A 71,576-nucleotide genomic window follows, 5' to 3' on the forward strand; every position below is an offset into this window, starting at 1 on the left:
ATTTTTTCTAGTTTGTGTATTTAGAAAAGAAAGGGAAAAAAGACAAGAGAACTTACTCGCAATTAGCAAGTGTGGACAAGGATGCATCCATCTTCTCTATAGGGGGAATCTGAGCATAAAGCTTTATCTCTTTGGCTTCGGATGGCTTTTGACTGGTTTTCTCTTCCTATGATAAAAATTAGTTTGGAAGAAAGTGAACCCAGATTATAATACAGAACTAAAAAAGTCCAGAATATCCTAAGGCTTTTAATGTTTATTTCAAAACAATTATTAGAATTTCATAACTCTGTGCATGCTTTACAATTCACTTGCTGACATTTACTAACTGACCCTGATAACCAGGCTTCTACATGGTTGGTTCAGATAATTTATTGTTAGGTCCCAACCAAATGGAAAGGAGGAGGAAAGAAAATAACTTCCATTTCTGTAATATTTAAAATCCTTGGGACACCAGGGTGGTGCAGTCAGTTAAGCATCCACCTCTGGCTCAGGTCAGGATCCCAGGGTGCTGGGATCAAGCCCCACATCAGGTTCCTTGTTCAGCAGGGAGCCTGCTTCTCCCTCTGCCTGCCATTCCCCCTGTGTGTACTCTCTCTCTCTCTGACAAATAAATAAATAAATAAATAAATGAATAAATAAAATCTTAAAAAAAATAAAATCCTTTAAGAGTCTATCAATAAACAAAAAAATACAACAACAATAATAACATTTTCTTGGGAAGAATTCTTTTTCTTTTTTTTTTTTTAAGATTTTATTTGACACAGAGAGAGAGAGAGCACAAGCAGGGGGAGCGGCAGGCAGAGGGAGAGGGAGAGGCAGGCTCCCCGCCGGGCAGGGAGCCCGATACAGGGCTCGATCCCAGGATCCTGGGATCACAACCAAGCCGAAGGCAGTTGCCCAACAGACTGAGCCACCCAGGCACCCCATCTTGGGAAGAATTCTTTGTCCCTAAGAACCTTTTTCTTAAATATCAGATTTAGATCTATAAGATCAACTATTTTGTCATCTCGTCTTGCTTTTTCTTTTTTTTTTTCAATTTTATTTATTCATTTGCCAGAGAGAGTACAAGCAGGGGGAACGGCAGGCAGAGGGAGAAGCAGGGTCCCCGCTGAGCAATGAGCCCCATGCGGGACTCAATCCCAGGACACTAGGATAATGACCTAAGCCAAAGGCAGATGCTTAACCGACTGAGCCACCCAGGCGTCCCTCTTCTTGCTTTTTCTATACACAGTTCAGTCTGAGATAGAACCCCAAAATGCCAAGAATTCTGGAACATAACATCCTTACAACACAGCTGAGGTCAAAGCTATTTGCTCTACTATTACTTAAACTCTATCTCAGATTTTCAGTATTATGTACACAATTTAAAATTTAATTACCAATATATGCTGCCTAATAATATTTTTGAAGTACCTCAATACTTAAAGTTAGTTCTCTCTCTCCAACAAAACAGGAAGCTCCTAAAGTGAAGGGCCCATTTCCTTTGCTTTCCTGTATTTTCTATAACATAGTGCACTATAAGACACACAGAGGCTTGTTTTTAAAAATCAAATCATAACATGTCAATACTAGAAAATACATAATTAAAAAAACAGAAAAAGAAAATACACAATAAGTTGAAAGGAAAATATCTAATACACATCCACTCAGTACTTATTTTTGTGTCATACATTTGTAGGTTATAAGAGGGGAACGGATACATAGTAGATCCTCAATAAATGTTAGCTTAATCAGTGAAAGAGTGAGCTTAATGTCTTCAAATAATCTTAAAGTCAATGATTTATAGCCACAATATAATCTAGAAATAGAACCTACAATGCAAAACAAAAAAGCAACCACTTATTATTGTCAGTAAATAAAGACCTAAAATCTGATTGAAAGAAAATCTAATACTAAATTTATTCCATATTTACTTTTCTTCTTTGACAAAACAGATTTTTCATTAACCAAACAGAAATAGATTTTTTAAATGCAAAGTACAAAGAAGTTTATAAGCACTAAAACAAGAATTCAAATATTTCATTATCCTATCCACCCTATTTTCCCTAGACACCAAGCCTCCTGAAAGACTTTTGATTCAAAGCTCAGCTTCAAAAGCAAAAGATACATTATTATACAAAAAACTATTGATAATATCCACAAAAAAGTTATCACTTGGCATAGAAATTGAGGCACTATCTCTATACTCTATGGAAATTCTATTTATGATGCTGAATTACAACTATTCAAACTTTATAGAATGTTTTATTCAAAATATTTATAGTTTATATTCAATTCATGTTTTTTATAATGCAGTTTCCTTTCTTATGTTAGTATATGCTGTAGGATTTTCTTCCAGCTTTACTGACATGTAACATTATATAAGTTTAAGGTGATGATTTTATACATGTATATATTATAAAATGATTAACACAATAAGGTTAGCTAACACATCCATCACCTAATTTTTATTTGTTTTTGGTGCTAAGAACTTTTAAGATCCACTCTCTTAGCAGCTTTCAAGTATATAATGCAATATTATTAACTATAGTCACCATGCTGTATATTAGATCCCCAGGACTTGGCTTATAACTGGATGTTTGTACCCTTTGACCAAAATCTCCCCATTTCCCCCACACCCCAGTCCCTGGCAATCACCATTCTACTCTTTGTTTCTGAGTTCAGCTTTTTTAGATTTTACATATGTGTGAGATCATAGAGTATGTGTCTTTCTCTGTCTGATTTCATTTAGCATAATGCACTCAAAGTCCATCCATGTTGTCGTAAATGGAAGGATTTCCTTCCTTTTTTGTGGCTGAATAATATTCCACTCTCTATATATAAAATTTTTTTATCCATTTACACACTAATGGACATGTAGGATATTCATATTGATGTAATCCACTGATTTTAATCAGACTTTCCCAGTTTTACTAGTACTCATTTATACACGAGTATGAATGTGTTTCTATGTGTGTATTAAGTGTATACAATTTTATCACCTATATAGGTTCACGTACCCAACACCACAGTCAAGACAGCTAAATAGTTCCAGTACCCCAAAGATTCCTTGTACTGAATGGTCAGATTTAAATAACTATCCAATAATTCTCCTTGTATGGTTTCTAAAAGAGGTAAAAATTCATATACTCACCCATCTGGCTAGAGCTTCTTTGATTGTTGTTGCTTTTGCCTTAAAAAGAGAAGAAACAAGAGTGTCTTTATTGGTATGATTTGTTGATTCAGTTTTCATGCCATGATTATTAGCCTCGGCATCTACCATTGAAAAGATTAACTTTTTTCTTTGAGACTTTATATGCAAACTGAGTGTTTTAATTTCCTGAAATCAGGATGATTTATTTAAATGCCTCTCAGAGAAATTAAGGAAATCATGATGTAATGCCTATATACTTCACTCCCACTTGGTTTACAAAAAAAATATAGCTTTCAACATTTGATATTAAAATAGGTCTCATTTCATTGATTCTAAGATCTACATCTTTTACATTTTAACATCTTTGAAATTTGGATGCATTTTAAAACCAGGAACAATTTACAATTCCTGTGGCCAGGTGGCAGTGGTGATGACCTAGAAAAATATTAACCATTTTATTTCATATACATATATTCCTTTGCAAAGAATGACATATGATAAAAATCTACATGCCTAAATACATTTAAAAGAACTCTGTCGTATATATATACCACATTTTCTTTATCCATTCATATGACCTCACTGATACGAGGAATTCTTAATCTCAGGAAACAAACTGAGGGTTGCTGGAGTGGTGGGGGGCGGGAGGGATGGGGTGGTTTGATGATAGACATTGGGGAGGGTGTGTGCTATGGTGAGCGCTGTGAATTGTGCAAGACTGTTGAATCACAGATCTGTACCTCTGAAACAAATAATACAATATATGTTAAAAAAAAAAAAGAAGAAGAATATAACAGGAGGGGAAGAATGAAGGGGGGGATATCGGAGGGGGAGATGAACCATGGGAGACCACGGACTCTGAAAAGCAAACTGAGGGTTCTGGGGGGGCGGTGGGAGTATGGGTTAGCCTGGTGATGGGTACTGAGGAGGGCGCGTTCTGCATGGAGCACTGGGTGTTATACACAAACAATGAATCATGGAACACTACATCAAAAACTAATGATGTAATGTACGGTGATTAACATAACAATAAAAAATTTTAAAAATTAAAAATAAAATTAACTTATGATCCAGTAAAAAAAAAAAAAACCTCTGTCAATAGGTACAAAACAAAAATTCTAAGTGATAAGAAATTACTTGTTATGGTTTAATTCCAACTTCTTATTTTTCTTTCTTAGAACATAAAATAATGTTGCACCTTATAATCAATAGTATCTTAGATTCAATTTAATATGACACTTAAAACGTTAAATGTGAGAAAAGGAAGACATCCTTTGAATTACGCTAGAGTTCATTTAAAAAAAAAAAACCTAAACAATACCAAAAGGAAAAGTTTAAAAATACAGTTGAGCCTCCAACAAGACAGGCATGAGGGACACCAACCTCCCCACCCCCACCCCCTGCAACACAGTCAAAAATCTGAGTATAACTTCTGACTCGCCAAAAACTTTACTAATAGCCTACTATTGACCTGAAGCCTTACCAATAACATAAACATTTGATTAATACATATTTTGCATGTTATATGCATTATATACTATATTCTTACAATAAAGTAAACTAGAGAAAAGAAAATATTATTAAGAAAATCCGTAAGAGGGGTGCCTCGGTGGTTCAATAGGTTAAGTGTCCAACTCTTAGTTTTGGCTCAGGTTATGATCTCAGGGTTGTGAGATGGAGCCCCATATTAGGCTCAGTGTAGAGTCTGCTCAAGATTCTCCCTCCCTCTCAGCCCCTCCTCTGGCTCACAGGCTCTCTCTCTCTCCAAAATAAATTTTTAAAAAAAGAAAAAAAATCATAAGAGAAAATACATTTACAGTATCGCAGTGTATTTTTTTTTTTTAAGATTTTATTTATTTATGGGGCACCTGGGTGGCTCAGTCGTTAAGTGTCTGCCTTCGGCTCAGGTCATGATCCCAGGGTCCTGGGATCAAGCCCTGCATCGGGCTCTCTGCTCAGCGGGGAGCCTGCTTCTCCCTCTCCCACTTCCCCTGCTTGTGTTCCCTCTCTCGCTAGGTCTCCCTCTGTCAAATAAATAAATAAAATCTTAAAAAAAAAAAGATTTTATTTATTTGAGAGAGAAAGAGAGAGCACAGGCAGGGGGAGCAACAGAGGGAGAGGGAGAAGCAGGCTCTCCGCTGAGCAGGGAGCACAATGTGGGGCTCGATCCCAGGACCCTGGGATCATGACCTTAGCCAAAGGCAGCCGCTTAACCGACTGAGCCACCCAGGCACCCCTGCAGTGTATTTATTGAAAAAAATCTGCATGTAAGTGGATCAGTGCAGTTCAAACCTATGTTGCTCAACTGTATATGTCATTATGTCTAGAAAGCAAAGACACAGTGATAAATAATCCTTGGGTTAAAAAGTAAACTATAGGGCACCTGGGTGGCTCAGTCAGTTAAGCGTCTGCCTTCAGCTCAGGTCATGATCCCAGAGTCCTGGGATCGAGTCCCACATCAGGCTCCCTGCTTGGCGAGGAGTCTGCTTCTCCCTCTACCCCTCCCCCTGCTTGTGTGCTTGCGCTCTCTCTCTCAAATAAATAAATAAAATCTTTAATAAAAAAAAATAAACTATAAACTATAGTAAAACAATAAAAGAAAAAATATCAAAATTTGAGGAATATAACATTTAAAAGGAAAGTTATAGTTTCAAATATATTTATTTATTCAAAAATAAGAGACAGAAAACAAATAAGCTAAGCATTTGAGATATTTGAAAAAGCATGTCATTGCTAACACAAAGAAGGCTAAAAAAAATACAAAGGAATAAGTCAATGAAAAACAGACCTGAAGAAAAAAAAGATTAACAAAACTAAAAGTTGGTTCCTAAGTCTCTAGCAAGCCTGACTGAGAGAAAAGAGAGCTAGCTGTACGACAAAAACATAGAATCAGAGGAAATAACAGATACCACAAGGACTTAAAAATAAAATATTATAAGCAAATATATGGTAGTAAGTTTGAAAACCTAGACAAAGAATGCATTTCTAGAAAATAAAACACAAAAGTGCCAAACTGTCACAGGAAGAATCAGAAAATATGAATAGACCAATAACTATTTTAAATGTTAAAAAGATAATTAGAGATTTACTCTTACTCTCTTCTCCTACATCTCTAAGCCTAGATAATTTTACAAGTAAATTCTGCCAAGTTTTCAAGGAACAGATATTCCCTGTTAGACAAGTTATTTCAGAAACCAGGAAAGGAGGGAAAGCTGCCAGTTTATTTTATGAGGCTAGAATAACCTTGATGTCATAAAGAGATAAGAGGCCCTCTTTACTTCTCAACACAGATTTGAAAATCCTAGATACAACATTAGATCTCCAAAGCCAATGGTTAATAATAATCGTGATCGAGAATGGCTGATCCCAGGAGCATAAGGATTGTTTAACAAAAAAAACCTTTAACTGTAAATCATCTATTAATGGATTAAAGAGGAGGAAATCACATTTATTTCAGTAAAGTGAAGAAAAAGTACTTTATAAAATAGTTCTACATCTGGGGTGCCTGGATGGCTCTGTCAGCTAAGCGTCTGCCTTCAGCTCAGGTCATGATCCTGGAACCCTGGGATCAAGCCCTCCCTCTCCCACAGCCTGCTTCTCCCTCTCCCTCTGTCTGCCGCTCCCCCTACTTGTGCACTCTCTCTCACTCTGTCAAATAAATAAATAAAATGTTAAAAAATATATATATAAAGTTCTACATCTAATATTAAAAGCTCTCAACTAAGAGTTACAAGGAAATTCCCTACTTGATAAAAGCTACATACCAAAAAGCTATAGCAAACATCATACTTAATGAAGAAATTCATTCATTTCAGCAAATATTCATTAAGTGTCTACTACGTACCAAACATACTTTTACATGCTTGGGATATATCAATGAACAAAACAAAGATCCCTGCCTTCGTGTAACTTACATCTACTGGCGGGAGACAGATGGTAAATAATATATTTAATGAATAAATAAATTATATAGTATATTAGAAGGTGACAATTACTAAGGAAGAAGAAAATACAAAACAAAAACAAAAATGTTGAATTTGGTAAGAGGTATCAGGATGTGTGTTTATGTGTGTAGAGCATGTTTATTTTAAATAAGGTGGTCAAGAAGAGCCAAATTGGGAAGATAACACTAGAAGTATTCTCTTTAAGATCCCAAATATATCAAAGATCCTTACTATCATTGCTACTGTTTAACATGGTAGAAGAGATCTTTATCAATGTTATAATAAAAGAAAATACAAATTGGAATAATTAAAAGGAAGAAATAAAACTCACTATGCTCACATGATCATCTACATAGAAAACACAATAGAATAAACTGACAAATAGAATTCAGCAAGTGAAGAACACTGTTGAGAGAGTTAACAAAAAAGTTGGGAGAAGATATTTTCAACATAAAACCAACAAAAGACTGATAGAGAATATAGAAGGGACTCCTAAAATTCAAAAAACAAAAACATCGAAAAAATTAACAAAAAATATAAACAGAATTCATAGAAACTGAAATCCAAATGACTAACAATATCATGAGGTACTGGAACTCACTGAAAATCAGAGAAATGAAGAGTAAAACAATGGAATACTAAAATACATCCTCAGATTGGCAAAAGTTACAAATTTGGTGAGAATGTAGAACTCTCATGCATTACTGAACGAAGTAAAAACTAGCAGAGCCAGGGGTGCCTGGCTGGCTCAGTCAGCAGAGCATACAACTCTTGATCTCAGGGTGGTGAGTTCAAGACCCATGTTGGGGGTAAAGCTTACTTAAAATCAAAACAAAACAAACTAGCAGAGCCATTCTGGAAAGCAGTCTGAGAGTGCCTAAGGAAATTAAGTATGCATAGGCCCTACGACTCTGAAATCCCACCTATGCGTAGATTTCCCAGAAAAATCCCTGTATGGGTCCATGAAGAGATACATATAAGAATACTTTCAAATTGGAAGCAATCTAGCTGTCTACAAGTTGGTTTATGAGGTTTCTAGTTCCCCTAGAGATAGCAGGAGTCAAAAACTGAAATGCCTTGGGGCATCTGGGTGGCTCAGTCATTAAGCTCTGCCTTTGGCTCAGGTCATGATCCCAGGGTCCTGGGATGAGCCCCGCATCGGGCTCCCTGCTCCGCCGGAAGCCTGCTTCTCCCTCTCTCACTCCCCCTGCTTGTGTTCCCTCTCTCGCTGTGCTCTGTCAAAGAAATAAATAAAATCTTTAAAAAAAAAAAAAAAACTGAAATGCCTAGGGAACCAATGGACATCTTTAATGGGTAAAGCTGGCCGTATAAAGAGGATAACCTCTACTCTGGCATTAGAAAACAGCAGGCAGGTGGGACTTGGGACAAGATTTCTTCAAATATTAAAATTCCATTACTGAAAATAACACCCTTATTTTATGTACCATTAAGAATGAAAAGATGCGGGCGCCTGGGTGGCTCAGTTGGTTAAGCGACTGCCTTCGGCTCAGGTCATGATCCTGGAATCCCTGGATCGAGTCCCGCGTCGGGCTCCCTGCTCGGCGGGGAGCCTGCTTCTCCCTCTGACCCTCCCCCCGTCTCATGTGCTCTCTCTCTCTCTCTCAAATAAATAAATAAAATCTTTAAAAAAAAAAAAAAAAAGAATGAAAAGATGCTGCCAATTATATGACACCACCATATTTTAATAATACAAAAATGGGGCAAAAATGTGTACAGTGGTGAAATATGGTATTTCTCATTTTTTCAGAGAGGCCATAAATCTGGGTTTTGATGTGAAATACAAAATACAATCATTTAAAGACAATGAAAGCTAAGGGTTTTGTTTTTTTTTTTAATAAAGATTTTATTTATTTATTTATTTATTTGAGAGGGAGAGAGAGCAAGAGCACAAGAGCAGGGGGAGGGAGAAGCAGACTCCCTGCTGAGCAGGGAGTCCGACACTGGGCTTGATCCCAGGATGCTGGGATCAAGACCTGAGCTGAAGGCAGACGCTTAACTGACCCACCCAGGCGCCCCAGAGGCTAATGTTTTGTTAATTAAAAAACTATGTTGGCCTGATTTCTCGAGGGCTCTGGAACTACCAGTTTCCAGACTTAGCTAGCTTCATCTAATTACTGGTTCTGATTCTCTATTTGAAGATTTTCAGTAATTCTCCTGGATCATGCTTTCAGAATCATTTAGGGCTGATTATTTCTTCACCTGAATATAAACCTAGGTTCCAGAACTTTTTATTTTCTTTGGCAGTGGTTTTCAGATAAATGCCTGTGGAATAAAGTAAGGAAAGTGTGGGGGGAAACTTTTAAAAGAGTGGTATTTATGGGGTGCCTGGATGGCTCAGTTGGTTAAGCGACTGCCTTCGGCTCGGGTCATCCTGGAGTCCCGGGATCGAGTCCTGCATCAGGCTCCCTGCTCAGCAGGGAGTCTGCTTCTCCCTCTGACCCTCCCCCCCCATGCTCTCTCTCTCTCTCTCTCTCTCTCTATATCTCATTCTCTCTCTCAAATAAATAAATGAAATCTTTTTAAAAATCTATATATATCTCGTTCTCTCTCTCAAATAAATAAATGAAATCTTTTTAAAAAAATAAAAGAGTGGTATTTAATCTTGTGGTTGAGGGCAGGCACAGACTTCGTCATCATTTCAGTTTCCTGGGCTCAATTTCTGCCCAATTAAGCACTGGAATCACAAAAAGACAACTAATTATACTTATTCTTCATAAACATCCCCATCAGGCAGGACAATCACATACATCGCTAAAACAACTTTGACTGGGTCTGTAATCAACCAACAACATCCCTTTCAAACTACTAGGTGGAACTACCAAATCTGTAAGCAAAACTGCACATTTTAAGTAGGAGTTGAGGAGCATCAGTAGGTAAAAATCACTACTTCATAAAAGGCCTTGATTGGATAGATCACTGATAGATTTCAAATCCAAGGTAGCAGTATTTCTCAAAGTGTGGTGGGACGCCCTCCAATTTTTGAATCACTTGAGGTGCACTGTCGAAATGCACGTTCACGAATCCCATTATATTAAAATTTCATAATCTGCATTCCAGCAAGCTCAATCTTCAGCCGACTATATTTATCCATAAAATCTGAGAACCGCTATCCTAATATATTCTATCCGAGTGGGCTTTGCAATGCTACCTAATAACTGCACTTACAGTCATTCAGAGGACAACTTGGGCACCTCACAGGTTAGGAATACAGCTGCACTCGGTGTTACACACACTCCCCGCGCCCCGTCTCACCAGGAGCAAAATTATTTCCATGTCCAGAAATACCCTTATTCACACTCTGCCTTCCAACACCTTTCCCACTCTAATCCGCTCTTTTTGGAGAAATTTCTGCTCTTTGCGCCCCCTTTCTCTGTCAGAGTCCCTCCACATGAACCAACCCCCATTCCGCCCCAGGCCGCCCTCACCCCAGACCACCCGGTGCCAGGGCTTCTCTTTCGCCTCAGGCCTCTGACTGCAGAGCTAGCGTCCGTTACCGGCTTCCTTCCGCTAATCGAGAACCCCCCCAACCCTCAACACGCCACAGTCACCCTTTTCCATCTCCAATCTCCTCTCCTCTTTGACTATGAGGCCTAGAAGGTACTCACCATTCCGGCCGTTGCTACTGTCACTGCTCTGGTTGCTAGGGCCCGCCGAGGTCAGTGCGCGTGCGCACTTCTCGGAGCCCTCCGCGGATCCCACCCCCGACAGCGGTCCTTTCTCTCCGCCCTCAGGGTGGTGCGTGCGGGGCATTGTGGGACCGCGCGGCGGCCGCCTCGGTCCTCCGGCCGATCGGCCGCTCGCGTCCCAGTAGCTGCGGTTCGCCAGGATGCGAGAGCTTAACCGCGCAGAGTGGTCAGGGGATGCTTTCTACCGAAAGCAATTTCAGCGATCTGCAGTGAGGTATCTGCCTAAAGTTTAAAACTTTAAAACCTCGCTATAAAAATTGTCTTTCCCATAAAATAACTTTAAAAATTCCCTTCTCCTGCAGATTGCCCCTCCGCATCCCCTCCACCTACTGTGATTCACCTGTAGCCTGACTGAAACTAAATTCAGCTGAATTTCCTTGGTTGCCTTCCCCCAACCCCTCAAGGGAGCCAGAGGCGAATTAAAACATAAAATGCTGGTTTTATATAACCGAGATGTCTCCCTCTTCCCCTTCTATTAAATTAGACAAAAATATTGAGTTGCTAGAGGTATGGATAAATGCGGATGCGTATATACACTGCTGTTTATAATTGACAGCCTTTCTGGAGAGCTGTTGGCAATAGTATTAAAAGCTTTAAAAACGTGTGCACCTCTGTGACCCAGCAGTTCCACTTCCAGGACTTCATCCTGAAGAAATAATCAGACAAGTGCACAGAGATTTATGTTCAAAGTTTTAATAGCAAAAAGAAAACCCAAATGTCAAGGAAAAAAAGAATTGGTATTATCAAACACCCAAACGATGAAATAATATACTTCCATTAAAAATGTTGCTGAAATGCATCTATTCACATGCAGTCATGATGTACTAATTTAAAATGCAAGTTACCAAACAAAATAGTTGGTATAATCTTCTTGAAAATGATATACTGCAGGGGTGCCTGGGTGGCTCAGTCCGTTAAGCCTCTTACTCTTGATTTTGGCTCAAGTCATGATCTGGGGTGGTGGAGCTCATCCTGGGCATGGAGCCTGCTTGGGATTCTCTCCCTCTCCCTCTCTCTCCCACTGCCCCTCCTCCCACTTGTGCACGAACTCTCTCTCTCTCTCAAATAAATAAATCTAAAAAATATATATACTGTACACACATTTATACATAACATATATCTAAAAGAATATTATGAGGGTCTAATGTTTGCTGCAGATTGAATTGTATCCCCCCCCATTCAAATTCATATGTTGAAGCTCTAACTCTAATGTGACTGTATTTGGAAAAAGGGCTGTTAAGGAGGTAATTTCAGTTAAATGAGGCCATAAGAGTGGGGCCCTAATCCAATATAACCGATGTCCTTATAAGAGGAATAGATATACTAGGAGTGGTGGTCACAGAGGAAAGGCCATCCAAGGACACAGTAAGAAGATGGTCATCTTCGGGCGCCTGGGTGGCTCAGTTGGTTAGGCAACTGCCTTCGGCTCAGGTCATGATCCTGGAGTCCCAGGATCGAGTCCTGCATCAGGCTCCCTGCTCGGCAGGGAGTCTGCTTCTCCCTCTGACCCTCCCCCCTCTCGTGCTCTCTCTCCCATTCTCTCTCTCAAATAAATAAATAAAATCTTTAAAAAAAAAAAAAAGAAGAAGATGGTCATCTGCAAATCAACAAGAGAAGCCTCACCCAAAACTAACACTCAGCATCTTGATTTTGGAATTCCAGCCTCCAGTACTGTGAGGAAATAAATTTCTGTTGTTTAAGCCACCCAGTCTGTGGTATTCTGTTATGGCAGCCTGAGCAGACTAATACAGTGTTCATTTTGCTTCTCTATTTTCTGATTATTCTATTCTGCAATGTGGAAAAAAAATATGTATATAAATATAAATATAAACTAAATATAAATATAAATATATATATATATATTTTTTTTTAGATAGGCTCCACACCAGGCATGGAGGCCAACATGGGGCTTGAACTCACGACCCTGAGATCAAGACCTGAGCTGAGACCAAGAGTTTGACCCTTAGCCAACTAAGCTACCCAGGAGCCCCTGCAATGTGGATATTTTAAATATTGAAATAACAAATTCCATTTTGAAAAAGGTAATTTTATCATATTTATTAAAAAACAGGAAAAACTAAATTGTTTATTAAAGAAAATTAAAATGGGTATTCATAGGGGTGCCTGGGTGGCTCAGTCAGTTAAGCATCTGCCTTCAACTCATGTCATGATCCCAGGGTCTTGGGATCAAGTCCCTCTTTAGGGCTCCTTGCTCAGTGGGGAGCCTGCTTCTCCCTCTGCCTGCCACTCCCCTTGCTTGTGCTCTCTCTGACAAATAAATAAATAAATAAAATCTTTAAAAAAAATAAAAATTAAAAAAATAAAATGGGTATTCATAATATATCCAGCCTTTTTTCTTGTAGTGTTTTGTTTTGTTTCAGATCTCCACACCTCCACACCTCTCCAAACTAGAATTTATCCTGGCTGCCAAAATCTCCACCAGTTTTGTTGATGTGGCTGAAATGGGAATTTAATCCTTGAACATATCTTATAACCTAACAGAGTATGCCTTTTACTCAAAACTGTGGATTATGGGCACCTGGGTGGCTCAGTTGGTTAAGCAACTGCCTTCGGCTCAGGTCATGATCCCGGAGTCCTGGGATCGAGTCCCACACTGGGCTCCCAGCTCAGCAGGGAGCCTGCTTCTCCCTCTGACCCTCTCCCCTCTCATGCTGTTTCTCTCTCTCTCTCTCAAATAAATAAAATCTTTAAAAAACAAAACAAAACAAAACTGTGGATTATATCATAAGGCATTGGCATTAAAGGTGAAATATCATTAGTAAATCAATTTTACCTTCATGCTTGCTCAGAATGTTACTTTTACTTCCTCCTCATCATTGGAGGAGTAAATGACTATGAATGTCTTATTTATCTCAAAATAAACTATTTACCACTATATAAGCAGATATTTGCTGAGTTTCAAATTCTCAAAGGTTAAAAACATTCACACAGGAAAAGGAAGAATTATATAACATGGATCCTTTGTTCTTTTAAGTCCTGCAAAATGGCAAAATAGATTCGAAAAGCTGTTCACCAGAGACTATGGCTTTGGATCTACTTGCTCTTGCTGCAGGCCTAGAAGAAAGTTGAGAGAAAGATTAAAAAGATTATTGAAACAGTTTCCCCAAATACAGAAAATCTGGCAGACCCGTTGAAAAGTAAAAGTAAAATAGTGTGAAACGATAGCAACCAAATATGTTAAGGAATCTTTAATTTTCTAAACAAGAATGTGGGTTGAATAAAAGAAAAAAAATGTCACATTTAACAGATGATTAGAGATTGAGCAAAATAGCTAAAAGTTACATACCCTAAAATTTAAAAAAAATGTAATAACTTAAAGCCTAAGAGAGTCATTAATTCTTAAGGTTATTTATACAGTCAAAAGGTTTATCAGTTCAAATTAGAATGAGCATTGTAACAAATTTCAATAGTCAATTTCCCAGATTATTATTCTCATTATAGTTATTTGATAAAAAGCCAGTTTCTCCCCTCACTATGTTTTTGGTCTGTTTTTTAAAAAAAAACATCTCTTAAAAATCTTACATGAATGGGGCGCCTGGGTAGCTCAGTCAGTTAAACCTCTGCCTTCAGCTCAGGTCGTGATCCCAGGGTCCTGGGATAGGAGCCCCACAAAGGGTTCCCTGCTCAGCAGGGAACCTGCTTCTGCCCCTCCCCCTTGTGCTCTTGCTCTCTCTCTCAAATAAATAAATAAAATCTTAAAAAAAAAACTTACATGAATAATCCAAAAATCAGGAGGTAATACATATGTATGTAGGTATATATATACATATATATGTAAAGTATGACATATATACTTTCTTGTCGATGTTAAGAATTTGAAACATGGGGCGCCTGGGTGGCTCAGTCGTTAAGTGTCTGCCTTCAGCTCAGGTCATGATCCCAGGATCCTGGGACCGAGCCCCGCATCAGGCACCCTGCTTGGCGGGAAGCCTGCTTCTCCCTCTCCCACTCCCCCTGCTTGTGTTCCCTCTCTCGCTGTGTCTCTCTCTCTGCTAATTAAATAAATAAAATCTTAAAAAAAAAAAAGAATTTGAAACATGTATTACATTTTAAAAATAATGTTAATTTGGGGGAGGGAAACCATTAGTACTACAAATTAGGGTGACAACACTTCATCCTCTGCCAAGAGCCCAAAATATAGTTCTGACAAGATCCACTGATCAACCAAAATCAAAGGCTGATAATTAATACTTTCATCTTTCCCTTCAATTATGTGGAAGAAAAAAACACTAAACTGAAACTAAATTATGAGAAGGCCAGAACTTTTAACATTTTCTAATTCCACACATATTTTTAAAGTTTAAAATCAAATCTCAGAACTTCAATTAAAATTATTTAAATATATTAAGGCTCATCCACAAAGTGCAATTAAAGTTTTGGTGAGGGTGGTGGAAAGTCAAAGGGATAAACTCTGTCTTTACCTCAGATAATTACATTGTCTACTTGTGTAATTATCAACTTGGGAGGAGAACTGGAATGTGCCTATTTTTAAATACATTTTTGAAGCAAAGTGTGAAGGAAAGTTTTTTAAAGTACAAATACAGAGATAAAGGAACTGTAAAGAATCATTGTTTCTCAGTAATTGGCCGCAGTTTTAAAGCAAGTGTTTTAGGATTTCTAACTTTCTTTAAAGATCCTAGAACAGGTGGCAACTAGAAAAAAAAAAAAAATCGAAACCTGATTAACAACAGAAAGGATTCTATGACTTCAGTCTACCACAAATTAGCCTCTGCATCATCTTGTTAGAATTCACTCCAGTCTCTATTATGAGAAAGTTATCATAGCCCAGTGGCTCCTCATCATAAAACCAAGGACCTATATTCATGTATTTACCCCTGTTCAAAACAGTTTTGAACCTCTGGGACACATAATAGCAAACTAATTATCATACACCAGTTTTTAAAAACCTTTGGAAGTACAGGTAACAGGGAGGGTAGGTGGGAAAGGTGGGTAAATGACAGATTGAAACTGGTTTTGGGGGCGCCTGGGTGGCTGTCATTGAGCATCTGCCTTTGGCTCAGGTCATGATCCCGGGGTCCTGAGATCAAGCCCAGCGTCCGGCGAAGCCCACTTCTCCCTCTCCCACTCCCCCTGCTTGTGTTCCCTCTCTCGCTGTCTCTCTCTCTGTCAAATAAATAAATAAAATCTTTTAAAAAAAAAAAAAAAGAAAGAAAGAAAGAAAACTGGTTTTCACTTAGCAATTACCTTGAGTTCAAGCTCAAACAAACCAACCATGGAGAAACATGGATAGTAACCAAAGTTACAGGCTCCGATGAACTTGAAGCAAGTATTCTTACTTTTTAAAAGCTTGCAGATGCCCGCGAGAAGTCCAGATTTCAGACAGCACTTGTTAAAAATATTCAACCTATCTCTTAATTCATTCTGTGCATACTCTAAACTTAAGTGTCTAGTTTGTTAGACTTTACCCTAGATGCAAGTGCAAAAACTCCAAGATCTTCTCCCAAGACTCAGTCTGAGCAACAGCATGAGCTTTGAGCTGTCCACCTCCCAAAACGGGCACTCCCAACACGGGATCCAGTGATACAGAGAAAAAAGGGCTGTAAGGGGGATCTATTCTGTGGCCAGCGTTAGGGTAGCTTAAAAGAGTGAAATTCGTCTTCCCATGCTCTGTGAGGTGCTTCACAGCTATGTCCGCATAAACAGAACTCTTCCAATGCCTGTCATCCTCTCCAACTATGACAAGGAAATGGGCATTGGCTTTTTCAAGGGGGATACGGCTTTCCCGGTAGGCTGGGTCCAAGGGGTCCTCCAGTGCTTCTTTAACATTGTAAACCCCTGAATCCATGGCAGAGATTTTGTCTAGGTTGAAAGGCAGTCCTGGCAGGATGAATCTACCACATGTAAGGGCAGTAGTTGTGTTAGAGATGCAGCCACTGATGCTCACAACTGCAGCTATATTTGGGAGAAAGCTAGCCATGGAAAATGCCAACTCGGCCCCTTTGCCAGAACCAATCACTCCAATGTTTGGACCTTTAACCTAGAGATTGAAGAACGAGAAGACAAACAAGGAGAGAGAGAGAGAGAAAGAAAAAGCATGATTGTTAATGGCGTCGCAAAGCCCTCAATAAAGAAAAAACATTTATGTATTTATCAGATGGCTTATTTATTCATTTATTTATCCATTCATTTATTCATTCAACAGGTATTTGTTATAGATGTTTTCCAGCCCATTAGTACCACTTTCTTTATTCACTCTCTCCTGGACCTAAGGAGTTAATTTTAAATACATTTCTCTCTACAATCCCACTCACCTTTGGGTGACTTTGCACAAATTTAGCTGCCTCCTCAAAGTAATCTAAATTTAAGTCCTTCATGATTGGAGGTAGATCTTCATAGCCAAAAAATGGCAAAGCCAAAGTAGCAAAACCTCGACAAGCCAGGAGACTAGCTTGAGATTCATTTAATCCTCCATCACCAAACATATCAATCAAACCAGGAAAAGGACCGTCTCCTATAAACCAGGAAAGAGGATTAAACTGGGATTAGATGACAGGACATTTAATGGACTATGATACCTAGCTAATATTTTCTAAAGCAAATTCTAATTGTGTAATTTATATTTTAAAAAAGTATTTTTTAACTTTAAAATTTTTTTAATCTTTTTTTTCTGTTTTAAAACATTCACCTATTTGCCTTGGGAAAAAAACATCTGTTTTGGCTGAAATAGGTTTATTGTTGCGGTTGAAATAGATACTTGTTTCGGCTATTTTGAAGCTATAAATGTAAGAATGTTTTTATCTTTTTTTCCTATGAGAAAATCACTCGGAAATGGAAAAAAATATGAAAATTTGCACCAAAGATATGGAAAATGTTTTGGTTTGAAGGGTAAATCCTAATTAATCTAAGCAAATAGTTCTGGCAGTCTTGGAGTTATGAAAGTATAATACCTCATTAAAAAAAGCTAACTCTGAAGGGCCCTTTGAGTTCTCATTGAGCTTAAGAAACAAAGTCACCAAAATCCCTAAATAAACAAAGCTTACACTATTTTAAAGGTCTAATGATGGTGTAATATAAATGAACAACATGTGCGGTGTAAGGGCCAAGGACAGCCTGCCCCTAGATTAACCACTTTGGTATATAATGATTATTTTGAGTTTGAAGGAATTCAGGGGAGTTCCCCTTAGAATATGCCACTTTGGCATGTGGATTATTTTGAGCTGAAGGCAATTGAGACCCTGCAGGTTCAAGAGAAACTTTTGCCCTCCCTTAATGACATGGAAAAATCTAAGTTGGGGGTCTTTCTCAGAATGAGGGTTATTACCAGAGATAAATTTTATCTGAGTGCCATCTATATGGCAGGGCAAAAATCTAATTTCCAAACATCTGCTCTTATTGCCCCATGAATTGCATTCCTTCCCTTCGAAGTCCTAGACCCCTAACCTTTTCTCCTTAGTTCAGGATGACATATATACCTCGTTTTGCCTGACTGTCTTTGGAATTTCCATGTCTGTGGATTCCCCATACATACAAAATTAAATTTCATTTTCTCCTCTTAATCCGTCTCATGTCAACTTGATTCTTAATCCAGCTAGAAGGACCTTGAAGGGGACAGTAAATTCTTGCTCCCTCACAGTGGAAAGGGAGTAAAATGTCAAACTATTTCCTTCTAATGTTGATGTTATTTCTCTTTCAACATTCCCATTGTTCACCATTCCAAGAGAAGAATGTCTCAGCCAATTGCCTCCTAGTATTTTTCAGATATATTCTTCTGTGTTATTCCAATAAAAGTATCAGATAAATCTATAAAAACAGATTAAGAGGCAAGAACATTAGAACATAAACCAAACTAAAAGATCTAAAATTCCAGTGCCAAAGGCTGTTTCTAAATTTTCAAATCTAGAAACAAGTTAAGGTACATCTAGCCACCAAATTGAAAGCCAGGGTGTATATATTAAGGTAGTGATTTTTACAGGGTGGTTTTCTTAACATTCAGATATCTTGGCATATCTTGATCTGCTCTTTTTAAAATTAGATAAATCTCAAGCATCTCTGGATTCAAGATTACTTTCAGAAAGCCTAAAGCAAACCATGAAAAAGACATAACACACAGATCCTCAAATTATTCCAGCAATAGATTTTTCCAACCACAGGTCTACCACATTAAAATAACTGAGAATTTGTTTATTTTGTTTCAATTCAGTAACTGGATCCCCAGTATGTAAATTTGCTAGTACCTTATAGGCTCTAAAAAAAAAAAAAAAAAAAAGCCCACCCACCCTCAACAATGAAAATGTTTTAAAGCTCTCATTTAAAAGATTCTTAGTTGGTCCTGAGGATCCTGAGAGTGAGAGTAGAAAATAAACCAGACTATTTTGTTGTTTATTTGTTTTTTTAATAAAAACCTCACTATTTCACTCATTCACTCAGCCCGTTTGTGGTCAGTGTGGCTCTCAAAGAATTTGACTACACCCTGATTTTAGCACCATCTAGCTGTGTGATTTGGTTAAAACACTTTAGGCCTCAGTTTTCTCATCTATAAAGAAATTGTTCTTCGATCTATGAAATGAGCAACAGAACAGTTTCTTCATCATGATAAAGGTCTCCAAGGAATCAGAGTATGTCAGAATTAACTACAAAAAGATCACCTGTATCCTAACGTAAAACCAGTATAAAAAAAAGTGAACAATAGGGGCGCCTGGGTGGCTCAGTCGGTTAAGCGACTGCCTTCGGCTCAGGTCATGATCCTGGAGTTCCGGGATCGAGTCCCGCATCGGGCTCTCTGCTCGGCAGGGAGTCTGCTTCTCCCTCTGACCCTCCTCCCTCTCATGCTCTCTGTCTCTCATTCTCTCTCACAAATAAATAAATAAAATCTTTAAAAAAAAAAAAAGTGAACAATATATGTAATAGGACTTCAGTTATGTTGGAGCTTGAACGGATACCAGTGAAAGATTTTTATCCACTATTCTCGTCATTTTTACAAGAAATAACAGAAAAAGTCAAGTTACCACAAAGCTCTGCCTACTAGAGAGGCAAACAAATACTTCATGCTAGAAACTATAGCAAAGATGCTCGCAAGGAAAAGCATCGGCAGCACTAGGAGTTTAAAGGGGGCGGCAGCTGGCAGAAAAGAGGTATCCGAGCAGATTAAATTTAAATCCCAGTCACCATTTAGGAGAATGACTATCTCACCTGGTGTCTAGGGCGACAAAATAAAGGAATTAAGGCGCCCGCTTTGTTTTCAGAAGATAAATTAGCCAGCAGAGCAAGTCAGCTTTCATAAATCGACTTCCTAAATCCATGCAAAGCCCTCTGCGGAAAAGACCTCACGCACCCGGGAGCAGCAAGAAGACGGCCGGCCTGCAGCCGAGCTCGGCGCAGCTCAGGGCTGGAGAACCAGCGCCCCTCGGCATCTGGTTGAAGCAGGGATCCTCTGAGCCGACCGGCGTGAGGCTCCACAGGAGCCCCAAGGGCTCCACGCCCGTGAAGTCGCCGCCCAGAGCCGGGTCCCTGGCCAGGTCCAAGCCCCCGTGGCCGTCCGCCTCGTAGTGGGCCAGCGAGTGGAAGAGAAGGCCTCGGTAGCTGACGGCCGACGCTCGCAGGGTCACCCGCTCCCTCGGGCCTAAGCCACTTTAATGTCCAGGAGCTCGTCGGCCAGCCCAGTCGTAGGCGTGACGGTCAGGGTCGCAGCCTTCTGGAAGAGAAGGGCCGATGTGGACATCGACCTCCGGAGTGGGAGGGGGATCCCGGGGGTTCCGAGCACGGCCTGGGCAGCCTTCCACATGGCCCCGGGATCTTCGCGGTTCCGGGGAAAGACACGCGGCCGGGCGGCGGCCGTAGGCAGAGTCAAACCTCCCCGCCCGCAGGGCAGGCGGGGGCCGGGCGGGGCCGGGCGGGGCCGGGCGGGGCATCTTCGGGTCCGGAGGGCAGTAGGGCCCCCGGCTGGTCCCTGGGGCGCCACTCAGCAAAAGGCTGCAAGAAGAGGCGACTTTTAGGGGGGCCCGGGGTCGGTTATGCTTTTGGGGTCCCTGTAGTGGGACCGCTTAGAAGAGGCGGGAGCTCATGCCCTGCCTACCGCTCGACGAGGTGAGAGGTTACTGATCTGACAGAATGCTGGCGGGTCTCTTTCTTTAAAGTCCCTCCCTGGCCACCAGGGGTCACAATTCCCTAAACCTAGTTGAAGGAAGCTCCGTGTAATAGGCTTCTGCCAAATTCCTTCCTTGAAATTATTTTTGCCTGGGATTAAGAAAGACTGCCAACGTTAAAGTTTAAACGTTTTAGATGAGGCAGCACTACAGATGTATACACTATGGAAATAATCTTTATTGTCTTAGGGCCTGGCACAAGTATTAAAAATGTGTTTTTATATGCGGAAAAAAATAACATCGTGACTTCCCCCCCCCCCCAAGAAAAAGTCATGGGACTCACAAAGTAAAACCATATTTTTTACATTCAAACAAATATTTGTATGTACATGCACATAAAATGGTTCTGGAAGGGTATACTCCAAGTTGATAACTGTAATTAGCCCTAGGAGAAGGCTGGAATAGGGTAATAAATTAAGAGGGTTAAATTTAATCTGTGACCGTCATGTCCAACCTCAGAATGCAAGTACAAGTCCAAAGTTCTGGAATCCAGCACCTCTGAGAATCTCAGAGTTGAACGGCACCTGAAAGGCACTTAGTCCCTCTCTCTTAGGATCTTTCAAGTTGGAATCCTCACTTAGATTTTTGTAGGATCAATCACTTCTCTGTAATGAAATTTAAATGTTATGTTTTTTAAAAGACAAATTTTTTAAATGCTTCACCTGGATTATCTAATTTAATCACAACAACCCAGAGAGGTAGTTTCTATTATCATCACTATTATTATCCCCATTTTATAGATGAAATAGAGGCTTAGAGAGGTTAATAACTTACCCCCGGTCACATGGCTAATAAGTAGTGGAGCCTGGAATTTATATCTACCTCAGAGGAATCATTGAGGATACTACCATTTACATCACTTAATGTTTCTTAGCATGACAACCTTTGGAAGAAATTAATTGCTAAGCTTTGCTTTTATTTTATGAATGCTGTAAAGTTTGTGTAACTGATTAATTTCCTTCTTTGCATAAACCATTGGAAAGCATATGACTGAATGAGTGGCCCAGTCAAGGCAAGTATATAGGACTTCATAATAAGCGCTATTGTGCTTATTATTATAAATGAGAAACCTCATTTCTGGCTTCATTTCATGGATACCTTTTCTCTTCCTGCCTTCCTTCTTAGTCACAATTACCATATTTTAGGTAGCTTTTCAACAAGCTGAAACTTTAGGTAGCTTTTCAACAACCTGAAATTCCTTTTGAAATCTTAGAAACAGGTGGCCATATATACAGTTAACTCTGAGGGGAAAATGACCAAATGTCTTTAGTCAGTGTAGGGCATTTCTAGGCTACTTTATCAGTAAGGAAGAAATCAAGGTGGAGAGCTGTCCCTATACCTAGAAATTTAGTACCTAGAGATGGTTAGTTGTCATCCTTATGCTTAGCTTCTGGAGCTACCTTTTGGCTCTCACATCTCTCCTACCCCCAGCCATGTTCCTTATAACTTTTTCCTGTGATTCCCCATCCCAAAGGCATCTGTAGCAGGACCACCTGGCAGTGAGTTAAAACAGAGGCTCCAAGAATTCACGTCATAGTAAATTATTATACTACATAATGAATAACTACACTTAACACATATTTTTAGCAATTGGTCAAAGTTACCTCTAAGGAATCTTTCTTTTCATTAGTTAAGAACTAATGGGCAGTTGTTTGGATAGACTGAAACTGGTGAAAGATTTTGTATGTGCCCAGCAAACCATGTGATGTGTCTCAGGAAAATTTTCTTGCACTCAGGGAGGACCCTCTGCTCTGGTCTCTTATGAATCTAGACAGTGCTCAGTACATTGCAATGAGTTGAAGCAGACTGATCCCAGTACTTCCCAGTGGGAAGGCAATAGGAACAGATGATGCTGGGAGGAAGTCTAATTTGGCAAGTTTATATGACATCCAAGGATTAAGGCAGTGGCCCACACGGTACTCTTAAAAATCTGTTGTATCGGGGGGCACCTGGGTGCCTCAGTTGTTAAGCATCTGCCTTCGGCTCAGGTCATGGTCCCAGGTGCCTGGGATCGAGCCCCACATTGGGCTCCCTGCTTGGCGGGAAAGCCTGCTTCTCCCTCTCCCATTCCCCCTGCTTGGGTTCCCTCTCTCACTGTCTGTCAAATAAATAAATAAAATCTTTAAAAAAAAAAAATCTGTTGTATCGGGGTGCCTGGGTGGTGTGGTCGGTTAGGCATCTGACTCTTGGTTTTGACTGAGGTCATGATCTCAGTGTTGTGGGATCAAGCCCTGCATCGGGCTCCACGCTGGGTGAGGAGTCTGCTTGGGATTCTCTCTCCCTCTCCCTCTGCCCCTCCTCTATCTTTCTCTCTCAGATTAATAAAGAAATCCTTCAAAAATTGGTTATGGGGCACCTGGGTGGCTGTCGGTTAAGCGTCTGCCTTCGGCTCAGGTCATGATCTCAGGGTCTTGGGATTGAGCTCCATGTTGGGCTCCCTGCTCACCAGGGAGTCTGTTTCTCCCTCTCCCTCTGCCCCTCCCCCCTTATGCTCCCTCTATCTCTCTCAAATAAATAAAATCTTTTAAAAAATTGGTTAAATCAGTATATCAATACAGTTTTGCTTACAATAAATTTTGTTGTAAAGAATTCAGCTTTACTTTGTAAAGTTATCCTTTATAAATGTTGAATTTTGTAAAGGATACATTATCAGTAAGGAAGAAATTGAGGTTTCATTCGTAAAATAAAAGCAAAGCTTTGCATTCATAAAATAAAAGCAAAGCTTAGCATATGAAAAATATCAATGCCCCCAATCTTCAGAGTGGGGTTCAGAGACAAGTCTTGAATACACATTCAGGAACGTGTACTGGCAAGAAAGAAGCAGAGTCCATTCCTTAAGGGATTCAAGTGGGTATGTTCCCAAGGTTCAGACATGGTCAGTTAGGGTCCAAAGGGGATATGGAACTCTCAGCAATACAGAAGCTCAGTCTTCACAACCAGAACACAGGTCAAAGCTAGGCCAGCAATTGAGAGTTGGGTAGGCACTTCTTACATTTCTCCTATTTCAGGTTAAGATGGATCCTATGGATAAAATCAGGGTTAAGCCTATATGGTAGGTAAAGTTCAGGGGAGAGAGGGGTGGCAGTGAAGAAAGGAGGGTTGCAAAGCCTTGGAATCCAACAGGACCTGACAAGGAGCTGAGATAATTATTTTGTTACCAAAAGTTCCCTATGTGCTTTGGAAAACCCAACACATGTTGTATGAATTAGATTTTTATTAATAGTATCTGGTCTATGATTACAATGTTATATTTTGCTGGACTGGACAGATTTTTTACCATTGAGATGTTTATGGAAAAAAGTTTGAATTTGCTGCCAGGCATCTACCTGTGCCCTTGATTGAGCCTTTGGCTCACCTCCATGGAATATTGGTTGGTGTAACACTGTATGTACAGAAGCTCTACAAGGAGGAAAATAAGCTGGTTCAATACAATGACCAGTTCCTGGGTAGTAGATTATCTGGGGTCTGTCTTTCCCATGGGCTTGTAACCGTTCAGAGGCTATTTGAGCATAGAAGTCACTCCTCCAGTTATGATCATCCATGCCAACAATAAACAGGAAGGGCCCCTGGGCCCTTTCCAGTGGAATAATACTTGGGTGATTGCGTTCCTCCAGTGGATTGTCCCAAACATCCAGAAAATTCCAAAGTCCTGATTCATTAATTGTACATCTTCCTATGTCACTGCCAAGACTGGGAACAATCATATCCTTGTAATGCAGAGCAACTATTGTGTTGGCCACACAGGAATTGATAAGTACCGTGGCAGTGATGCCTTTCAAGAAAGAGGCCATGGAGAGACACAGGTCACCTCCTTTGGAGAAGCCAAGAAGCCCAACATTAGGGCCTTTCACCTGAAGAAGAGAAACAGAACAAGCTTAGAATTTGTAAGTGGAGGACATAAATGGTGATTTTATATTCTCTAGGTAGCTTTCTTAAATTTCATTCGCTTTCTTTCCTTATGCAACAATCCACAAAGCTCAACTGTCTTCTAATAAGCAAATCAATTGATGTCTTAATATACAGGCCTTCCACTAATATTTATGGTGACTGGGTCAAGAGTACACACAGAGACCCATACACCCCATACCTAAATATTTAAACGTTATAAATCAAATGAACAAACTCTTCAAGTATATTCTTTTTTCCCACCTTGATAAATATACCTCCATAACAGGAAATTTGAAAGCTTGGGAATCCCTGAAGTTCTGTACTGGAATGTGGCCTGGGGGAGAGCCAGACCCAGTCCTTGGTCCCTGGTCCACCTTCCTTCTTTTCCCATCCCCAGTTCCATCATGTACTTTGGGGCCTCTCACACATGTATGTGGACACCCCAGCCTACATGGTGAAGGCCTAGGTGTATTCACATTGACAGACCAGAGAAGAGACATAGAGCCTGGAAGCAGGATTAGTGCTATTTGGCAAAGAATTCTGGGGTTCCATATCACAAGGGCATGGTGTGTGTGTGTGTGTGTGTGTGCGTGTGTGTGTGTGTAAGGCACATGAATTCCAGGTGGATACATTCCCTGGGTCCCTTGGATTCCTCACCCTGTGGGCAGGGATGCAGCCCAAAGGCAGGCCAGAATGTGGCCATCTAAAACAAAAGGTCCAGGACAGAAGCCCCTCTTGCCTAGGCCTAAGGGCACAACTGAGTATATACCGGTCTCTTCTTTTTCCCTGGGGCCTTATCTCTTCTAATAAACCAATAATCACAGTTCAAGATCATCTAGGTTGTAGCAGCTCTGCTAAGAGACCATTCCCTGAATTCTGGCAGTGTTAGACTATCCTATAGAACTTATAGAACATTTTATTACTTAACATTAGAATATTTGAGTTTCTTTAAGTCTAGATAGTTGCAGAGTATGTATTCCATTTATAATCAGACCAAATGTTTTGATTATTTTTTCAGTCTCAGATAAGAACTCTCTATAAAAACATAATACCATTATCACATTTAACAAAATTAATGATTCCTTAGTATCATCAAATACAGTCCCTATTCAAATGTCCTAAAAATGTCTCTTAATAGTCAAATGTTTTCCTCTATACATTTACATTAGCCTTATAAGTGAGAAAAACTGAATCTCAGAGAAAGCAGTTGCCTTGTTCAGGATTATAAGGCCATGTGGTGGTAGATGGAGAACCAGAATTTAAGGTTAGTAACATTTTAGTAGAGCGCTTTGAATTATGGTCAAGAATTAAAGGGAAATAAACAGTTGAGTCTTAAGAGATTGGAGAGAAATGGGTAGAAATGAAAATAATAATCCTAGTAACTTTTGAAGGAACTTTGGTGTCTCATGACATATTTCTAGCCCCTGGTGTCCTGGGAGGGTGTTTGAATCCAGTCCTGTGTCCCTCTATCCCCTCTCCTCTGCATTCAGGCAAACACTAGAACCCACCTTTGGATGCTGCAGCATGAAGTCCACGGCTTCTTCAAAGTACTCCAGGTGCATATCATCCAAATATTCAGGGAGGTCTTCAAATCCAAAATAAGCCAGAGCAAGCACAGCAAAACCATGTCCAGCCAGGAGGCTGGCCCTGTATTCACAAAGGCCACCACCACTTCCAAACAGATCGATGATCCCAGGGAAGGGTCCTGCACCTAGAAAGCACCACAAATCATAAGGAGCTTTAGACTCTCAAAAGACATTCTCGAGTTTCAGATTTTGGCAGTCAGCAAAGAGAAGTTTCTGAAGCAGGGAAGGTTGGGGGTGGGGGAGTGAGTGGAAAAAGGATCCTTTTTAAAATAATTTTCCTTTTTTCTTCTTTTAGTAACCTTCAGGGAGAAGGGAGGGGGAACAAAATTATTTATTTTCTCCAGAATTTTTCACATATTTTCATATATATATATGGTATATGTATGGTAGTGTATATATACACACCATATATATATTTATACCAAATTAGAAATAGCACATGATGAGATGTACATTTCCCACAAAATTTTCCTCAAAAAAAAAATCTATTTGAGAATACTTTGAGAGCTGTAAAATGTTCTACATACATAAGGGTTTATTAAATGTACTCTGCGTGTCCTTGCACTCTCTGCTCCAGCCTTAAATAATACCATCCCTAAATGTGCTGTTCTCTTTCGCTCCTGAAAGTGGTATACACTAGTCTCTTCCCCTCTCTAGTTTTTATGATCTGGTTGACTCCTCAGTTTTCAAACCTAAATTTAGATCTCCCTTCCCAGAAGAATTCCCAGATCTCCCCCAAGGCTGAGTTGAGTCAGATAGCCTTTTATATGTTCCCACCAGCACCCTGGGCCTCTCCTTCTCCCTATCACAGCACTTGCCACATCTATAAGTGCAAGTATAGTTACCTGGGTCCTTTATTAGGCTGTAAGTACAGTGAGGACCATGTCTGACTTTGCTATCTATTCCATCCCAGTATGTAGCATGGTCCTTGACTTAATATGTATTTGTTAAATGATTGAACTCTTCTACATTATTTACAAAAGGCTTTGAGACAGAAAACAATTTTTAAATGGACCACATAGTAGACACTGAAATAGTTAACAAAAGATTGACTTGACTGGAATATCAGATACCGTGATGGGTGGTGAAAGGTTTTTTTGGGGGGAGATTCTTTTTAAGTGTTTTTTTTTTTTTGAAGCTTTTATTTATTTGAGAGAGTGAGCAAGCACCCACGTGAGGGAACACGGGAAGGGGCAGACGGAGAGGAAGAGAATCTCAGGCAGGCGCCCTGCTAAGTGCAGAGCCCAAGACAGGGCTCCCTCCACCCCAGGACCCTGAGATCACGACCTGACCTGAAATCAAAGAGGTGGTCACTTAACTAACTGAGCCACCCAGGTGCCCCTGGGGGAGATTCTTACTGAATCAGTCGGTATGATTTATTGAGCTCCTACTATATCCCTGGGCAAGCCTCTAGGAATATAGATACCCAGAGATGTGTTAAATCTGATCGCAGCCGCAGGAGTTCACAATTGAGTGTGCAGCCACTAGTTAAGGTTGGGAATTGCTGACGAGCTGTAAGAATAAACCAGGGCCTCTTGTTTTGGAGAATGACAGAATTGTTGTGGCAACTCCAGCATTTCTATATAGGAGGGGTTTCAACCAGGAATTTGGTTGTAAAAGTTGGGTCAAGGGTCTTGTTTCCAGGCCCCTTTCACCTAGTAAGCACCTTTTTACTTAGACCAGGGTTTCTCAATCTCAGCACTATAGACATTTTGAGTAAGATATTTCTTTGTTGTGTGGGCTGCCCTGTGCATTGTGAACGTTTAGCAACATCTCTGGCCTCTACTCACTAGATGCCAATAACGCCCCCCGCCCCCACCCTTCAGTTGTGAGAATCAAAAATGTCTCCAGATATTGCCAAATGTCCCCTGGGGTGGGGGAAAATCAACCAAGATTAAGAATCACTGCCAGGGATGCCTGGGTGGCTCCCTCGGTTAAGGGTCTGCCTTCAGCTCAGGTCATGATCCCAGGGTCCTGCTCAGCAGGGAGCCTGCTTCTCCCTCTGCCCTTCCCCCCTGCTTGTGCCCACTCTCTCTCTCAAAAATAAATAAAATCTTAAAAAAACAAACAAAAGAATCACTGACAGACTGTTTATGATGGGGGAAGGTGACCATCAGTTTGCTTTTTAGGATTATGGGGCACTGCCTCTATCTGTGGGTTTTAGCTTCCTTGGAAGTTTCATGTGAAAAAAGGCAAAGCAGCGTAAGTCATTACTTAATACTGGTATCTGACACAGCCGCCTGGCGGGCACTTGAAATAAATGCACTTTTTAGCATACAGCTAAGGAGTTCCGGTAGTGACTCTAGGAAGTGCCATGAAACTTAGAGGAAAAACGTCTATCCAGAATCCATGATAGGCTCTGGAGTGCGGGGATGAGCTTAGGAAAGTTCCACAACCACGTGGTTCCCCCCCAACCCCCCCGCCAGGCAAGAGGCTGCCCAGGGTCCCGGGACTCCTCCACCCGGTTCTCCAGAACAGCCTGGGATCCGGGGCGCTCACCTGGGGGCAGGAAGAGCGTGGCGCGCACCCGGCCCGCGCGCACCGGCTCCCGCCGCACGCCCGGCCGCAGGAAGTCGCGCTCGTGCACCGCCCGGCCCAGGACGCGCCCGGCGTCCGGCTCGTGGCCGTCGAGCACCTCCAGCTCCACGGCGAAGGGCGTCTGCACGTCCCGCTTCACCAACCGCACCAGGGGTTTCTCGGGCTCCAGGGCCCAGAGCAGCCCCATGGGCTCGAGCCCCGTGAAGCTGCCGCCCAGCGCGGGCGCGCGCTCCAGGTCCAGGAGGCCGCCGGCGTCGGCTTGGTACCGCGCGTGGGCCCGGAAGAGCGTGCCCTTCTCGTCGCGCAGGGACGCGCGCAGCGTGACGGGCTGTCGCGGGGCCAGGCCGCGCACGGCGATGCGAACGGGCTCGTCCCAGCTGCAGCGGCCCGCGGGCTGCAGGATTACCGTCGCCGCCATCTCGATTTCTGCGGAACAGGGGCGTCAGCCCTCCTCGGTCAAGTGTCCAGCCAGGCGCCTCTCCACCACCCTGGGAAGCAGTCGCAGTTGGAACCTTTGCACTTCTTCTTTTGGACTCACGTGAGACACTCTAAGCCGCTGTGTGAGGTCTCCTGGTGTTTGTGCAAATCCACTAGCGTCTGATCGGAAGAAAGTAGCTGCTAAAATCAGAGTTCATTATTGTGCAATCCAGCGCAGTGAGTGTGAAATAGAGGTACAAAGACGGCCGAGATTGGGAAAGATACTGGCAGTTCCGAGAATCTGGAGTTTTATAAAGCATCCCAGGTGATTGTAATTCAGATGATCAGTGGGGAAACAGCCTAATCCTTCCCTTGCCTCAATCCTTTACCGAGCCTTTTCCCTAAAGCTAAGGGTACCAAGGGTGGCTTTCAGAGCAGGTAGATGTTTATGGAGTGAAATCTACCTGAATTCCAGTCTGATCCTGCTCAATAGCCTGGTGATCCTTAGCAAGATATGTAATTAAGTCTCTGAATCCAGTCTCCTTGTCTGTAAAAGGCATATTGTGATGATTACATGGGCTAATATAGGTAAAAACACCGCACTGATAAAACTATATAGCAGGTGCTTAGTAAGAGTTTTGCTTTTCTTAAGACTTACTATTTTTATTATTTGAGAGAGAGAGAAAGAGCACAAGCAGGGGAAATGGCAAGCAGAGGGAGAAGGAGGCTTCCCAACTAGCAGGGAGCCCGATGCCCCATGCGGGGCTCCGTGCGGGGCTAGATCCCAGAACGCTGGGATCACGACCCTAGCCAAAGGCAGACGCCTAACCACTGTGCCACCCAGGTGCCCCAAGAGTTTTGCTTTTCAATTCACAAATCTGGTCACTGGCAGTGTCAGTGTTGTTGTGTCAGAGTTCTGGCAGGAAACAAGTGGCACTTTCCAATTGGGTAATTTGCGGAGAGTTTCATAAAGGGACTATTTACAAAGGCATTGGCAAGGTCAAAAAACAAACAAGGTTGGGTGCAGAACCTTGGACCCTGAAGGCTCAAGGGCAGAGGGCTGCCTGGCAGGAGGCTGGTAGCCATGGTGGTGTGGTAGGAGGAGTGGGGAGGGAATAAATACCTTGACCTCACTCTCCTCTTGCCCTTCACATTTTTGCCAGTGCCTTTCTTTAGCTGAACCTGACCATTCAGCTCAGCCTACTTGGTTACACAACAAGGTGGATGGAACACACAGAAGATGCCCAGCAAGTGGAAGCTCAATACATATTTTTAAAAACTGAACAAAAAGAAGCCAGACTAGGTCCCAGATCTGAGAATTTCAGTGAGCTTTGACAGCTCTACCTCCTGAAGTAACTGCTGTTGGGTATTTAAAATACCTGTTGTGTAAAGTGTTGCAGGCTGGGGCGCCTGGGTGGCCCAGTCGGTTAAGCATCTGCCTTCGGCTCCGGTCATGATCCCAGGGTCCTGGGATTGAGCCCTGGGTTGGGCTCTCTGCTCAGCAGGAAGTTTACTTCTCCCTCTCCCTCTTCGTGCTCTCTCTCTCTCAAATAAATAAATAAAATCTTTAAAAAAATAAAGTGTTGCAGGCTGTGCTCAATCTAGGAACACTCAGCTTACAAAGAATTTACCTAGGCTGCAGCAGCCACCAGCACAGTTGACATCTGCCCTCAGGGGCGCCTGGGTGACTTAACAGGTTAAGTGTCTGACTCTTGATTTCAGCTCAGGGTCATGAGATCAACCCACACATCAGGCTCCGTGCTGGGTGTGGAGCCTGCTTGAGATTCTCCCTCTCCCTCTGCTGCCTGCCCAAAGAAAGAGAAAGAAAAGAAAAGAAAAAAGAAATTTAAAAAATGAAATCTGCACTCAGATTTCAGAAAGGCAAAGAAATAGGTGGCTTCTCCCTCTCCCTTCCCTGATACCTAGGTTGCTGTGAAGAGGCACAGAAATGGCACATGAGGGAAAAGCAGCTAAGAGGGAGGCCTTGGGTCCTGGGATCGAGCCCCACGTTGGGCTCCCTGCTCAGTGGGGAGCCTGCTTCTCCCTCTTTCTCTGCTATTCCCGTTTGTGCGTGCTCTTTTCTATGTCTCTGTCAAATGGATGAATAAAATCTTTTAAAAAAAAAAAAAAAAAGGGGAGGAGAGGCTGGGCCATTGAAAATGCCTTCCTGTGGGGAATTCTGCACTTAGGAACTCTATGGAAGAAATAGATACTTTACAGGCCAACTGCCGGGGTGGGTTGCCCATAATCTGAAAAAGAATCAGTTGCTATAAGAAAGGGGGGTGGCTTCATACAAATTCTAATTTATTTAGAATCTAACAAATCTGTCAAATTTGTCAAATCTAACAAATCTAACAAATTTGTCTAGTGACTTGATGAAGTAGCTGTAGCTTAAAACCCAGATATGTAGCATACTATCTCCAATATTAAACATAAAAATTAATTTTTGTGTCCCTATTTTAGGGGTAGGGACTTTATGGGTAACATTTGCCTGATATAGAATCTCTCTGGTTACCCCCAGATAATTACACTCCCAGAAAGGGTTCTGTCTGAGAAGGCCCCTGACCTTTTCCATGCATAATAGTCCGCTGACTTTTAGTTATAAACTCAATATGGAAAGGCTGAACTTCAGAAAGTTACTTCAGTGTCACCTGATCAGTATGCTATCAATATAATGAGTAATTTCCTATCTGAATTAGGCTTAGGACACCCGTTTAAATATCACTTTAACAGATTATGTCAAATGTTAGAGAGTTGAAATATCTTGGAGGCAAGACTGTAAAGGTAAATCACTGGCCACCAAGTGACAGCAAAATGTTGTTGATGTCTAATATGTAAAAAAAAAAAAAAAAAAAAAGTATTGGGATTAAAAACAATGCCCTAGTAAGATCAATAAAAGGATACCAATCAAGGGATGATTTTTTTTTTAAAGATTTTATTTATTTATTTGACAGAGAGATACAGCGAGCAAGAGAGAACAGTGGGAAAGGGAGAAGCAGGCTTCCCACCGAGCAGAGAGCCTAATGCGGGACTCGATCCCAGCACCCTGGGATCATGACCTGAGCCAAAGGCAGACACTTAAGGACTGAGCCACCCAGGCGCCCCGCAGTTAGGGATGATTTAGAAAGATCTTCCTATAGAAAAACAGTTACAGATTCATTACATTCGTTTTCTGTAATCCTCAATTGACATCTGAGATCCATCTATGTTTCCAATAACCCAACTGAGAGTTGAAGGGGAAAAGGTTGGAAGTGGGAATGGATTCCCAGTTACCCCAGTATCAGCTATGATTTCACTCATGATCTGGCCTGGTACTATTTCCTGTTTACAGGTTTGGTGGGACAAGAGAGCTCCACATTTCCGTTTTTTAGCAGCCAGTATACATTTGAGGAAGTTCTTTCTCCAAGATAGCAATAACTTAATTGCAATAATAGTCTCATGGTTACAGAGTATTCTATCAATGTTCACTTCCTGACTTCTGTATTTGTGGCATGGTTATGTAAGGTGCTAACATTAAGGAAAGGGGAGGAATGGTATAGGGAACCCTGTACGAGTTTTGTAACATTTCTGTGGGTCTAAAATTATTTCAAAATAAAAGGTTTAAACAACAAAGAACAGTATTAGGGCCTGATGAAATCACCAAAAAGAATACCTTTGATCTTCTGTGTCCCACTTTGGAGCTAGGAAAAGCTGTCCACCTCAGGCCCTTCCTCGTCTGTATCCTTGAACATTTAGTCTTTCCCATTTGATTGAGGTTTCCAAGAATTTGCATTATCTCTCATCCTGTATCTAAATCCCCTGAAATACTTGAATATTTCCCTTGTCCGAAGCATCTGGACTCAGGCATATGAGGAATCTGATATTGTAACAGGTCTAGGGAGAAAGGACATTAGGGCCACATGTCTCTCCCTTTGAGGGGCCTTGTCCTTAGTCTTTAAGGAAAAGTTCCCTACGTTCAGAGAGATTAAATGGAAAGCATAGTTTTCAAAACAGCTACTTGCTGTCTGGATACAAAAACAGCTTTATTCTTAACCTGGTGAGCCTGCTCTTGGCTCAGTTTCCAGAACTTTGAATTACAGAAGTTATGTTGAGTGTTTGCCAGGAGTGTTGCCCTAGTGGCAGCTGTTACTGGGGAGTTTGAGAGATTAACTCTTTCAGGTGCTACATCACTTACTGTTGTAATTGTATTAAATCACTAGTAAGCAATAACCAGATAGTTTGACAAAGAAACAGTTGTATGAACAGAATGAAACACTAGCTCACAAAAATACACTCTTTAAAGGATCTTATTTTTTTAAGATTTTTATTTGAGAGAGAGAGAGAGCATGAGAGAGAGAGATTACGAGCAGGGGTATGGGGTAGAGGGAGAAGCAGACTCCCCCCCTGAGCAGGGAGCCTGATGTGGGACTGGATCCCAGGATCCTGGGATCATGACCTGAGCTGAAGGCAGATGCTTAACTGACTAAGCCAGCCAGCTGCCCTTAAAGAATTTTATTTTTAAGTAATCTCTACACCCAACATCAGGCTCAAACTTACAACCCCAAGAGTTGCATGCTCTACCTACTGAGCCAGCCAGGCACCCCACAGAAATACATTTTCTATTTGCCCAATTCTCCAGCTATTCACCACCAACACCATCCATGCCCTGCAATAGCTCTGCTTCTAACTGTTTGGAAGAGCAGGATGTAAATTTTTGAGAAAATAGGAATGCCAGTTTCTTTGCATTTTAGTGAAAAGCAGATTATTTGGGCAACTGGGGCAGCCTGTCTCAGGCTGATTCCGATGGCCTCTTTCATCATTCCTGATTCCTTCTGTTATAATTTTCCAAGACTGCAGTTCTCTAACATCCCATATGAAGGATCATGGTAATCTCCATAATCTCATCAAACACAGAAACAGCATCTAACTCTTGGAACATCATATTCAGAGGAGAGTGCTCACTGTGAGACCCCCTCTCCCCCAATTCAGTCTGGTCAATCTGAATGTCCTCTGCCCTTATCCTATGATCCTAGTAGCCAACATAGATTTTCCAGAAGTCTGGTTGTATATTATGGTGAGAGCTGGATTTCTGGTGAGTCATTGGGTCTCTTCCCAATAGTGTGTCTATTCATTGGCCCTTGGAAACCTTCTTCTTTTACCTCTATTACTGGGTAAGTTTGTGGTGATCTATGGAGGACTAAATAAATTTGCCCTTCAACATCCTGAGAAGAAAAGTCAGAGAATCTGGTCTGGGGAGAGACCAGCTGAATGCTGCCTGCCTGTTCTGATTTCTTGAAAGCCCAGGAAAAACAGCCAGAAGACAGTGCTCTCATCCCCTCATCTTTTTACCCTAAGCTTTAAAGTCCAAATCTTCTCCCCAGATAGACTTTCCTCTTATAATATCACAATTTTCTATTATAATATTGTCAATATCAGTCAGACTCAGGTCCTGCTAACTGGAATTATCTTTCCTGCCTAATGTCCTGTCAGTGTTTCCTCCAGCTGCACAAACTAATGCTGCCCTACCCAGTGGACTACATAGATTGAGACTACATTGCATTGTTTCCACTGGTGGTCCTTCACATCTTGAGTGTGCTCTCTAATTAGGACATCTGGAATCTCTACCATAGGACCTTGAACTTGTCTAGGAGGTGATAATATCCTTGGATAAACTGAATGGCATTTGCTGGGTCTTAGAGGAATGTCCTATGCTCAAATCATCAAGAACAACATGTAAAAACTTGGACCTTCCAGCAAGAATTACTAGGAACTAGTAGAAACATCAATATTGGCTTAGGATACACAGTGACTATGCAGTATTTACTTTAACCAATGCCAAAGCTCATACAGCTCCAGGCTTTGGCCATACCTGAGACCAAATAAAAGCTATAGTCAGAATCCTGGGATTATGAAGAAAATCCAAAAAAAATATTGATACTTTCATGCAGATTATATATAGTTAGTTCACCTTAGAGTAGACCAAAGCCTTCTCATTTCTTTCTGAGCATGAAGTGAGGTAGATATATAGACGCTGATTGGCATTTCTGTGATCCGTGAAGATCTTAGAAGGGATGGCATAATATGGGAGACACTCCTTCTGAAGAACCCTGTTGTCCCTTCTCATCTCTTTATGTGATTAAAGTTTAATGGTGTCGGGGCACCTGGGTGGATCAGTTGGTTAAGTGTCTGCCTTTAGCTCGGGTCATGATCCCAGGGTTCTGAGATCGAGCCACATCAGGCTCCCTGTTCAGTGGGGAGTCTGCTTCTCCCTCTGCCCCTCCCCCTGCTCGTGCTCTCTCTCTCTCAAATCCATTAAGTCTTGGAAAACATTTTTTAAAATAAAATTTAAAGGTCTGAAATTATAATTATAATGGGCAAGATATTGTATCATATATACGTGTGTATATATATAAATATAAATATATATATATATATATATATATATATATATATACATATACAAGTTAGTAGAGAACAGCATCGTAAGACAAGAGAACCATTCTGTATGAAGAGCACCACCCATTCATGTATTTATGAGATTAAAGTGGGAAGACAGGTGCCTGGCTGTCTTGATCGGTAGAGCATGCAACTCTTGAATCTCGGGGTTGTGAGTTTGAGCCCACATGGGGTGTAGAGATTACTTGAAAATAAAATCTTAAAGTAAAATGGGAAGATGTAGGGGCACCTGGTTGGCTCAGTCAGTAGAGCATGTGACTCTTGATCTCAGGGTTGTGAGTTTGAGCATTTTGGGTGTAGAGATTACTTAAAAAAAAATTTTTTTTTAAATGGGAAGATGTAGGGGCGCCTGGGTGGCTCAGTTGGTTAAGCCACTGCCTTCGGCTCAGGTCATGATCCTGGAGTCCCGGGATCAAGTCCCGCATCGGGCTCCCTGCTAGGCGGGGAGTCTGCTTCTCCCTCTGACCCTCCCCCTTCTCACGCTCTCTCTATCTCATTCTCTCTCTCAAATAAATAAATAAAATCTTTAAAAAAATAAAATAAAATATATGGGAAGATGTAGAGGAATTGCAATGCTAATGGATACTTTTTTTTTTTTTAAGATTTTTTTTATTTATTTGACAGAGAAAGACACAGCGAGAGAGGGAACCCAAGCAGGGGGAGTGGGAGAGGGAGAAGCAGGCTTCCGGCGGAGCAGGGAGCCCGATGCGGGGCTCGATCCCAGGACCCTGGGATCATGACCTGAGCCGAAGGCAGACTCTTAACGACTGAGCCACCCAGGCGCCCCGCTAATGGATACTTTTTTAAAATAAGATTTATTGATTTATTTGAGAGAGAGAGAGAGCATGCCGGGGGAAGGGCAGATGGAGGGGGAGAGAGAGAATTCCAAGCAGACTCCCCACTGAGTGCAGAGCCTGACATGGGGCTTGATGTCACCACCCTGAGATCATGACCTGAGCTGAAATTGAGAGTTGGACACTTAACCAACTAAGCCACCCAGGTGCCCCATGTTTGTATCTTTAAACAATATATTTTTTACTTTTACCAATTTTTGAATCTTACATAAAACATTTACTTTAAGTTTTTATTCAGCTGAAAGCAAATCTTAGGAGTGTATTCTACTTAAAAGAAAAACATCTTTATGTAGTATGATTTAATTTACATACCATACAACTCACTTATTTAAAGTTTACAATTCAGTGGTTTTAGTATATTCACAAGGTTGTGCAACCACCACCACCACTAATTCAAGAACAATTTTATCACCCCAAAAAGAAACCCTGTACCCAGTTTCTCCACATCCTCACCAACACTTGTTTTTATCTTTTTTTTTTTTTAAGTAGGCTCCACGCCCAGCATGGGGCTCAAACTCACAACCCCAAGATCAGGAGTCACATGCTCTACCGATTGAGTCAGCCAGTTATCCCTCTGTCTTTTTCATTATAGCAATTCTAGTGGTGAGAAGTGGTATCTCACTGTGGCTTTGTTTTTTAAAGATTTTATTTATTTATTTGAGAGAGAGTGAGAGCCAGAGAGATCACAGAGGGAGAGGAAGAAGCCGACTCGCAGCTGAGCAGAGAGCCCGATGCGGGGCTCGATCCCAGGACCCTGAGATCATAACCTGAGCCGAAGGCGGACGCTTAACCGACTGAGCCACACAGGCGCCCCTCATTGTGGCTTTAATTTGTATTTTCCTAATGATACGGAGCATCTTCTCGTGTGCTTATTGGCAATTTGTATATTTTCTTTGGGGAAATGACTATTCAGAAGCATTGCCTATTTAAATTCCCTCAGCCTGAAGTTTGACCCACTCCCTCATCCTCCAATCAGGACTCTGCTCAAAAACTACCTATTCAAATACTTCCTTCACCAGTCTATTTAAAATATTACCTCTCTCGGGCGCCTGGGTGGCTCAGTCGTTGGGCGTCTGCCTTTGGCTCAGGTCATGATCCCAGGATCCTGGGATCGAGTCCCACATCGGGCTCCCTGCTCGGTGGGGAGCCTGCTTCTCCCTCTCCCACTCCCCCTGCTTGTGTTCCTGCTCTCGCTATCTCTCTGTCAAATAAATAAATAAAAGTCTTTAAAAAAAAAAATGTCACCTCTCTCATCATGCTCTAATATTTTTTTTATTCTTCACAGCATTTATCATTTTATTTTCTCATTTCCCAACTAGAATAAATGCTCTCGACAGCAAAGACTTTGTTATCTTTGTTCATCTGTGCCAGGAGCTTAGAACATTGCATCCCACGTAGCAGGCTTTCAATAAATATTTGTTGAGTGAAGTTGAATGACTGAAGGCAACAACAGAAAATAAAAGCTTTTCTGTTTCTTTTGGAGTTCCTTTCAACAAGGTACTCAGCAGGTTTATTTCACCTTGAAAAAGTAAATGCTATATAATTAATACCTAATATGAATCCATTTTGAATATACATAGGAGATAGAGTTTAAACAGATTGGTTAAACTGACTTTCTCAGTAAGATTTTATTTCATTATTCATCGATGACAAATTCTTAGAACAAGGTTTAACTGTCATAATTCTGTTATTTTATACCTTTACTTTATACCCTATACATATACCTACTCTGACTTGAGGTTAAGGTGTCCATCTCTTACTCTCTGACAGGAAATCAATACTATATATGATCTAAACCCATTTTTTAGAGCAGAAAATTGAACATACTAGGAAAATCAACCTGATATTTTGTTCTTTACTGGAATGTATAGTCCATTTACACTTAATGTAATTACTGATCTATCTGAGTTTAAATTATTATTTATTTTCTACCTGCTTATTCTATATTTTTTATCTTCTTTTAGCTTTTTAAAAATTATTCAGGATGGCCTGGGTGGCTCAGTTGGTTAAGCGGCCGACTCTTGATTTTAGCTCAGGTCATGATCTCAGGGTTGTGGGATCAAGCCCTGCATGGGGCTCTGTGCTCAGCATGGAGTCTGGTTGAGAATCTCTCCTTTTCCCTCCGCCCCTCCACCACTCATGTGTGCTCTCTCTCTCTAAATAATAAAAACTTTATATAAAATTTATTCCATTTACCTCCTGTATTAGCTTATGGTAATAACTCTTGATTTATTAACATTAAATAAAAATTAGTATTTTTACCACCTTGTGAAAAATGCAGTGATCTTAGAACATTTCCACTCATTTCCTTCCTACATATGCAATTTAATCCTATGTGTATTTTAAACTCCGTAGTATATTATTTGTAAATATTTATTGGGGCACCTGCGTGGCTCAGTTGGTTAAGAGTGCCTTTGGTTCAGGTCACGATCCTGGGGTCCTGGGATCGAGCCCTTTGTTGGGCTCCCTGCTCAGTGGGGAGCCTACTTCTCCTTCTCCCCGCCCACTCCCACTTGTGCGCTCTCCCTCTCAAATAAATAAAATCTTTAAAAAAATTTTATTTAGATTTCTCTACATATTTAACCTCTTCATTATATTCCATTTCTTCCTTCATCTATGTGGTCTCCCCTGGAATCATTTTCCTTGTGCTTGAAGAATACTCTTTAGTTTTTCCTTTGTTGCAGATATGCTATATTATCTCAATTTATATTTCTCTGAAAATGACTTTATTCTGGTTTCATTCATTTTTTTTCAATAACCTTTATGAAAAATAAATGCTTTCATATTTAAGTATCTCTTTTGCTAGTATAGGCTTCTAGGTTGTCACATATTTTCTGTCAACACTTTGAAGGTATCATTCCAGTGGTTTGCCGTTTACATCATTGCTGTTTTTACGTCAGTTGTTAGATTTATTGTTGTTCCTTTGAAGGTTGTCTTTTTTCTGTGGCTGCTAGTAAGGTTTTTTTAATCTTCAGCTTTCTTTTCAGCAGTGTTCCTACATAACACACAATTCCGTGGACAGATTGCCAAGATCACTGCAAAAACAACTCCCATCTCAGATGCTCTTCTAGGAATCTTGCAATTCCCTTATCAGGAGATAAGAGTCTATAGCCACTTTCCTTGCACCTGACGTCTTTGTGTTTACCCTCGAACAATGGAGTACAGTTGAAGTGATGCTATGTGACTTCCAGAGCTAGGTCATAAAAAATGCCATGTACTTCTGCCATCCTTTCTTGGGACATTCTTTCTTGAAAGTCAGATACCATGCTGTGAGAAAACTCAAGCAATCCCTGGACCTGCCCATTTACACAGGAATCACAGTTGCCTTTAGGACTAGGTGGCAGGTGGAAGCTGGAAGGGCTTCAAGGAGACTGTTAGTGAAAGCCTAAAGGACCCCATGGAGGCTATTATTGAGGGCCTAAAGGAAAGCAGTAAAAACTTACTGGAAGCTGAAGGCAACACTGACACTTGGCAGTCATGTGAAAATTGGAAAATATACCTAAATGAATTCAATAATCTGGCTGAGGGGATTTCCCAGCAGAGTACTGATAGTGCCATCTGGCTTCTGCTGCCTATGATAAAGTGCAAGAGAAAGAATTAAAAGAATGAACTGTTACAGGTGAAGGAACCAGGACTTGCCAAGTTTGACAATAATACTATTTCTCTTTCCCAGCCTCCCCGTATGGTAAATTAGTCGTTAATTAAGACAGGACCTCAGACCAAAGTCAAATCCAGAGTGGGTCTATGGGGGATACTTTGTAAAGACCTCAGAAAGATTTGAGGTAGTGCTTCATAGAACATTTCAGACTGAGAGAAGGCCCTCTGAAGATTTTAAGGTGTCCCCAGCAGATCCTATCTATTAAATAATAGATTCTAAGAATCTTAAGGGTATTACCCTCCGCATACTCACAGGGAGCCCCAGGTAGAGAACTTCTTGCCTCAAATAGATTTATAGTGGTGTGTTTTATCTAATAAAGTGAACCTCACTAAGGTTTTTAGAAAACCCACATAGTTCTTAAGAGAATTGTTCTGGTAGCAGTACAAATTTGAACTAAAATAGAAAGAGTGCAGAGAAGAAAAGAACTTTGGACTCCTGATCTTTTTCGTCTAGGAAGCTGACGGAGGAGGTTTTGTTGTTACTCAGTTGTTTTTTTTTTTATGGAAAATAAAGGTTTTAACTCCGAGGGCAGAACCAAGAGCTACAGAGAACAACTTACAGAGAGTGTATGGGCACCACAGAATTGGCAAAATGTTCTCAGCTGGATTTCAGAATTGCTAGGGGCCAGTGACTGTTGTGTGCCTCCCATGTCCCCCATTTTTTTTCTCCCCCATTTTTTTTTTTTAAGATTTTATTATTTGACAGAGACACAGCAAGAGAGGGAACACAAGCAGTGGGAGAGGGAGAAGCAGGCTTCCCGCGGAGCAGAGAGCCCGATGTGTGGCTCAATCCCAGGACCCTGGGATCGTGACCTGAGCTGAAGGCAGACACTTAATGACTGAGCCACCCGGGCACCCCCACTTCCCCCATTTTTGAACAAGAATGTAAGAGTTATCTTATACCTATCCCACCATTGTATTCTGTGTGTGTGTATGTAGTTGTTTCTTTAGTTCACAGGTTTTCACTTTGAAAATGATACTCGAGGAGCTATACCCAAGGAGCCTCATCTGTACCTAGATGTGATATAGATGATGCAATCTTAGACCTTGAGCCTGAGCATGACACTAGAATGGAATGAGATTTTTGAGGAGCCTTGAAAGAGGGACGGGTGTATTCTAACTATGGGAGGAATGTGAACCATTGTGGACAGAAGGCAGATTTTCAAAAAATGATTACAATGTTTCCCATCCTATATTATTCTAGAACCTTGCCACTCTCCTTTTAAGAGGTGGACTCTATGTTCTCCTTGAACTTGGGTGGGGCTTTGGGACTGCCTTGACCACTAGAGTATGGCAAGAGTGATGCTATGTAGCTTCCAAGACTAGGTCAGAAGAATGCCATGCAATTTTGCCTTGCTCTTTTGGGATGCTCACTCTTGGATCCAAGCCCAAGTAGCCAGTGAAAAAACCCATGTGTAGAGATATTGGGAGACCCTCCTAGCCCATAGGACTGTCTGAATTCCCAGATGATGGCCACTACCCTCCTGCCATGTGAGTGAGAAAAATAAATGGTTACTATTTCCCCTCCCCCCCCTTTTTTTTCCGAGAGTGTATGCAAGCACACTGGGGAGAGGCAGAGGGAGAGGGAGACAGAATGTTAAGTAGTTTCCATGCTTGGTAGAGTCCGATATTGGGCTTGATCACACAACCCTGAGATCATGACTTGAGCCAAAATCAAGAATGAAACGCTCAACCGACTGAGACACCCAGGCACCCCAAAGAGTTACTGTTTTAAGCCACCATGTTTTTGAGGTAGTTGTTACATAGCAACAGCGAACTGAAACATACCCCAAAACATTGTCACATGAAATAATCATTTTGCTCACAAATACACAATTTGGACAGGGCTTGACAGGTACAATTCTTCTCTGCTTCAGATAATCAAAGCCTTTGTTGGCTTCAATTTTAAATGGCTTAGGAGTTAGAATCATCTGGAGGTTTTTCACTCACATATCTGGTACCTGGGTGGAAATAACTCGAAGGCTGGGCTTCACTGGGACAATCACAGGGAATGTCTACAGTTGGCCTCTCCATGTATTTTTGGCTTCCTAACATTGTCACAGGCTCAAAGTAGTCAAACTCTTAAAGGTGGCTCAGGGCTCCAAGAGCCAAGTGTTCCCAGCAGAAAAGGTGGGATCTTCATAGCCTTTTATGATCTAGCCTCTGAAGTTACAAAGTACCAGTTATGCTCCACACAACTGATTGAAACAGAAGCACATCCAGATTTGAGAGAAGAGTATAGATCTCCCACCTCTTGGTGGGAGAAATGTCAAAGGTTTATGGCTATGTTATAAAACTGCCACAAATGATTTTTCTGTGGTAAGTATGGCATTCTTTATACTTGTCTGAAGTTTATAGTTGTTATGAACCGAATGTGTCACCTCAAAATTCGTTATTTTGAAATCCCAACCCACAATGTGGTGGCATTTGAAGCTGGGGCCTTTGGGATGTTATTAGGTTTAAATGAGGGCATGAGAGTGAGGCCCCCCATGATGGAATTAGTGCCCTAATAAAAAGAGGAAGAGAAACCAGAGCTCTCTTTCTTTGCCACAGGAGGACATGGGGAGAAAGCAGCCATCTGTAAGCCAGAAAAAGGCCATTACCAGGAACTAAATCTGCTGGAATCTTGATCTTGGACTTCCCAGCCTCCAGAAAAAAATAAATGTCTGTTGTTTCAGTCAACCAGTCTATGGTATTTTGTTATAGCAGCCCAAGCTAAGACATAGTGCTCCTTGAATATGTGGCTTGATGTCTTTGTCAGTTTTGAAACAATTCTCAACTATTATCTCTTCAGATACTCTTACGCAATGCTTTGCAGCCCTCAAAGAAAATGAGGAATGAGGCCTCTAAGAATGTCACACTACGATTTTCCAAAGTCTGTTCTTAAAGCCAAGGAAGCAGGAAAATAAGTCATAGTCATTCATCCTTGAAACAGAGTTTAGGCTTACCTATTCTAGAGATGCTCCCCATCTTTACCCCAACTCCTCCTCCCAAAGGATTCTTCTCTGATCTCCATGAGGAAAAGGTCAGCCTGGCTTCCTTATACCAACACCTCTCTGTAGGTTTGGCCAATGAAAATTCTACCCTGCTACCAGTATTTGAACCAGTAACAAACATTGGATGGCAATTCTCCCACAGTGATTAAAAAAAAAAAAAAGTGGGGCGCCTGGGTGGCTCAGTTGGTTAAGCGACTGCCTTCGGCTCAGGTCATGATCCTGGAGTCCCGGGATCGAGTCCCGCATCGGGCTCCCTGCTCAGCAGGGAGTCTGCTTCTCCCTCTGACCCTTCCCCCTCTCATGCTCTCTCTCTATCTCATTCTCTCTCTCAAATAAATAAATAAAATCTTTAAAAAAAAAAAAAGTGACCTAGTATTTGTTCAACTTTAAATTTCATCCATGGCTCAAAGTGTTAAGTAAAAAAAATCTAGAAGAAAATACAAATTTTAACAGAGGGGATGCTTTTTACTTTTTGTGTTGTATACCTCTAATTGAATCTTCTACAATAGGCATGTGTTACATTAGTAAAATTAATGAAAACAATGTATTAAAAATGTTACCTAAAATACATCATTAATATCCATGACATGAATTTAACATTATCCAGGGGACAACTGATTCACAGATGATTATTAAATACCAGAATCTGACCTCGAATTTCTCATGTCAATAACAGACCAACACATTACAATTTAGGGGAAGCTATATTCTGGGTACCTCCAAGATGTTTGCAGAAAAAGGTTAGAATTTGTTTCCAAGCATCTTCCTGAGCCTTAGAATGAGCCCTGGGCTCCCCACCCCAGATTACAGGTTTGTTCACTAATGTCTGCACAGAAGCTGGGCATAGGGGGAAGTAAGGAGGCTCAATAAAATGCCCAGTCCCAGGATAAGAGATGATCTGGGGTTTTTCCTTTCCATGGGCCTGTAACCGTTTGGAGGCTATTTGGGCATATAACTCACTCCTCCAGTTATGGTCATCCTGACCAACAATGAAGAGGATGGGCCCCTGGGCCTTCTCTATTGGAATCATGCTGGGGTTCTCATGTCCTCCTACAATATCATTCCGAATATCCACAATGTCCAGGAGGCCTGAGAAAGCTACCTTGATTCTCCTAAAATCATGGCCCAATGATGGGATGCAAGTCTGCTTGTAGTATATGGCTCTGTTTCCACTGAACCCAGATCCATTGATGGAAACTGTGGCTGCGATGTTCTTCAAAAATGAGGCCATGGAAAGACAAATATCAGCCCCTAAAGAAATGCCCAGAAGCCCAATGCCTGGGCCCTTTACCTGGAAAAAAAGAAGAAAGAAGAGTCAAGAACATATCTCATAGAAAAATGTTCTACAATGATGGCAATATTTTTCATCAACATCAATTCACCTAGTGAATGTTGATACTTTGGGTCTGAGTTAAGCTGAGGGTAGAGGGAAGATGGGGGCTCGGAAGTGGCTGTCCCTTTAGAGGCTGACAGAAAAAAAATAAAATGGGGCTCCTGGCTGGCTCAGTTGGTAGCACACATGACTCTTAATCTTAGGATTGTGAATTCGAGCCCTACACTGGGCAGAGATTACTTTAAAAAAAATAAAGGTATTACCTATTAAAACACTTTTTTGGGGGGCACCTGGGTGGCTCAGTCGGTTGAGTGTCTGCCTTCGGCTCAGGTCATGATCCCAGAGTCCTGGGATCAAGCCCCGCATCAGGCTCCCTGCTCCGTGGGAAGCCTGCTTCTCCCTCTCCCACTCCCCCTGCTTGTGTTCCCTCTCTCGCTGTGTCTCTCTCTGTCAAATAAACAAAATCTTAAAAATAAATAAACAAAACACTTTAATTTGTGAGTTGGCCACAAGAGTATCAACCTCAGCTGACAGGAGTTTCTTCCCACATAAAAAATATCTGGGTGAACACATGGCAAATGAATTGTCAACTCACTGGCAAGTCTGGGTATTGATTACAAATGTTCCAGACTATCATCCACTAGAGAATGCTGAGTCACGGAGCCTGTCAAGTTCAGGTCCTCATTTAGGTGGACATGATCTAAGTCTCACTGTGCCAAGGTATCTAACTCTGTGGAACCAAGTTCTGTTCTAAGTGAATGACTCACCAGACCCCATCTAAATATACTGGCAAATGATTAACTTTATAGAAACAAAGTAAGACTTCAGAGTCAAATTAAGTAGTTCTTAGCTTCTGAAATATGTGGGCAAGTTCTGATCAAAATCTAAGAACACACTGATATCAGAAAATTAAAGATTAAAAAATTAGAAAGAGTCTGCACAGAAAAGTAAACAATCAACAAAACTAAAAGACAACCTAAGGAATGGAAAAAGACATTTGCAAATCACATATCTGATAAAGGGTTAGTATCCAAAATTTAGAAAGAATTTATAAAACTCAACACCCAAGGCACCTGGGTGGTTCAGTGGGTTAAGTGTCCAACTCTTGATTTTGGCTCAGGTCATGATCTCAGGGTCCCGGGATCAAGCCCTGCATCGGGCTCCCTGCTCAGAGGGGAGTCTGCTTCTCCCTCTCCCTCTGCCCCTCCCCCTGCTCATATTCACTCTTGTGTGCACTTTCTCTCAAATTTTTTAAAAAATCTAAAAAAAAAATGTTCAACATTACTCATCATCAGGGAAATGCAAATCAAAACTACAATGAGATAGTACCTCATACCCATCAGAATGGCTAAAATCAACAACACAAGAAACAAGTGTTGGCGAGGATATGGAGAAAAAGGAACACCCATGTACTGTCGGTGGGAATGCAACCTGGTGCAGCCACTGTGAAAAACAGTATAGAGGTTCCTCAAAAAGTTAAAAATAGAGCTACCCTACAATCCAGTAATCACACTACTGGGTATTTATCCCAAAATACAAAAACACTAATTCAAAGGGATACATGCCCCCCTGTGGGTATTGCAGCATTATTTACAATAGCCAAGATATGGAAGCAGCCTACATGTGCATCAATAGATGAATGGATAAAGATGTGATGTATATATATACACAATGGAATATTATTCAGCCATAAAAAAGAATGAAATCTTGCCATTTGCAACAAGATGGATAGAACAAGAGAGTATAAGGCTAAGTGAAATAAGTTAGTCAGAGAAAGACAAATACCATGATTTCACTCATATGTGGAATTTAAGAAACAAAACAAAGAAAGAAAGGGAAAAAAAAAAAGAGAGAAATCAAGAAGCAGACTCTTAACTACAGAGAACAAACTGATGGTTACCAGAGGGGAGGTGGATAGGGGGATGGGTTAAATAGGTGATGGGGATTAAGGAATGTACTTGTGATGAGCTGTTGAATCCCTATATTGTACACCTGAAATATAACACTGTATGTTAACTATACTGGAATTAAAATTAAAAACTTAAAGAAAGAAAGCATGTAGGGGCGCCTGGGTGGCTCCATCGGTTAAGCCTCTGCCTTCAGCTCTGGTAATGATCTCAGGGTCCTGGGATTAACCTCCCTGCTCAGTGGGGAGTCTGCTTCTCCTTCTCCCTCTGACTCTTCCCTTTGTTCATGCTCTCTCTCTAATGAATAAATCAATCTTTTTTTTTAAAAATGTTAAAACTAAAAATTAGAAACTCATTTTGCATAACAAATGCAAATTCCTGAATAATACCTTTAAATAAAACTTCACATGGATTTTTACAATTAATCCTGTCTTACTAAGTCATCTGACAGAGAAAGTGTAAATAGGCACCTAAAGCTAAGGAAGTCTCCAAAAGATATTTCTGTGAAAGAAGAGTTGAGCAGCAACAGGGCACCTGACACAGGTGAGTGCAAAGTGACACCCTCCCTGGATGTATTTCTAGAGAGAATGATAAAATAAAGGACATTAGGAGAACCTTGGAGTGTTGAAGCATGTAGCACAAGGCTTCTTCAAAGTAGTCCAGGTGTATGCCATCAATTTCCTTGGGGAGATCTTCAAAGTTATAATAAGCTAGAGCCAACGTGGCAAAGCCATGACCAGCCAAAAGGCTGGCTCGATATTCCATGAGGCCCCCTCCAATTCCAAAGATGTCAATGATCCCCGGGAAAGGTCCAGGTCCTAGAGAAGAGAATATAAAGGAAAGGCATTATACAATTTAAAGAATTTGCTTTCCTTTTAGAGATCTCTTTAGTGGGTTCCTATGAATCAAAGGGAAAAAAACACAGCTCCCTGAGTTATTATGCAAAAGGAGTACAAATACCTTGTAAGGAAAATCTACAAGGTACCTTCTCATTAATGAGTTTATCCTCCATATGATTCTATAAATTATCTACAAGGTTCTAAGAATCTTTAGTTATCAAGGGCTAACTTGAGTAACAAAGTCTTTCATTACTGACTACATCATGAAAGGAGGAATTTCATGTTTTAGACCGTGTTGATTCATAGTGTTCTGTTAGGGGATTGGACATAAAATTAAGAATCTTGAAATAAAGCTTTATGTTGTGTTGCATTGACCCTTGGCTTTGTGTGTGTCTACTGATATTTCAGATGTCTATTTAGAGATAGGAAAGAAAAATAAATATCCAGAGATGGCTTCAGGTGAGAAAACCAGTAGAATCTAAAGTGTGATCTGTGGTACAGAAGGGCATGAAGAAGTGGAGAAGAGGCCCAGTGTACCCAGGGCGCTACAGAAGGGTGACATGGCAACAGCTTCCTTGATTGATAGGGCTGATGAGATCTATAAAGTAGTTATTAAAACAAAGTGGACCACATACCTACCCATCCTGACCCTTTTTATTTTAACCTGCCGAATAACAGTACTCACCTCATTGAGATATTATGGAGATTAAATGAGATAATACAAGCAAAACGCATAACACAGAGCCCAACACATCAAAATACTCCATTTTGGTTGTTTGGCTACTGGCTTAGTCATTGTCAGCTTCTCTGTCCTAACGGATGAGCTAAACTCTGCCTGCAGTAGTACCGGAAACCACTGGCCGCCACGGCACCCAGCCGCGCGCCCCCTCGCAGTCCACACTCACCAGGGGGCAGGAAGAGCGTGGCGCGCACGCGGCCCGCGCGCACCGGCTCCCGCCGCACGCCCGGCCGCAGGAAGTCGCGCTCATGCACCGCCCGGCCCAGGACGCGCCCGGCGTCCGGCTCGTGGCCGTCGAGCACCTCCAGCTCCACGGCGAAGGGCGTCTGCACGTCCCGCTTCACAAACCGCCAAAAAGGCTTATCCGGCTCCAGGGCCCAGAGCAGCCCCATGGGCTCGAGCCCCACGAAGCTGCCGCCCAGCGCGGGCGCGCGCGCCAGGTCCAGGAGGCCGCCGGCGTCGGCTTGGTACCGCGCGTGGGCCCGGAAGAGCGCGCCCTTCTCGTCGCGCAGGGACGCGCGCAGCGTGACGGGCTGTCGCGGGGCCAGGCCGCGCACGGCGATGTGCACGGGCTCGTCCCAGCTGCAGCGGCCTGCGGGCTGCAGGATAACCGTCACCATCCCGGCTGCACGCGGCTGCCCTCTGGACCTGGAGCAGGGAAGCCGCAGGTCGCGACCGGCCGAAGTCTGGCCCAGGCGGCGGAGTGCGCTTCGCAGGCCCGACGGGGTCAGGCGTCCCCTGGCGCAGGAACGGTGGGTGGTGGAGCCGCGTCAGGAGGCGTCTGGGCGCTGCAGACCCGTGGCCTGCGCACCCGGGACTCGCCTGAGTTAAAAGCAGCAGCAGGTTGTTCTCCCAGCCCGGGGGGTGGGGGGCGCACGGAGCGTCCTGAAAACTGGGTGTGGTGCTGAACCCTCCTCCGAAACGCTTCTCTCCCTCCGGCCGTTCTCAGTTGTTGGAGTGAAAGTTGGGTAATCGATTCGTGTTGAAACCAGAACTGAATGAGTTTAGGCAGAATTCCAAAAATCCCAGGACCTCCGTGGAAAAGGGTAACTTTTTTTTTTTTTAACTTTTAGTGAATTATAACGTACAAAAAGCGTGCAAACCCTAAGCGTACAGTCCAATGAATTTTTACAGTCGGAACATAGCATACCTGTGTAACCAAGCCCAGGAATCCAGAACCCTCATTACCAGCACTCCAGCAGCCATCCTCATTCCTGCTCCAGGCATTTCCCTTGTCCCCAAAGGTACTCTATCCTATTCCAACAAAATGAGTTATTTTATGGGAATGAATCCTTCGGTGCGTCGTTTTTAGTGTCTTTCTGCTTTTAACAGTGTTTATGAGATTCATGTCTATTGTTGGGTGTAGTTGTACATCTTTTATTATCACTTCTAAGAGGTTCCATTTTGTGATAGGACAAGTGTTTGTCAACTTTACTACCAATGGACAGTTGATAGTTCTCAGATTGGGACTATTTGGTGCTATGAACATTCAAGAACCTATTTTTTGATGAACATACATGTGCATTTCAGTGGGGTATATACCTGAGAGTGGAATTGCTGTATGATAAGGAATGCATATGTTCAGCCTTCGTAGACACTAAAAGTCAACCTTTTGAATGGGACCCTAGAAGCAATATCGATATAATATTCAGAGATGCCCAGTGTTTTATTTATACATACAACAGTAATAGCTACTCTTTATCAATATCCAAATGCTTTACATACAAAATTCAACATATTCACAAAACAATGGGAGTATTTTTAGAATATCGCTGAGGAGGATCTTGAGGCTTGGAGAATATTAAGCCACTGAAGTTATCTAATTAGAGCCTTGACTAACTCCAAATGTGGAACTCAAAGGTAACAGCAGCATTGTGGTGAGGTGTAATCAGAGTTCTAGCTCTGGCTTTATTAACTAGTTTTGTAGCCTTCCAACAAGATTTTTATTTCTCTGGGTCTCAGAGTTCTTGTTTGTAACATAGTAAAAGTCTCTCATAGAGGATCAAACATGATAGTGTATGTGAAGTCTTAGAGTATGTGAAGCGAAGCGTAAGGTTTGATTTCATAATCGCCAGAGACTGGGCCCATGTGTTTCATTTCTCATGGTCTCCAGATAGTTGCCCTAGGTTTGCATATGGCTTTCTAAAGTGCTCTTATAAGAAAAACCAAAATAAAGATATTCTTTTTTAGAGAAAAAAATACATATTTTTTGAAACAGATGTAAGCAGTTCTGAAAAGTTTAAAATGTGAAATGATAGAATCTCTTCTCTTTCCAGTTCCCCTTTTCCCTCAAAGGTGGTTGCATACATCTTGATTTTTTTCCTGTATGTTTGCAGTATGTAAGCATATGGGAGTGTAAACATACTAATCCACTGTTCTGCAACTTGCAGACCTATGTTTTCATTTTTCTGTATATACAGGAATAGAATTGATGGGTCGTATGGCAAATCTATGTTAAACCTTTCGAGGAGCTGCCAGACCATTTTTCGAAGTCGCATTTGAAATCCCACAGCAGTGTATGAGAGTTGCAATTAATCCACATCCTTGCCAACACTCGTTATTATCTTTCTCATTATAGACATCCTAGTAATAGTCTCTTTGTAGTTTTGATTTGCATTTCCTTGGTGGCTAATGATGTTGAGCATCTTTTCTTGTGCTTATTGACCGTTGTATGTCTTTGGAGAAATGTCTATTTAGATCCTTGTCCTATTTTTTTAAGTTGGGCTGTCTTTTTATTATTGAGTCAAAAGAGTTATTTATATATTTACATATAAGTCCCTTATCAAATATGTGATTGACTAATATTTTCTCCCATTCTGTGAGTTGTCCTTTTATTATTTTTTTAATTTTTAATTTTTTTTTAAAGTAGGCTCCATACCCAATGTGGGGCTTGAACTCACAACCCTGAGATTAAGAGTCCTATGCTCTACTGACTTGAGCCAGCCAGGTGCCCCTATATTTTTTAATGGTATCCTGTGATACATAGAAGTTTTTAGGCTTCTTTTGTCTTTGTTTTTTTAAGTAAGCTCCATGCCCAGTGTGAGGCTTGAACTTGTGACCCCGAGATCAAGCGTTGCATGCTCCACCAACTGAGCCATCCAGGTGCCCCTACTCCTGTATTGTCTTCTAGGAGTTCTGTAATTTTAGCTCTTATGTGTAGGTCTTTATTAAGTCAGTTTATGTATGGTTTGAGGTAAGGATCCAAATTCATTATTTTGCATGTGGTTATACAGTTGTCTCAACACCATTTGTTGAAAAGATCATTTTTTTCCCCATTGAATTTTCTTGGCATCCTTGTCAAAATTCAATTGACTATAGATGTGAGGGTTTATTTCTGGACTCTCAGTTCTATTCTGTTGATTTTTATGTCTGTCCTTATGTGTGTGCCATGTTGTCTGATTGTTGCTTTGTAGTAAATTTTGAAACTGGGAAATAGGAATCTTCAACTTTACTCTTTTTCAAGATTCTGGGTCCCTTGAATTTCAATAGGAATTTTAGGATCAGCTTGTCAATTTATGCCGAGAAGCCAGCTGGAATTTTGTTGGAGATTGCATTGAATCTGTAGGTCAATTTGTAGTCTGCCAAGGTGACCATAACAAATCCCAGAGACTGGTGGTGTGAACAACAGAAATTAATTTCCTATAGTTCTGGAGGATAGAAATTCCAGATCACAAGGTGTCAGCAGGGTTGTTTTCTTCTGGGGACCAGGAGGGAAGAATCTGTTCCAGACCTCTTTCTTAGCTTATGGATGACCATCTTCTTGTATGTTCACATGGTTTTCTCTCATACATGTTTGTGTCCTAATTTCTTTTTATAAGGACACTAGTCATCTTGGATTAGGGCCCCTTCATATGACCTTATTTACTTTAATTACCTCTTTAGAGGCCCTGTCTCCAAATACAGTCACATTCTGAGGTGCTGGGGATTAGAATTCAACATGTGAATTTTGGGAAGCCACAGTTCAGTCCATAACAGGGAACAGTGCCATTTTAACTAAACTGAATTAATTAAGACTTAATATTAAGTCTTCTGATCCATGAAATGGAATGTCTTTCCATTTACTTAGATCTTCTTTATTTTCTTCCAACAATATTTTGTAGTTTAGGGACTGCTTTTGAGGAAACTCAAATATAGATACTCTGAGTAGGAAAATAACTTCCTATATTTTCTTCAAATACTATTATCATTTATATTTTGAAGTGATCTTATTAAATGCAACATGTTTAGTGTTATATCTTCTTGGTGAATTGAATTTTTTTTTTTAAATCATGATCTTCTTTACTTATAGTAATACTTTTTTTTCCCCCTTGAACTGATGTGGACTGATTAATACAGCTACATCAGTTTTCTTTTTTGTTAGTATTTGTCATGTGTATCTTTTTCTCTGTTTTTCCTTTTTTTTTCTTTCTAATATTTTTAAGTATTTGGTATGTCTCCTAGAAATAACTGTAATAAATTTAAAAAAATCAAGCCTGGCATTTCATTTATGTTAATAGGCAAGTTTGATCCATCAATAATTATTGATTACTGATATATTCAGATGTTTCTATCATTTTATTGTGTGCTTTCTCTGTGCTGCTTTTGTACTTCTTTCTTGCCCTCTTTTGGACTGATAAAATTTCCTTTTTTGGCAAATGGGGCTTGATTGGCTTTTGCCTTTCAAAAATGGAGGGCTAGGGGAGGGGGACTACTAGAAAAAAATAGAAACTCTAAGATTTAAAAAAAAAAAAAAGTCCTCCTGTACATAACAAGACAGCATCCGCTCTCCAGGGCCTGAGACTGAGAGCAGGGGCCTCAGGCAGGCAGGCCAGAAAAAAAAAGTTAAAAAGTATAAAAACAAAACAAAACAAACCCCTTTTTTTCTTATCTCTTTTCTTTATACAGAAATCAAACATTCTTTTTTTTTAGTGGTTACTCTTGAATTTTTAAAAAGGTAACTGTTGTTTTAATGGTTACTGTTAAAATATTAACAAAGTGAAGAATTAATATATTTACTTTTCTCTCAGAAAATGACAAATACCTTAGAATACTTTAACTGTCATCAGCTTTTTCATCTTTCATATGTTTGTTGCTCTTTGTTTCTGTTTAATATCTACTTTGATTTTTTTTATCAGTGCTTCTTTCCTGTGTTTATATGGCTATATTTTTATCTAATTTATTGAGATAAATTATTGGTTCTTTTATTTTTCTTATATTCTTATGAGTCTATTTAGGACTGTACTTTTCCTCTGAAGAGTGTTTTCATTATTGTTTCATCATAACTAATTTTTTTTAAGATTTATTTATTCAGACTCCCTGCTGAACGCAGAGCCCATCACAGGACTTGATCCCAGGACCCAGAGATCATGACCTGAGCTGAAACCAAGAGTCAGACGCTTAACCAGCTGAGCCACCCAGACATCCCATCATAACTTTTAAATAGTTTTTAACTTTCTACAGCTCCTTTTTAATGAGTTATTTGGAAGGAGCTTTTGTTTTAATTGAAAACTTAAATTTTTCCCCAACTAATTTCCACATTGTAAAAGTCTAAGAGTAGGAAAGAGCTTAAAATGGAAATCAGCAGTCTTTTTTCCCACCCCTCTTCTGTCACCAAGTTCCCTCTCCTTCAAGCAGCCTTTTTTGGGGGGTGGGGCGGGGGGTGCAGAGGGAGAGAGAGAGAATCTTAAGCAGGCTCCACCCCCAGCACGGAGCCATGGGCGGTGGAGGGGGTAGTGGATCTCAGGACCCTGAGATCACAGCCTGAGCCAAAATCAAGAGTCTGACACTTAACCGACTGAGCCACCCAGGCACTCCTAAAGCAACTTCTTTAACTGGCTCTGTTTTCACTTGCTTTTAGGGTTATCTCCATTATACTAGATACTATGCCTAGCCCTCTCTTTCTTAATTTTTGCATTTTAGAATTATCTATTGACTCAGGAGTGTTCAACTTACTCTTTCTTCCCCTCTCATTGTTTGATAGATGTATTATTACTTTTGGTTATAATGTTGGGTTTTTTTGTTATTTATTTATTTGTTTATTTGACAGAGAGCGTGAGAGCACAAGCAGGGGGAGCAGCAGAGGGAGAGGGACAAGCAGACTCCCCACTGAGCAGGGAACGTGATGCAGGGCTCAGGTTGCAGGACCCTGGGATCATGACCTGAGCTGAAGGCAGTTGCTTAATCGATTGGGCTACCCAGGTGCCTTACTTTTGTAATTTTAAATAATATATTTAAGTCTTTATTTCTAGTTCCATAAATCTACAACTTTTAAAGATAAAGACTTTAGCAACCCATATGTTTTCCTAAATGCTTCCTTCCACTTTTCTTGTCTCCCAGAAAACTTAATGCTCCAAGTAGTTAACTAACTTCTTGTTAATTTCTGATTAAACACCTTGCATAGTGTTTAGAAAATATAGTCTGCATCATTTCTATTCTTGGGACTTTATTGAACTTTTTTATGTTCTGCACATTGTCAACTTTTATATATTCCAAGAGTATTTGAAAAAAATGTGTTATCTGTTGCAAAGTTCTCTTCTCTCTCTGACTAATCAAATTTATTAATTATGTAATTTAAATCTTCTATATCTTTACTTATGTTTATCTTAGATCTGTTAGTTTCTAAATGGTTGAAATACATAAGTGATTATTGGAGGTCTATAAGTTTCTTCTTGCATTTCTAAAATGTTTGCTTTATAGGGGCACCTGGGTGGCTCAGTCGGTTAAGTGTCTGCCTTCAGCTTGGGTCATGATCTCAGGGTCCTGGGATGAGTCCCGCATCAGGCTCCCTGCTCAGCGGGGAGTCTGCTTCTTCCTCTCTCTCTGCCCTTCAACCCCCCGCCCCACTCGTGTCCTGTCTCTCTCTCTCAAATAAATATATAAAATCTTTAAGAAAAAATGTTTGCTTTATGTATTCAAAACTATATTGAATAGCTATATAGACATGACTGTTCTGTTGTCTTGCTGGATTGTGTATCTTATTGATACTTGCCACAGAGAATAAAGACTATATTTCCCCACCTCCCTTGCAGCGAAGAGTGGACATGTAACAAAGTTCTGGCCAACAGTACAGAGGCAGAAGTGGAATGTGAAACCTTAGGAAGGTATTCCCAAGTGAGAGCATGCCCTTCTCCTGCCCTTTTCTTCTTCCTGCTGGCTGGATTTGTATATAATAGCTAGAGCTGGAGAAGCTAGCCTTCCTTATCGTAGAGAACAAAACGGAGTCTCTCATGTCAAGCAGGGTCCTGTGTCAAGCAATGACACAAGCAGTTAAAGGTACTGCCCCTCAAGATATCCCTGGGACCAGCATCAGCTGACACCTCAGAGCTGATAACAAGCAGAAGCACAGGAGGTCTGTAGGGGCCCAAGATCCATTAAATCCCTGAGAAATGTTTGCAGCAAACTGTCAGACTCTTCAGACTCTTCAGACACTGACCCCTCTATGTCTGACCACTTTAAAAAGGCAGCTGCCACCAAAGGCCCTGCCCGGTTAATCTCTGAACAGAACTTAGATCCTTCACTGCTTAAACTTAAGAAGCAGTAAGTGCCGAGAATTGACCCAGACCAGACCGAGGCCTTATCTCAACCATGTGCCCACAGACTGACTTTATGTTTGGTTTGTTAATTTCTGTTATCTTATTTATTGTGTGGCTTGTCTGGTGTTCTGCTCTGTGTGCTTTGAAAGAAGCCAGGTTCAGTCACGTGGTGAAATGTCATTGAATTTGAAATCTGAACCTGATTTATAATTCTGATTTAGTTTGCTCTATGATTGAATAAAGCTGACATCGTGGAAGGACACAGCTCGTGTGTGCGTCTTCATAGTGTGCTCCTGACACTTTTACCATGATATGGAAGCTACTTAGTGAGGACAGCAGAGTTTGGGGCCCTGACAGTGTGGAAAATAATCCTTGTACTGTGCCACTTGCCTGGAATATTTGTGAGAGAGAAATCAATGTTTATCTTATTTAACTGTTCGGGGGATTTTCTGTCACTAGCAACCACCTCTAAACCAAATGCTCTTTTTAAGTTCTGTGGTGATAGTTGGGTTCTTATTTCAGCAAGTTGCATAAGACTAATGGGAAATTATGCTAATTTAGAAAGAAGGTTCAGGGGCAGCCTGGGTAACTCAATCAGTTGAGCATCCAACTCTTGGTTTGGCTTGGGTTGTGATCTTGGGGTCCTGAGGTTAAGCTCTGGGTGGAGATCTATGCTCAGTAGACGTCTACTTCTCTCCCTCTCTCTCCGCCCCTCCCCTTGCTTGTGCTTGCTCTCTCGGAAAGAAGGAAAGAAAGAAAAAGAAAGGAAGGAAGGCAGGAAGGGAGGGAGGAAAGAAAGAAAAAGAAATGAAGAAAGAAAGAAAAAAAGTTTCAGATGCTAGGCAGCCAAAGAAATGATAAAGTACCCATTTCATTATGATTGGTGCAGGGAGTTTGGAGCAAACTACCAAGTTAGAAGATATAGTCCTTATAAGAGATCACCCTCACTTCTGATACCAACTACAAGTTTGTCAGGAGGGCGGGGTGGTCCTCAAAACCACCCATAGAGTCAATAATATGCTGAAACAACCCAGAAAACAGACTGAAAGCTATTATATTCATGGTTGTGATTTATTACTAGAAAAGATTCAGCTTAAAATCATCCAAGAGAAGATGTGTACAGAGTGGCATGTCCAGGGAAGTTTCTAACACGTAGCTTGTGTTGTCCTCTCCAGTCAGGTCAAGATGTGTTATTCTCCTGACATTGATGTGTGATATTTGCATAACCAGAAAATTCACCTGAAATCTGGTGTTCAGAGTTTTTATTGGAGTTACATTACGTAGGCGTGATTGCTTGACTGTCCACACAGTTGAATTCAGTCTGCAATCTGCAGGTGGACTGAAGCCCAAAGCCCCCACCCTAATCACATTGTTGGTCTTTCTGGTATGGCCAGTTCCCACCCTAAGGTGTAGGCAGCCTCTACCCTAAATCATCCAGTGTGACCCAAGACCCCTAAGCAACGATAACTGCTATCAGAGGTAACCATTTTAAGAGCCTACAATCACCTTCCAGTAGCTTAGGGTAAAGGCCAGATCTCACTTCTGTGCAGAGCCTTTAATCTGAAGCCTGAAGTTGTCTGCATATAATTAGCCTCATGTCATGTGACCATGTGCATCTTGAGTGTGGAATGACTTTATACTGTGGCTGTGTTTTCTCTTATCCTCAATTCTTTTTTTTTTTTTTTTAAGATTTTATTTGTTTGAGTGAGAGAGATCAAGAGCCTGTTCTCTTTTGTAAATTTGTTTAATCCAAAGCTGAGACCACTGCTGCTAGAACAGTGTGCAGGATGTGCAGCAGTCTTGTTGCATGGAGGCCAGTGGCGCAGGTGGTGAAAGAGTTCACCCAAGGCACAGAACAAAGGAAGTTTACTGAATTCACGGCAGGGGAGCAGAGAGCCGGACAGCAAGGGAGAGACTGTCTGCAGGGCGCAGGGGAGGTGGGGGGTGGGACTGAGGAGGTATGGGAATATATGCGAGTTTCCTTTTTTGGTACCTGTGCCTGGTTGTAAGTAGCCCATTGGTCAGCTAGGGCTCACGGATATTTTGAGGTGGGTCACCTGACGGGTCTGTTGGTATTCAGCGAGGAGATCACTGTGGGCCTTTCTACCTCGCTCAGGTTTTCATTGCTCAGTTTGGTTGCCTAAAAGTGGCCTCTACACTGGGATTTTTCCATGCCTTAATTTTTTCTCATACATTTCCCATCTCTTGTTTCAGCAAAATTATGAGAGATTTTCTTTTTTTTTTTAAAGATTTTATTTATTTATTTATTTGAGAGAGAGAATGAGATGGAGAGAGAGAGCATGAGAGGGGGGAGGGTCAGAAGGAGAAGCAGACTCCCTGCCGAGCAGGGAGCCCGATGCGGGCTCGATCCTGGGACTCCAGGATCATGACCTGAGCCGAAGGCAGTCGCTTAACCAACTGAGCCACCCAGGCACCCCAGATTTTCTTAACTCTTCCTTCCAAATTCCTAATTTGGCTATTAGCCATGTCCATTTTGTTTTTCAGCTTACCTACTGAATTGTTTATCTCAGCAATTATATTTGTAATCCCTTTTTTTATTTACTTAAAAAAATTTTTTTTAAAGATATATATTTTTAAGGATTTTATTTATTTGACAGAGAGAGACACAGCGAGAGAGGGAACACAAGCAGGGGGAGTGGGAGAGGGGGGAAGCAGGCTTCCTGCAGAGCAGGAAGCCAGATGCAGGGCTCGATTCCAGGACCCTGGGATCATGACCTGTGCCAAAGGCAGACGCTTAACGACTGAGCCACCCAGGCCCCCCCCCTTTTTTAAAGATTTTATTTTTAAGTAATCTCTACCCCCAACATGCAGCTGGAATTCAACCCCGAGATCAAGAGTTGCACACTCCACCGACTGAGCCAGCCAGGCACCCCATATTTGTCATTTCCAATAAATTTTCTCTGATTCCTTTTTAACATTGCAACTTTTTCTTGTTTTCAGGTGAAATATTCTCAAATACCAAATCTGAGAATGCTGAGAATGTTTCTAAGTTATCTGTGGTTCAGTGGATCATCTGTTTACTTTTGAGTCAGTGGTTCTGTTTGCTCAGTGTGGTCCTTGTGATCCATAGTGTTGGTTGTCCTCATGAACCATTTATATTTATAAGCAAAGAATTAGACTCATTGGTATTGGTAATTTGTAAGCTCTACCTGCAGGGGTAGAAGTCTTTTTTCCCAACAGGCCTGTCTTCTGAATGGGGAGTAACTGTAAGCTCTGTGTAAATATGTGGGGTGTTTGTCATTAATCAGGTTTACCTTCAGGTCACTGAACAGGCTGGCTTGTTGGGGACAACTTCCCCCTCCTTTCAGAAAAAAAGAGGACCTTATTACTTACTACTTTTCTTCTAGAGTATTCAGTATAGTGCCCTCCTCCCCCCGCCCCGGGCAGAGGTGCCTTTGTTCTTTTTTCTGCCCCTTGCTCTGTCTACTGTGGAAATTTTAAGCCTCTATATTTATAACTTAGATCCTTCCCCTGGCCAATTCTTCACATTTTATTGAATGGATCTCAAGTGCAACCTAAGGTTCATAGCCCCAGGGCCTGTAGCTCAGCAGGTTTTTGCAGAAGAGCCTGACTGGTTCCCAGTGCCATAGCCATCCCGAAACTAGTTTTTATTTTATTTATTTAATTAATTTTTTATTTGAGAGACAGAGAGAGAGTGAGAGAGAGCATGAGCAGGTAGAGAGGCAGATGGAGAGGAAGAAGCAGACTTCTCCACTGAGCAGGGAGCCTGATGTGGGGCTCGATCCCAGGACCCTGGGATCACGACCTGAGCCGAAGGCAGACGCTTAACTGACTGAGCCACCCAGGTGCCCCTGAAACTAGTTTTTAAATTAATTAACATTATGGGTAAATTTCCTCTTCCTTCTGGAAAACAGTACGACAGTATATCCTGGCCTCCTCTGTAGTTTTGTTGGGTTTGAATGACTAAGTTCTACTAATTGGGTGGGGGCTAAAATGATACACCCTGGGCTGGTCCTAAAACATGACTTCTATTCTCTTTCCTTCCGATGGCAATTTTGGAAGCCAACCCAGTTGTTCCAAATGGCAGGGCTACATCATAGAAGTCTGGATCTGTAAATCAATGCTTGAATAAGAGTTACTGAAGATTGGTGCCCAGCTTGCTTCAAACTGTGAAGAGAGTGACAAAATAAACTTTTGTTGTATTAAGCCACTGAGATTTCAGTCATCAGGGCATAATCTAGCATAAGCTAAATAACACAGTTGCCCTGCCCAAGGCAATTGGTACACAGAGCCTTCCTGTTCTTTGTGTTTATTCATTTTTTTAAAAAGATTTTATTTATTTATTTGAGAGAAAGAGAGCATGAGCAGGGGGAGGGGCAGAGGGAGAGGGAGAAGCAGGCTTCCCGCTGAGCAGGGAGCCCAACATGGGGCTCAACCCCAGGACCCCAGGATCATGACCTGAGCCAAAGGCAGATGCTTAACCAACTGGGCCACCCAGGCTCCCCTGTGTTTGTTCATTTTAAGTAAGTTTTTTTTGGTTGTTGTTTGTTTGTTTGGAGCAGTTCATTTTTGAGTAGTCTGCCCATATTTGGCCTATGGTTTCCTTCATTCTTACCTATCCCATTTCTTTTGTGCAAACCAAGAAATCTTCATATTTTCTAGACCTTTAAATAGCACTCATTTTTCATTTTCTAAGATTGTTATGGATTTTTTAAAAAGATTTATTTATTTATTTTAGAGCGAGCACGAGAGTACAAGTGGGGGGGACAGAGGGAGAGGGAGAGAAAATCTCAGGCAGACTCTGCTCTGAGTGTGGATCTTGACAATCTTATGACCCTGAGATCATGACCTGAGCTGAAACCAAGAGTCCGTTGCTTAACCAACTGCACTACCCAGGTGTCCCTGGATTTATTCTTTTAAAAAATATGTCTTGCCAGCTACTGGCTGGCTCAGTAGCTGGTGTGTGCCCCTTGATCTCAGGGTTTTGAATTTGAGCCCCACATTGGGTGTAAAGATTATTTAAAAATAAAGTCATTTAAAAAAAGTATCTTTTCCGCCTGGGTGGCTCAGTTGGTTAAGCGACTGCCTTCGGCTCAGGTCATGATCCTGGAGTCCCTGGATCGAGTCCCGCATCGGGCTCCCTGCTCGGCAGGGAGTCTGCTTCTCCCTCTGACCCTCCCCCCTCTCATGTGCTTGCTCTCTCTCATTCTCTCTCTCTCAAATAAATAAATAAATAAATCTTAAAAAAAAAATAAAATAAAAAAATAAAAAAAGTATCTTTTCTTTCCTTTAAAGGGATTTGGGAGAAGACAGGTTATGAATTTCGTCCATCAGGTTGAGCCATTTTTATTTCCTATATTTATTATCAATTTGTATTTTACCTTCTGAGAGCTGTCGTTTTATATCTTTTGGCCAAATTTCTTATTGGTTTGTAGAAGGACTTTATTTATTACCTGTCCATTATGTGTTCTATTTTCTCCTATTCTCTAACTATCTTTTAAATTTTTTGTCATATATTCACATTTTATGATGTTCAGTCTCTTGGTCTTTTCCTTTATGGTATTAGAAACCAAAATTCAACCAAAGAAATTTGAAGATCTAAACCCTTTTTTTTTTTTTTAAGGATTTTATTTCTTTATTTGTCAGAGAGAGAGAGAAAGCATGCATGTGCAAGCACAAGCAGGGGGACAGGCAGGCAGAGGGAGAAGCTGGGTCTCCACTGAGCAGGACTCCATCCTAGGACCCTGAGACCATGACCTGAGCCGAAGGCAGACACTTAACAGACTGAGCCACCCAGGCACCCCAGAAATTTGAAGATCTAAGTGACTTTATTAAGCATGATTCATGAATTGGGCAGCATCCCATCTATCAAGCAGAGGGGAGCTCAGAGGAGTTGTACAAAATGGAAGGTTTTTCTAGGAAGGAGGGTGGAACAAGAAGATACTTAGCAAAAGAAAAGAAAAGGTTTGTTTCAGGCAAGATAACCCTTCTTCCTTAGGGAGAAGATCAGGGGGTCTTATAATGCAGATTACCTCATCTTCCTTTGGGGGTTGGATAGGGCCTTGTGACTGATTCCTCACTGACATTGATCAGAAAATTCCTGAATGGGCCACTTAAGACTATGTATCTGGGAGAGGTTGGAATTGCGGTTAGGTTAGGTATTTATTAAGCCCGGGTTTGGTGATTCAGCCACACCATTTTATGCCTGGTCTTTTCTTTTTAATAAGTTTTTGGGTTTTGTGTTATGCTAAGGAATACTTTCTCCTATGTATGATTATTATTGCATTTTCTCTCATATTTTTCCCTAATGCTATACTTGTATGGCTTTATTTTTAACAATTAAACTTTTATTCCCTCCAGAATCCAGTTGGTCTTTTTTAAGAATTCTGTAGCCATGTCAGTGAATTTATAGTAGTTGGGCTTCTTTAGATGGCAAGTAACAAAAACACACTCAAACTGGTTTTTAAAAAATAAGGAAATTATACATTGTAGGGGAGGAAAAATTATTTCCCTCTATCCTTCAAGGTCTCCTAGCTGGTCTAAGAATTAAATTGCCATGAGACAGGGGCGCCTGGGTGGCTCAGTCGTTAAGCGTCTGCCTTCAGCTCAGGTCATGATCCTAGGGTCCTGGGATCGAGCCCCGCATCGAGCCCCGCATCGAGCCCCGCATCGGGCTCCCTGCTCAGCGGGAGGCCTGCTTCTCCCTCTCCCACTCCCCCTGCTTGTGTTCCCTCTCTCGCTGTCTCTCTCTCTGTCAAATAAATAAAATCTTTAAAAAAAAAAAAAAATTGCCATGAGACAAATTAACAGGAGAAAAAACCCAAAGTTTTATTATGTGCACATGGAAGCCCAATAATGAAATTGAGACCCAAAGAAATGACCAAGGCGGGCATTTTTTTAAAAAATTATTTTTACGGCAAGCAGTCTTTATACATTGTTGACAAAGAGACAATACATTTGTGAGGAATTGACAGGACAAAGAAAACTTGTGTTTGGGAGCTTAAATCAGTAAGGAGTTCTGAACAGAATTTGGGCTAAGGTAGTAAATTAGAAAAAGATAACAAAGTTGGTGTGGGGCAGTCTCATTGGGTGGAGGCCAGCAGAGCGGTGGTGAAAGAATTCACCCAAGACAGAACAAAGGAGATAGAAGTTTACTGAATACACAGCAAAGGAGCAGAGAGCAGGACAGCCTAGAGAAACTGTCTGCCAGGAGGCAGTGGGGGAGGGGGTGGGAGCTGTAGTTAAGGTGGGGGACTGAGGAGGTATGGGAATGTATACAGTTTTCCTTTTTTGGTACCTGTGCCTGGTTGTAAGTAGCCCATTGGTCAGTTAGGGCTTATGAATATTTTGAGGTGGGTCACCTGTTGGGCCTGTTTGCATTCAGCCCAGTAGTCACTGTGGGCCCTTTTACCTCATTCAGGTTTTCATTGCTCAATTTGGTTGCCTAAAAGTGGCCTCTACAGTTGGTTTATACAGCCTTCTCAGCTCTAATTCCCTATCTCTGATGATAAGGATGTCTCTTTAGCTCCTGGTACAGGGAGAGTGCCTTTCACATGGGAGATTTATTTCCTGCTTTCAGGAGGACAGAGGTGGTTCTGAGGGTCCTCCTTGCACAGGCTGTTTTTTAAAATAGTTTTACTTAGGGTGCCTGGGTGGCTCAGTTAGTTAAGCCTTTGGCTCAGGTCATGATCCCAGGGTCCTGGGATTGAGCCCTGCACAGGGCTCCCTGCTTAGCAGGGAGCCTGCTTCTCCCTCTCCCTCTGTCTGCCGTTCTCCCTGCTTGTGCTCTCGATCTCTCTGTCAAATAAATAAATAAAAAGAAAATCTTTAAAAAAATAAAATAGTTTTAGTTAGAAATAGTCAGTATGCCATTGTGGTACATTTGGGGGTGGTCTGTCCAGGTCCCCTACAACATCTATTAGAATGTCCAAAATGCAGAACACAGACAACACCAAATGCTAGCAAGGATGTGGAATAACAGGAACTCTCATTCATTGCTCCTGGGAATGCAAAGTAGTATAGATACCTAGGAAGACAATTTGGCAGTCTCTTACAAAATTAAACATACTTTACTATATGATCCTCCTTAGTATTTACCCAAAGATGATGAAAACTTACATCCATACAAAAACCTGCACATGGATGTTTATACTAGCTTGATGCATAATTTGCCAGAGTTTGAAGCAACCAAGATGTCCTTCAGTAGGTAAAAGGATAAACAAACTTTGGTACTTCCAGACTATGAAATATTATTCAGCAATAAAAAGAAATAAGTTACCAAGCTATGAAAAGACATGGAGGAACTAAATGAAAGAAGCCAATCTGAAAACGCTACATATTGTATGATTCCAACTCTCTGACATTCTGGAAAAGGCAAACATGGCAAAAAGATCAGTGGTTGCTGGGGGTTGCAGGGGTGGGAGGAATGAATAGGTGAAGCACAGAGGATTTTTAGGGCAATGGAACTATTTTGTATATTATAATGGTGGATTCATGTTATTGTACAGTTGTCCAAAGCCATAGAATGTAAAATACCCAAGGTTAAACTTAATGTAAACTAAGGACTGTGGGTAATGGATCAATGTAGTTTTGCTTTTTGCTTTTTTTTTTTAAGATTTTATCAGAGAGAGAGAGAAAGAGAGAGCATATACAAGCAGGGGGAGCTGCAGGCGGAGGGAGAAGCAGGCACCCTGCTGAGCAAGGAGCCCGATGTGGGCCTCAATTCCAGGACCCTGGGATCATGACCTGAGCCGAAGGCAGATGCCTAACCGACTGAGCCACCCAGGCGCCCCTGGTCAACGTAGTTTATCAGTTATAATAAATGTAGAACTCCAGTGGGGGATATTGGAATTGGGGGAGGCTGTATAGGGGCAGGAGGCATATGGGAAATCTCTGTACCTTCTTTTCAGTTTTACTGTGAACCTAAAACTGCTCTAAAAAATACTCTTTTTAACAAAATAAGGAAATATATTGAATGGGAAATCAGGAATAGGTCTAATATCTGATTGACCCAATAGCTCAAGGATGACAACAAGAACTGTTTCTGTTTGCTCTGCCCTTCATGTCATAAGGTGGCTGCCAGAATGATTGGGGCTTCATACTTCTTCGTTCATGTTTAGTGGGAGACAACATTCAGATCTCCACGTATGTGACCTAAGTCACATACTGTTCCTTGAATGGAATGTTGATATTGGCTTGAACCAAACAGGGATCACCATCACTGCCCTTGCCTTCAGGGTGGAGTTACTTTTCCCTGAAGCCCATAGCTGTGGGGAATGGGTGATACCTGAATGAAGGTCAGGAATTGTTATAAAAGGGAGAAGGGTAGTGTTTGCTGGGTGGGTACTTGACAATATCCTTGAGAGCAATGGAGGGCAGGCCCATTATGGTATTGATGGCTTTTTAGAAGTTAAGGCAAGAAAGGAAATTTTTTAAATTTAGAAAAAGAAAATGGGATTAATAGGAGTTATGCCTATTAATGGAACTAATTAAGGAATTTGGAGGTTGACTTTTAGAAGACTTGTGTTTTTTAGATTTGAACAGAGAATTTGACATTAGAAAATATGTTAGGAAACAAGAAATTAAGCACATAGCAGTATTTCACTGTGAGATGAAAATTCTCCCTCAGTTTATCTTCAATTCTCAAAATCGAGTATGGTTGAGAGAAACACTATGGAAACAAGTCAGGAGAAGGGGTTCAGGGGAGGCTATCCCAAAATATATCACTTAGACATATTGCTTCTTTTGAGCTAAAGGCACTTGAAAAACAGCAGGTGCAAGAAAGGCCCTCATCCCCTCTTCCCCCTGAAACAGGAGATGAAACTCCCAGATGAGAACCACTCTCCCTATACCAGGAGGAAAGAAGCAGTCTGAATACCAGAAGTAAGACTCAAGGCTGAGAGAAGTCTGCAGAACATCTTACTAAAATACTTTTCTTCCTTTAGTTTCCCCATATACCTTACTTTTCCACAATTGCCACTCTGCTCAATCTAGTGTGTTAGTACTTAGGTTTTGCCACTTCTTTGGGTCTTCCTTTTCTTTCTTTTTTAAAGATTTTATTTATTTATTTGAGAGAGAGAGAATGAGAGAGAGCACATGAGAGGGGGGAGGGTCAGAGGGAGAAGCAGACTCCCTGCTGAGCAGAGAGCCCGATGCGGGACTCATCCAGGGACTCCAGGATCATGACCTGAGCCGAAGGCAGTCGCTTAACCAACTGAGCCACCCAGGCGCCCGGGTCTTCCTTTTCTTGTGAAGACTTCCTTGTGCACTTAAAAATCAAGTTGCTTTTCTTTTGTTATTCTGTCTTATGTCAATTTAATTCTCAGGCTCAGGCGGAAGCCCCAAGAGGGCCGAAGTAAAGTTTTGCCTCTCTACACAAGTGAGTGAAGGTAAACCCACAGGAAATTCCTAACAGAAATTTTGTTGATAATGGAATATAATGAGTATTGAGACAGAGCACAAACAAATGGATGTTGCTGAAATGGGGAGTGAGGCCAGAAGTCTGTCAAATTCCTAGAACCTATTCTGATGAATCCTCAACAAGTATGGAAGATACAGAATTCTTATCAGTAAGTCTGTCCTGACACTCAGAAGAGCTGATGCAGAGCTGCCCAAGAGTGGTGGGCAGCTGATTGTGGGGGGCTGAAGAAATCATCTACTTATCTACATCAGTCATGGAATCATCTAATTTTTCCGTATTAGCCAAGAAATGAAGTAAACTCAATATTCTGTGGTAGTATCACCACAAGACTAAGATAAAATGTAGAAACAAAGTATTGGATACCGACAAACTTTTTTTTTTTTAAAGATTTTATTTATTTATTCATGAGAGACAGAGAGAGAGAGGCAGAGGGAGAAGCAGGCTCCCAAGGAGCAGGGAGCCCGATGCGGGACGCAATCCCAGGACCCTGGGATCATGACCTGAGCCGAAGGCAGACGCTTAACCATCTGAGCCACCCAGGCACCCAGATACCAACAAACTTTAATACGAAAGTAAAAAATGTTTTCCATGAGAATCCAAGAAATTACAATGGTTTGACAGTTTATGCATCCTTAAAACTCCAATGAGCTGGTTTAGCTCTCCCACTTATTTTTTTCCACAGTTCTCAATTAGTGGCCTACTTTAAAGTTTGCTGTTCCACAAGGGTGAATTTTTTATTATAGATTCAAAAAGTTCAATTTTATACTGACTAAATTAGTACTATAGTATTTGATTAGCCAAGTTCCTACAGACTGTACTTCTTAGAATTTTTTGATGTGAGGAATGTTTATTTATGGGTAGTTTTCTTTCAGTGATTTCCAACATTATTCTGCTGAATGTAAGAATTTTTTTTTTTTTTTTAAGAAAAGTAGGTATTTAGGGGCACCTGGGTGGCTCAGTCGTTAAGCGTCTGCCTTCAGCTCAGGTCATGATCCCAGGGTCCTGGGATCGAGGCCCGCATCGGGCTCCCTGCTCCGCGGGGAAGCCTGCTTCTCCCTCTCCCACTCCCCCTGCTTGTGTTCCCTCTCTCGCTGTCTCTCTCTCTGTCAAATAAATAATTAGAATCTTTAAAAAAAAAAAAGTAGGTATTCGGAATTAAAAAAACCAGCTACACATTGGACATGGGTGTTGGTTACATGGATGTTTTCTTTAAACTTATTCATTAGTGGTATATTTGTTTAATGCACTTTTCTGTATATTTCACAGTGAAAAATGCATTTTGATGTTTTACATAGGTTGAAAATGAAAAATGCTAATCAAATAGCTAATAAAGACTAATTGAGGGGTGCCTGGCTGGCTCAGTCAGAGGATTGTGCAACTCTTGATCTTGGGGTTGTGAGTTTGAGCCCCACATTGGGTGTAGAGATTACTTAAATTAAAAAACTTAAGGGGCGCCTGGGTAGCTCCATTGGTTAAGCATCTGCCTTCAGCTCAGGTCATGATCTCAGAGTCCTGGGACGGAGCCCCATGTCGGGCTCCTTGCTCAGCAGGGCATCTGCTTCTCCTTCTCCCTCTGCTGCTCCTCCTTGCTTGTGCACATGCTCTCTCTCTCTCTCAAATAAGTAAAATCTTTTTTAAAAATCTTAAAAAAAAAAAAAAAGATTAGTCAACTGTCAGGAAGTGAATAGGTAGGTAATCTGAGCCCTTGTGGTAGTTTGGAATCCAACATTCACCAAACCGAATTTCTAAGAGTGGGGAACAGGGCCCATAAGGTATAAGGAGGGTTTTGACTGACTCAAGTTTGGAACCTGGCTTTTACTTAGAACAAACTTTAATAACTGCACTTTTCTAAGATAGTCATATATTGTATAATGGCAAGGGTCAAGAGAAACCAACATACCTTGAAATTCTGCCTTGTTGCCTGGCATATTGGTGGTGCCTTGCCGGGCCAGCTGTGAGGGGTTTTCTTAGACTGAGTGCTCTCTAAGGGTTGTCAGAGCCCTAAGCTCTGTGTATTCTAAATGGGGATCCGTGCCCAGCATGGGAATGCTCATGGAAGTTTGGACAGGCATGGCACCAAAACATGGTTGAGCTTCACCATTGGATTGGAGTAATACGTGTTAGGCTTCATCTCAGGAAACCATTTCTGTACTGTAGATGTGGCTATATCCTATTGCTATAGGACCGTGAATTCCTTTAAACAGAAGGTGCTGGGGTTTGGCTCAAGGGAGATCTTATGTGCATAAGTAAGGATAGGGACATAAACAGGGAGAGGTAGCCAGTTGATGCTGGGTGTTTAGTCAAGTACATCTAGTTAGCTACATATAGTACAGTCAATGGCCTCCAAAGGGATGGAGAAGCCTGAAGAGCACTGTCCCCTCCTAGAATGCAGTTTACTTAGTGCCTGGTCCTGGAGCCTCTCCAGATCCATCCTGATGTCCATGCAGAATGGACCTCCAGGTGCTGTTCAGGACCAAATCTCTTTTAGGAAAGAGAACAGTTCTCCTCCCTCCCTACATCTTTTGGGTCTAACTAGAAAGTTCCAAGAAAGTATGAGATCCCATAAAGTGTGTAAGATAGAAAGGGTCTACTCTTCCTTTAAACCATTGTAATACTGTCTATGTGGGTACTGAACACCATATTTTCTAAAGTATGATGTCAACTATATCATTTCCCTTGTAAATCTTTAAGGTGTCCCTTTGCCTGTCTAATTAAATACATTTAAGGCTGCCTACCACATGGCATGCTCCTACCTTTGTAGTTTTAACGTACTGCTATTTTATCTGTACCCTATACTCTACCAGGAACTACCTGTACTTGAACATGCTTGACTTTTTCCACCACTGAGTCTCTAAGTCTGTTACTTCCACTTCATAAAATGCCTTCTGTATATTAGGGAAAACCTGCAGTTCTCATCCGATATCTTGTCTTTCCCGTGTGTCTCCTTTATGACTCACACAGAACACTTTACTTCTGACACTTCTGGTCACTAAATGTGTGGAGGTTTTTCCCCACACTAAACAATTTTCTGTGATACAAGCTGGGTGTCCTATCCACCTAGAGATAGTGTCAGATCTCACAGGTTAGGAGCTCAGGCCCACAAGACTGCTCCCGCCCTATTTCAGAAGCCCATTCCAAGTGGTAGGGCCCCAGGTTACCCACAGCTTTTTCCAATTTGACTACAAATTGGAGGTTCCCACAACCCTCTCCTCAGGTTCAATTAATTTGCTAGAGCAACTCACAGTCTCAGGGAAACATGTACATTTACCAGTTTATTACAGGATATGATAAAGACGACAGATGAACAGCCAGATGATGAGATACATGGGGCAAGGTCTGGGAGGGTTCTGAGCACAGGAGCTTCTGTCCCCATAGAGTTGGAGTATGTGTCACTCTCCCAATGTGGATGAGTTCACCGACCTGGAAGCTCTAAAAATCTTGTACAATTCGGATTTTATGAAAACTTCCTCACATCGGGATGGTCAATTATCAACTCAATTTCTAGCCCCTTTCTTTCTGGAGGATGAGAGGTGGGGCAGAAAATTCCAAGCTTCTAATCATGGCTTGGTCTTCTTGGTGACCAGCCTATATACAGAAGTCCACCCAGAGTCACCTCAATAAAACAACAGATGCTCCTAGTGCTTTTATTAGGAATTTACAAGGGTTTAGGAGCTTTGTGCTGGAGTGGGGGAGCAGAGACTAATATATAGGTTTCTTCTTGTTTTATACCTTCCATCATCAACTCCATCTTGCAAGACCTAATACAGATATATACTAATGCACATACATGTACAGTTGACCTTTGAACAACATGGGGGTTAGGGGTGCCAAACCTGGTGCAGTCAAAACTTCACATATAACTTTTGACTCTCCCAAAACTTAACTACCATTCATCCTATTTATAGGAAATAGTGGAAATAGAGAAATAAAGAGAGGGAAAAGGAAGGGAGGAAGGGCAAACTACTTACACATTGTTAACAGTCAAGGCAAGGGGGGCACCTGGGTGGCTTAGGTGTTAAGCGTCTGCTTCTCCCTCTCCCACTCCCCCTGTTTGTGTTCCCTCTCTCCCTGTCAAATAAATAAATAAAAATCTTAAAAAAAAAAAAAAAAGACAAGGGATGTAGGCATTTTTGAGTTGGCTGTCAGCTCCTCCAAACCTTACTACTACATCAAGGCCAGGGTTTAAATGTATTTCCAGATCTACTCTTATATGTATTTTTAACATCTGGCACCCCGAGACACACACCACCATGCTAATCCCACCCCACACTGCAAATCCAGGAATTCCACTGACAATGTATATAGGAGAAAAAAGAGCCACTTCCTTTACTGTGGCTGGGGCTGTTACCCTGCAGAAAGCATGGATGGGCTTTAAGGGAATTCATGATAATGCATCTGATGTTATACAACACTGTACATAGGAATATAAATACACACAAATGTGCATTCTACTGGGTGGATGAGAAGAGGCAGAAATCGATGGACAAATGGTTCTGTTCCCAAATAAAATGAAGAACCACGAAGATGAGGCCAGGTTAACAAATAACAGCCTACAACAGATAAGCAGCCTAACAAAGAGAAAAAACTGCATTTGGGGATACTGAATTCCAGTTCTACATTCAATATTCGAAGAACTTCTCTGAGACTTGGTTTCTTCAATTGTAAAATGAAGGTGACACCTGCCTCACAGATTGGTGAGGATTAAGTGAGGAGCATACAGTGGTAAAGAAGAAAAAGCTGACAAAAAGAGAACACAGTGCTTTTTTAAAAAATTAATTAATGTTATTTTTTTAAATTAGTTTCAGAGGTAGAATTTAGTGATTCATCAGTTGCATATAACACCCAGTGCTCATTCCATCAAATGCCCTCCTTAATGCCCATCACCCAATTACCCCATCTCCCCACCTCCCCTCCAGCAACCCTCAGTTTGTTTCCTAGAGTTCAGCGTCTCTTATGGTTTGCCTCCCTCTCTATTTTCATAGAGTCCTCCACTCCTTCGACTGAGCCAGCCAGGCGCCCCACGAACTTTGTTTTTGTTTTTTACTTTGTGTTTAAGATGGGAGAAATAACAGCATGTTTTAAGCTGATGGGAATTGTATAGAAAAAAGAGGAGAAAAATGTTGGAACTGTCTCCTTGAATAGACAAGAGAGTACAGGAAATAGTAAACAAGTAGAAGGGTTGAAAGATAGGAGCATGAACTGTTCATCTGTAATGATAGGAAAGAAGGCAGAGTATAGGAGTACAAATGCTTTTAGGTAGGTCAATGTGATGGTGGGAATTTGTGTAAGTTCAGTGCTCAGTGCAACAGAAAATGAAGTCCTTTATACCTTGGTCATTGCAGATAAAGAGAAGGCAGAGAAACTGAAGCAATTCCTGCCCCCAGGTTTGGCAGTGAAGGAGTTGAAATGAACCAGGCACACTGATTATTAAGGGCCTACTTAAGGCTTATGGATATGAGTTTAAAGTGATACCAACAAATAGAAAGCAAATGATAAAATGGTAGATATAAACTCAATCTGTTAATTACATTAAATGTAAATGGACTAAATACTCCAGTAAAAGACA

General features: G+C 41.3%; 3 protein-coding genes and 1 non-coding gene across 4 annotated transcripts in view; 1 reads left to right on the top strand and 3 right to left on the bottom strand.

The window, feature by feature from the left end:
• Window positions 1-3,167, bottom strand: part of DNAL1 (dynein axonemal light chain 1) — a 28,407-nt gene extending 25,240 nt beyond the window's left edge. The window contains exons 1-2 of the mRNA XM_021679905.2: window positions 3,134-3,167; window positions 57-166 (exon numbers count right to left, since the gene is read on the bottom strand). Of these exons, the coding sequence (XP_021535580.2) occupies window positions 57-91 (35 nt within the window). The 5' untranslated portion in view covers window positions 92-166; window positions 3,134-3,167. The remainder of the gene's footprint in view (window positions 1-56; window positions 167-3,133) is intronic.
• Window positions 3,168-23,672: 20,505 nt separating this feature from the next.
• Window positions 23,673-29,512, bottom strand: ACOT6 (acyl-CoA thioesterase 6). Its single transcript, XM_021679548.2, has 3 exons — window positions 28,882-29,512; window positions 26,305-26,507; window positions 23,673-24,759 (listed from the first exon to the last, which is right to left on the bottom strand). Exons 1-3 carry the CDS (start codon window positions 29,336-29,338, stop codon window positions 24,154-24,156), a joined length of 1,266 nt encoding a protein of 421 aa, XP_021535223.1. The 5' UTR covers window positions 29,339-29,512; the 3' UTR covers window positions 23,673-24,153.
• Window positions 29,513-43,682: 14,170 nt separating this feature from the next.
• Window positions 43,683-48,775, bottom strand: ACOT4 (acyl-CoA thioesterase 4). Its single transcript, XM_021679547.2, has 3 exons — window positions 48,264-48,775; window positions 47,135-47,337; window positions 43,683-44,570 (listed from the first exon to the last, which is right to left on the bottom strand). The coding sequence occupies exons 1-3, from the start codon at window positions 48,715-48,717 to the stop codon at window positions 43,965-43,967; spliced, it is 1,263 nt and encodes a 420-aa protein (XP_021535222.1). The 5' UTR covers window positions 48,718-48,775; the 3' UTR covers window positions 43,683-43,964.
• LOC123325927 lies at window positions 44,623-44,693 on the top strand. Its single transcript, XR_006540760.1, has one exon. It is a non-coding gene; the product is annotated as a small nucleolar RNA SNORD56 (small nucleolar RNA).
• Window positions 48,776-71,576: the final 22,801 nt, after the last annotated feature.

The sequence above is a fragment of the Neomonachus schauinslandi genome, chromosome 9 (assembly GCF_002201575.2).
Source record: "Neomonachus schauinslandi chromosome 9, ASM220157v2, whole genome shotgun sequence".
NCBI lineage: Eukaryota > Metazoa > Chordata > Mammalia > Carnivora > Phocidae > Neomonachus > Neomonachus schauinslandi.

Excerpts from the sequence above, each read along its gene's own strand:
- ACOT6 (XM_021679548.2), bottom strand. The coding sequence starts at position 29,338 with ATGGCGGCGACGGTAATCCTGCAGCCCGCGGGCCGCTGCAGCTGGGAC. Across the intron at positions 26,508-28,881 it reads CACGCTCTTCCTGCCCCCAG|GTGCAGGACCCTTCCCTGGG; the intron begins GTGAGCGCCCCG and ends GGTGCTTTCTAG. Across the intron at positions 24,760-26,304 it reads TCATGCTGCAGCATCCAAAG|GTGAAAGGCCCTAATGTTGG; the intron begins GTGGGTTCTAGT and ends TCTCTTCTTCAG.
- ACOT4 (XM_021679547.2), bottom strand. The coding sequence starts at position 48,717 with ATGGTGACGGTTATCCTGCAGCCCGCAGGCCGCTGCAGCTGGGACGAG. Across the intron at positions 47,338-48,263 it reads CACGCTCTTCCTGCCCCCTG|GACCTGGACCTTTCCCGGGG; the intron begins GTGAGTGTGGAC and ends TCTCTTCTCTAG. Across the intron at positions 44,571-47,134 it reads ACATGCTTCAACACTCCAAG|GTAAAGGGCCCAGGCATTGG; the intron begins GTTCTCCTAATG and ends CTTTTTTTCCAG.